The 61,419-nt window shown below is 36.8% G+C and overlaps 3 protein-coding genes across 4 annotated transcripts; all 3 read left to right on the top strand.

Moving 5' to 3' along the window:
- The first annotated feature begins 6,309 nt into the window (after window positions 1-6,309).
- On the top strand, window positions 6,310-21,908 carry LOC100888050. The gene is made up of 10 exons (XM_030994738.1): window positions 6,310-6,442; window positions 7,364-7,620; window positions 8,925-9,019; window positions 11,827-11,874; window positions 12,488-12,564; window positions 13,508-13,562; window positions 14,224-14,407; window positions 15,250-15,365; window positions 16,704-16,808; window positions 21,050-21,908. Exons 2-10 carry the CDS (start codon window positions 7,503-7,505, stop codon window positions 21,092-21,094), a joined length of 843 nt encoding a protein of 280 aa, XP_030850598.1. The 5' UTR covers window positions 6,310-6,442; window positions 7,364-7,502; the 3' UTR covers window positions 21,095-21,908.
- A 5,709-nt stretch (window positions 21,909-27,617) lies between these two features.
- LOC763426 (peptidyl-prolyl cis-trans isomerase G) lies at window positions 27,618-37,154 on the top strand. Its single transcript, XM_030994737.1, has 10 exons — window positions 27,618-27,726; window positions 29,704-29,801; window positions 30,174-30,281; window positions 31,161-31,225; window positions 31,924-32,016; window positions 32,334-32,396; window positions 33,353-33,529; window positions 34,503-34,598; window positions 35,439-35,575; window positions 36,373-37,154. The coding sequence occupies exons 1-10, from the start codon at window positions 27,713-27,715 to the stop codon at window positions 36,545-36,547; spliced, it is 1,026 nt and encodes a 341-aa protein (XP_030850597.1). The 5' UTR covers window positions 27,618-27,712; the 3' UTR covers window positions 36,548-37,154.
- A 5,242-nt stretch (window positions 37,155-42,396) lies between these two features.
- On the top strand, window positions 42,397-54,019 carry LOC580602. 2 transcript variants are annotated; one of them, XM_030994736.1, is made up of 7 exons: window positions 42,397-42,576; window positions 47,617-47,841; window positions 48,097-48,156; window positions 49,862-50,005; window positions 52,001-52,108; window positions 52,255-52,342; window positions 53,529-54,019. In XM_030994736.1, the coding sequence occupies exons 2-7, from the start codon at window positions 47,620-47,622 to the stop codon at window positions 53,555-53,557; spliced, it is 651 nt and encodes a 216-aa protein (XP_030850596.1). In that variant the 5' UTR covers window positions 42,397-42,576; window positions 47,617-47,619; the 3' UTR covers window positions 53,558-54,019. The 2 variants fall into 2 exon arrangements, with proteins under 2 accessions (XP_030850596.1, XP_030850595.1); XM_030994735.1 differs by having other exon boundaries at window positions 42,399-42,576; window positions 53,505-54,019.
- The last annotated feature ends 7,400 nt before the right edge of the window (window positions 54,020-61,419 follow it).

Genomic DNA, 61,419 nt, shown 5'->3' with positions numbered 1-61,419 from the left:
AACTTCTTGTACCTGAAAAGGGTCATTTACCAGAGAAGGGGCACTTATTAGAAAGAAAAAGGACACATGTGAAAATATAAGGTGCGCTTATCCGAGTTAAAATTGGGGTAGTTATTAAAAAGGGAAGGGGCACTTTTCAAAGCAAAAGAGGCACTTTTCGTACCTAACTATGAACACTTACTAGAGATTAAAAAGGGCACTTATGAGAATGGAAAATGGACACTTATTGCAAAGGAAAATGGGAACTTGTCGAAGGAAAAGGGCGTATCCAAATAAAAGGGGCTCTTATCAAAGTTGAAAAGGGGAAGGGGGCACTTTTACATATTAATAGGGGCACTTGTCAAAATAAAAGGGGCACTATTCCTATGTAAAAAGGGGCACTTCTTAAAAAGTTAAAGGGGCACTTTTCCTATGTAAAAAGGGGCACTTTTTGGGTGCTCGAAAAAGTGGGGGGGGGGGGCTTTATCAGGCTTTATACTAAATTCAAGGGGGGGGGGCAATGTTTACCAAGAGGTCGATGAATTTTACATACTCAGGCCCAATATATTGCGCAAACCAAATAGAAATAAGTTGTCTTGTTGACAACTTTGAACCTTTGAAAACCCCTTTTCACAAACGTTATTCTATATTGGGACTCGATATTACGATATTCTTAATCAATGGCCCATATAGCGAGGGAGCGAAGTGACCGAGCTTCAGAAAAGTTTTCCATTTAAAAACCCTCAACAAAATAATGTCTATTGCAATTTACAATCCGTATCAGGGCGCTTATAATTCTAAATATAATGATAAGTTTTCTTTCTTTTCTCCTCCTTTTCCTTTCCACTTCCTTTGTTTTTGCACCCCTATTTGAAATAGTATCGGCTTGTTCTGTTACCCTTACCAGGGAATATAGTTCCCTGCCTCTTGTAGCTCCAGTCCGAGATTCTGCAACATTTGAGGCATTGCTGTGTTTATAGGAGGTGTGGTAGAGGCCCTCTGTGGTCCAGCGCTGCAGGATAATATGTGACACATTTTGTTTTACATAGAGGGCGTGACACGCCATGCAATGGTACGTGTTTCCAAAAATTGATGAACATCATTGGGTAAAATACCTATTACACAGTATAGGCCTTTACTTAAAATGATAATTATGTCATGGAGCTCGCGTAGCCAGGATTTTATTTTTTTGGGGCGGTAGTGAGCACGCGAAGCGCGCTCCCTAGGGGGTGGGTGCAGGGACGGGGGAGTTCCCCCTCCAGCTCAAAGTGCGGAAGCTTTGAAGTTTCATTAAATGAGAAAGAGGCGATTCGTTGTACCGTTCTCGACTCTAAATCCTTGTCTGAATTCAGTTTCCCCCTCCCGCGCGACGCGGAAGCTTTGACGTTTCATAAATTATTAGAGAAAGAAGACGATCTGTTTTACAGTTTTCGACTCTTAATCCTTATTTCAATTCAGCCCCCCCCCCCCCCTCCCGCGCGAAGCGCTGAAGCTTGACGTTTCATTAAATTGTAAGAGAAAGCTAGAAGACGATTCGTTGTACCGTTCTCGACTCTTAATCCTTTTCCTTCCTACGTCCTCTTCCTTTCTTCTTTCTCTTTTTTTTTGAGAGGGGGGGGGGGGGCGACCGCCCATACTGCCCCCCCTGCCTACGCGCCTGCTCTTGATTTATTTTCAATTTCCAGAAATTTCCTGAATTTATGGAAAATTGGAAACACTGCTGATGCCTATCAAAGGACGCCATACCTTTGAGCTCTGCCCTCATTTTGACCATTCCATTTCTGTAGTCATTTCAAGTCATTCTGTAGCGTCACATCGATGACGACAACGACGACCAGGATGACAACGACGTTGTTGATTTTGTTTGTAGGCCTATTCATCGCTTTTATTTCACAAAGCTCCAATTCTTTTTCGTACAAAGTTTATACAAAACTGCAACATAATTACAACAAAGCTTTTTTTATTATTTGATAAACAAACATGAATATCATTGATCATTATTTCACAATGCATAGGACGAAAAAAATATCACAATCACATTAAAAAAAAAAAATATCGCACTACACAGTTATTTCATTCCCAAATCTAGAACAAAAAACGATGATGATCGATGACGACAATTGTGGTAACTCTTACACTGTCGCTCATATAGTTGGAATATTTTTGTTTTACCCAAATTTATGGAATTATTTTAAAAATAATTAAAAAATAATAGATCTAGATAATAGTACACATTCTCAAATTTTATTGAATAATAAATTGACAATGTTTGTTATGCGTGACTGCTAAAGCATGTGTATGCTACTCTGTGTGCCCATGCCTTGAGCCATAATGCATAGCCGTCCAGAGGATTTGTTTATGTTGGGGACCGGGGTAATATGCAATAAATTATTGAACATTTATTGCATTTTCTGTTTTTTAATTTTATTTATGGAAACTGCCCCCCTACCCTAGCACCCGCTGCCTACAGTCATGGTTCAGTGACAAAGCAATGGCCTCGTAACTGTGAGGCCCCAGGATAAAAATCGTGTCGATGTGCTATATTAGTGTCCTTTTGTGGGGCATTAATCCTCATTACTGTCATTTATGACTTAAGGGCGTAGGTCCCCTGGTTGATAAGCATAGTAACATACACATGCTTTAGCAGTCACGCAAAACAAACATTGTCAATTTATTATTCAATAAAATCTGAGAATGTATACTATTTTCTAGACTTATTTTTAAATTATTTTCAAAATAATTCCATAAATTGGAGTAAAACAGAAATATTCCAACTATATGAGCGAAAGTGTATGATGATATCAAAATTATCATCATCACCGTTGTACTTATTAGTAGCGATAATTATCATGCCATTATAATGCCGATGAAAGTTATTCGGGATTACCAGGCCCATGATGAAGGGCATAATAGGCCCTATATTTACACAATTTTGCTTTAAAAAAAATACATTATAGACATTACAGCTTGTTGGCTATTCTGTTCAGTTTCCATTTTCATTCATGAACAATATTAACATGATGTTTGATACGAGGCTTTTTCACAAAACAACATAATATCTTTGTATTACAGAATTTGCCTTTTCCAGACATCCATCTCAATCGTATAGGCCTTTTTTGCTCCTTATTTGCGGCTCTCTCTGATAAATAACTTATTGAAAACAAAAGACAATCCAGTCAAAGAAAAAAAAAATGTTGATTTCATTTAATTGCCGCTCGGGATTCTCTGACGCAAAATTGTACACCCCCCCCCAAAAAAAAAAACAACCAAAAAAAAACGGGGGGTGGGAGGGGCTGCGAGGGCCACATTCAGGTGCCATTTTTCAAGGGGCATGCTGCAGGGGCACACTAAATGGGAAGATATTCTTGTCTTGATTGATTGATTTTTATTCGACAAGCTTCCAACATACAACAATATACAATAATAACAGATCAAAAAAAGTCAGCTTGAACAGGATAACCCACGAAAGCTCGAGAGCTTATTTCCAGTGGGGTCCCTTACAGACATGTATAAAATTAATAAGTTAAAATAGTAATATTTACAGACAGATAAGAAAATTAAAAGAACTACTTATTAAAGATAATAATAATAACAACATTAAACTGATGATAGAAATGATATTAAGTACAAGAAGAAAAAGAAGAAGGAGAAGAAGAAAAAGAGGAGAAGGAAGAAGAGGAAAATAATGATGAATTTGTAGAAATTCTATAACGTACGAAAACATAAGTATATACAACATGAAAAAGTATGAACCGACAGAAGAATAAAAATTTCAATCATATAACATGTCATTCACTTCTCTTCTCTGACTGTCAAGTATTAGGTATTCCTTTAATTTCCTCTTAAAATGATCATAGTTTCCTATTTCTTTTACACCATTGGGAAGGGAATTCCAATGTTTTATGGCATTGTAATAAAACGAATTTCCAATACTACCTACTCTTTCAGGTAAGTTAAAGTTGAATCGTCTATTTCTTGTATTATAATCATGTACGTCAGTAACAAGATCGAAGTTGGATCGAATATAATGATTCGACCTAGTATGGTATATTTTATGCACATGATGCAATACGAGTTGTTTTGATCTTTGGTCGACTTCAAGAAAACCAGCTTTAGAAAGTTCGCTGTAGCCAACATGAGTTCTTGGACCAGAACAGTTGATAAATCTCACCATTTTGTTCTGTATAATCTTCAACTTCTTTTGATCTGACTTGTTTATGTTACTATACCATGCAGGGTTAGCATAGTCAAATAAACATTGAATAAGAGCAAAACAGAGTGTACGTCTTGCTTTTAAATCCATACAACTTTGATATCTGTACAAAAATTTCAGACGAGAATTTGCTTTTTTTACAACTGATTCTACTAAAGATGAAAATGAAATTGCGCTAGCCAACTCAATGCCTAAATACTTCACAGACTCTTTTCTCTTGATTGCTTGATTATTGTGTGTCACTTTGAATTCAAATGACTTTTTAGAACTACTTTTAGAACAAAATAAAATGCTTTCTGTTTTTCCCAAGTGTAAAGAAAGCTTATTATCAGTCATCCAATCGACACACGTAGACAGCTGTTCACTGAGCTTTTCCTCAATATATTTAGGATCAGGATTTGAATAGAGTAGTACGCTGTCATCTGCGTACAATAATAGTTTGAAGTCTTTTATACAAATACACATATCATTTATATAACTTGAAAATAGAATTGGGCCTAAAATGCTTCCCTGAGGAACACCGCAAGTTATAGGCATTAGTTTGGAACGAATATCATGAATGGCCACTACTTGGTGCCGATTAGATAAGTAGGATCTAAACCAATCTAAACTTGCCTTATCAAAACCCATTAGTTGTAACTTCTTCAATAAGACGCAATGATTAACTGTATCAAAAGCTTTTTGCAGATCATATCAATTCCTTCGCGCTCCTTTTGGGAGATCAACCGACCCGCGCGCATTTTATATTACATGACATATGGTAAAATTCTCGACATCTTTTTACACTTTTCTTTACCATTAAAAATCGAAATTGAGAATAATATCCTCAATCGAGATATGAGAAGAAGGAAACATTTCCTTTACATTCCATGTAAAACCATGCCCTTACTTGAAAAAAAACCTCCGTCACTTTGACGTTGAACTTTACAATCCATTTAAAAAAAATTACTCTCTCATACACAATGTCAATGGATCGGTCGTACTGTGCTCGATTGCCTTTCAAGTTTCAATAAACCAATCTTTAACTTTGCAGCAACGCGTTTTGCGTCAAATTTGTAAATCCTCAATCACAGACAATGACATATGATACGTAAGCTTTTCATACATATAAATTTCATTTTGATTGATTCATTTTTAGCTCCGTCATTTTTCATGTTAAATCATGCTTCATGTGAAGCCCGACCCAGGGTTTTGTGCCAGCTAGCCGTATGCATGTACGTAATGCTATGCATACACATATAACTGAGCTGAACATGCATAAGTACAGTACATGTACACACGCAGCGCAGCGCGTACGAGCGCACTGCACTACATTTGATTGGGTCAGTACCATTATGAAAATAGGGTAACAATGAGTGGGATGGGTTTAGTGCCGTCACAATAAACTTGCGCATTACACGCGTACGTATAATTAGAGCGATTTATGCACCCCCAAGAAATAATGAATACAGCCCGATCTCTCTACACACAGAACTGCACAGATACCGCACAGTCCGGTCAAGGCGGTACGCGTAGCGTTAAACTGCCAAATTTACAGAAATTGTGAGGAGCGCTTTTGCTATGAAAGGAATTGATATGCAAGGAGCACCATACCAACAAAGCGCCCTTGGGAAGTTTCTCTCCTCAAATAATCAGTCAAATGAATTAGACATGTTTCAGTCGAATAATCATGTCGAAAACCAGATTGAAATTCATAAATTATATCATTTTCTTTGAAGTATCTTTCAATTTGAACACAGACCGATTTTTCTAGAATCTTTGATGCTACGCTTAAAACACTAATAGGTCTATAGTTGCTAACATCAGTTTTATCTTTCTTTTTATAAAGTGGAGTCACTTTTGCTATTTTCATATCCTCTGGAAAAGTACTCGTCAAGATAGATAGGTTCATTAAGTAACTTAGAGGCTTACATTTATACCAGAATGAATTGATCAGCACCCCATCATCAACGGAAAACGGTATAAATTCAGTAGATAAAAAATAAAAATGGGGCTGATCATGACATGATCCATTTGTCACCCGACCGAGAACAGGCGTTTACGCACCATTTTGCGCGTGTACGTAGCTATCTATTACGTACGTACACGCAGAGTTTGGGTGCGTACGGCTATGGAAATATGTGCATTATATCTGGGCTGTGATATCAATACGGACCCTGTTTATCACTTTTCTCGACCAAAAAAACACTTCTGTTGCCAAATTGAAATAATTTTATATCGTTGAAGGAACTGCATCATAAAGAATCATTTGTAAGTTTATAATTATCTGTTTTAGGGTCATTTTCAATACACTGATAAACATTTATTATTTAACAGTTATTATCATCGACCATGAATTGGCTGTGAGTGTGATGTGTGTGCAAAGTGAATGCAGCTGCAGATTGTAGTTTGTACTTTGCTGTGTGAGTTTGCCCATGGCACTGGCAGTGCCGGTTGTCTGTGACTAGATCTATGTGTGTTGAGTCGTGTCCAACAAACAAAGTGACTTGCAAATTTCAGGAGCTTAGATGTCCAAACAACATGAGCATTTAGATAAAATTCAGGGCATGAATATTCTATTTATGCTACAAAAATATTGCTTACCGACCTGAATATTGAAGACGAAAACTCAAAATCTTTGAAACAGTGTCAGTGAGTTAGTCTATTAATATAAACGACTGAATTGCCGGTTGCATATCCAGTCAGCTCAGTTAATTAATGTTAGTTGTAAGAAACAATATGCAGTGGTATTACCGAAAGAACAACATAGAAATATATTAAACGGCAGCGCTTGAATCTATTCAATGCCTATTTTTTCCTTGCAGCCATTGTCATGATTGTTGTTGCGGTAGGCTCCCGCAGCAGCAATAATTTGTTCTCGCACATGAAATTTATCTTGTCAACAATTGTCGACATCTGTCCAAAATTTGACCTGCTATGTAGGTCAACAATGAAAATTGAGTTCAACTAAGAACACTATAAAGACAACTAAAGGAATACTGTGCAATAGCTTTAACTTTATCAAAAATAATATCGCTAGTGATATTCGTTTGTCTCGCAATGTATGGTCAACAAGGGATCTAAAAGATCATGACGTTTTGTGCGCCACTGCAACACTTCGTCAGGTGATAAAATCTAATGTAAGCAAGCGTTTTATTATGAACTGCTTCCTTCTGCTTCTTTTCTCGTCAGATGAGGAAATAGATCTCTTACTCGAACCATTCCGTAACTACTGGCTGTTGTTCAGGTTTTCTGCTTCCATTGCTGCAACAGAGAGAACCGCCACAAGAGCGAGACCACTGATTGAAGCTGTGTCCAGCAAGCCATCATCATGGATGGCATCTTATCCTTAGAGTCCACTGATATCAAGACAGGTATCAGGAGGAAGGACATCCTGATCAAAAAACCTCAGGTGGATCAGACGTGCAGTCCTAAGATCGAGGTCAAAGGTGAGAACAGCTGTGTCGTATTTATGCAATGACCTAGATGTACATGTAGTTCAGTCCCTCTGACCTGGGCTACATGTAGGTCATCGAAAAGATGCAAACACTAATACCTTGAATACCTTGAATACTAAAGCTTTTGGAAGAAAGCTGTCTCCAGCTGCAGATCTAACTTCAAAAGGTGGGGGGGGGGGGGAGGGGGGGGGGGGGTTATCCCAGCTTCCGGGTCTTGCACCATGGTCATATTACATCTGTATCTTGCTTGCTGGGTCATATCAGGATTGTCATAGTTGGAAGATCCCACTCTTATAGAATACAGATAACAAGCAAACTAGCCAAGGGTATCATTGTCTGGATTGAAAAGGCATCATACATGTACATGTAAGTCATTTAGAATGGAACATCATACAAACAATAATGAACAAAGAATTATATTTAAAAACGTGCAGCTGAGGTGCACTTCGGACATTACTAGTACTGTGGAACATCCTTATTTAAGATACAGTGTAAATCATAAGTAATCTGTAAGTATCAGTCAGAATTATTGGGTAATGGTAGTTCAATAGGTCTTTGAGCGAGGTTTGCGGTTACACCATAAAGGGCCCACTCATGCTGTATCTCAACGTTTCAATACGTTGTACCTACATGTCTTGTCTTCAGGATGAGTGTTTATGGTTTGGAAGGGGTTTGTATACCCTTGTGTAGGATCCACTGCACCAGTCAGATTGTTCTGATTGGTCAGCTAAGGCTGGATTCTGATTGGTGGACAGTATACAGTATGTGGTGTAATCCTAGTTCAAATCTATCCTCATCATGGAAGCCTTCAATTTCAAAGATTACACTTTCCAGGGGGTGTTTCACAAAGACTAAGATCGACTTACCATAAGTTGGACCTGAACAATGGCAGGCGATTCATGCCCTTAAAAAGTCTTGAACCAGATGTAAAATCAAAAGAAAAACGCCTTAGAAATTATCTTTAGATAATATTTTTTCCTTCCATAATAAAGTATCAACAAATGTAAATTCTGGAGATTTGTGACGTCCCTTGAGAGACAAATGGTGAGAGCAGCCAGTGTCATGAATGGCCTGCCATCGTTACTCAAGTCGATCTAAAGTTAGGTCACAAAGGTTCGTACGAACGATGCCTTCGTACGAATCTCCCTGTTTTTCCATTGTCTGAAAATTGTTTTACAGCGTTCGTAATGGCATTTGTGACCCAGGCTTTAGTCTTTGTGAAACACCCCCTGCATGTAGGTCTTTCTTATTCCTTCCAATCCTGTGACCATTAATGTTCTTTTCTGCCTTTACAGTCCCCCCAGCAGGTGTCATGTACAAGTTGAGGGATTTGAAAGGGGAATTGGTTCAAGCATGGAAAGAAGTCTTCAAAGGATGTGATCAAGTAGAGGTAAGACGCTTGATAGAAAGGGTAGCTAGAAGGGAAGAGGTGGGAGGCGCTAGAAGGATGGGTGGGAGAGGGTTCAAAACACACCATCACAGTAATTTCTTAACCCTTTTGAGACGGTCATTCCCCATTTTGTGGTTTTGCTCAATAACATTTGATTCAGAGCCCCAAAATATATGCATGAGTTAAATTTTCTACACACACTGTGTCCATTTTCGTTGCATAACCACATTGCTTTTAAAAACAGGAATTTTGAATAGGAATAAAGGCTTTAGAATCTGTAAATTGGCAATACGTTGAGAGGTTTTAAATAATTGTTTTTGTTTGACAAAATTCCAACCAATGTATGTTGAATTACAAAAATAAACGATATATGGGGATGTGAACATAAGGACAAGTTTAAGAGATTTTAAGTTGGTTTTAGAACAGATTATCAGTTTCTCGTACCAAATATCTTCAATATCCACTATTTTCTTTTATGCTGAAAACAAATCTCTTCTTTTAAAAAGCACCAGGTTATGAATTCTTTGAAAATTAACTTCTGTATTATGTTTTCAGTTGATTTGACTTATTTTCCCCAGTGATAAGCATAGCTTGACAGTGGTCAAGACAAAGGTCTTTTAAGTTAGTGTAAAGGCAAATAGCAGTATATCACATGAATATATATACATGTGTATCTATCATTTTAGTCTTGCACGGCAGAGAAAGACCCCTTTGTTCAGATACAAAGTCCATAGAATACCCTCTTAGTCCCTCATGATTGTATTTCAGTTTGTCTGATTTAAAAAATGCGCACTTGCGCTCTACACAGTAAGAGGTACATAATCACATTCAAATTAGAACGACAAATATCCATGTAGTCATGCACTTGGTATGTGCTGTAGCGCTGAGTTGATGTTTTGTGAATGTGCATAGTACAAGTACTTCTCTAGGTGTAATAAATACTCGTGATTTGATGCACCTGGTATTGTTCCAGGGTCAAGTGCGCTATGTAGCTAATGCAAATACCTGTAGAGCTAGGTAAACACGATAGGTACAGTGTACATGTCTACTTGTACATTGGTTCACATGTACGGCACTTATCTTAAAGGTACATGTACTCTAAACTGATTTGGTGCTGGGACTTTAAGGGATGGCAAGATAAGCTAACAAAAGAAACACATGAGTGAAATAAATACTGACACAATACCTGTAGAGCTAGGTAAACACGATAGGAGATTTATAGTTGTACATTGATTCACATGTCCTGCGGCACATACTGAATATGAAAGGTCCTCTGAACTGATTTTGGGCTAGGACTTTAATGGATGGCAAGACAGACAGACTAAACAAACACTTGAGTGAAACACATTGACAAAACTGAATATTTCAAACTCATTTTTGGGTACATTGTTACAAAGCAGTGTGTTAAAACTGTACAAAACAATTGTTATTAAGTAAATTATTAAAGTCTTCCATCTGTTTTTTGCCTTGTTTTTAGAATTCCTTGTATTTTTTGAAGCACATTCTTTAAAACCTGTTTGTTATTTTGCAGATGATTGTTATTCTAATAGAAGGCATGACATGCAAATCCTTTAATACACATCATGTACACATACACTGAAGTCATGCTGCACCAGATCTGAACATGCCTTAACCCTTACTGTACTGGGCTATTTCGAGCACTCTCTGACTGGGGGGGGGGGGCCTGGGAGGCCCCCCCCTATGATCTCGGTCGTTGAATGTCCGATGAACGCGAAAATTTGCATGTTTGTAGATATTTACGTAAGGAACAAGATGGTATAATTAGTTTTTTCCTAATATGCAAATTTTTGTCGTTATAGCCTAATTAATTATGCAAAATGCTAATTTTATGCATTTTAGAGAAAACTCTACATATTTGTTAGTAGACTTGTGAAGAATCTTGAAAATGTATTGAATAAATGTTTCCTTCATCTCAAATTCATGAGGTTTCATTATTTTTATGATATTTGAAAATGCATAGGTTAATTTGCATAAATTATGAATATGCAAATTACGCATTCATGAATATCTAATCTGGAAATATACAGGGAACTAGAATCATTACAGAAATTGTCAGACTCATTTCACTCATTATTCATATGAAACTTCTTTTCTAACACAAAATAGTTATTTGATGTAATTAATAATGATAATTTATGCAAATTTGATGTGATTTTCAATTTTTTATTTTCTTATGTATTTCATTGTTTTTTATTTGTTATTATATCTATTGTTTTATTTCTAATGTATTATTTTGTTCTGAAATACATCAAGTTACTTTGAGAAACGTATAAAAGCAATTTGATATCAATTCATATCTTCACATTTCTGCTTGTACATGAATATATGCAATTATAGCACTTTTTTGATGACATGCGCATACTAATTGTTATGTAACACCTTACAGGTATATCCGATTTCGACGAAAATGGTATCAAAATGTGCGTAAGACTTGAGGGAAAAAAGTCATGAAACGACAATTCGAAATTCCGAGCGGTTGCGGCGCGATCTCCGAAAAATGTCGAGGGGGGGGGGGGCCTCCCAGGCCCCCCCCCCCAGTACAGTAAGGGTTAACCCCTTGACTTCTGAATTCTCTCACTGCCATAGGCTTGATACATGGGCCACTCAGTTCCAGTAGGAAATGGGTTAGCTCAGCAATTTTGTTGTCAATGGGCGTAATGAAAATGTTTGTTCGTTCAGACTGTAGTTAGCCTGATGTTGGTCTCGTTGGTGTCACAGACGTATAATGAGAAAAAATAGCAAAGTAAATCCTCAAGGTAATCTATCGTTTTTGTTTGCTATCTCAGGTTTCAGAGGGTGATATTTTCAAGAATGCTCCAGCAGCAGATGCAATAGTAAGTTGAATAAACAAATTGTTATATGAATTTTTTTTCTGTTGACACAATTTGTTTTACTTTTATAAAAGATGTATTCATAAATTGGAAAACAATTCAGATCATGTTTCAGTCATCCACCCGTTGCGGATATTGTCCCATTTATAAACATTGCATTTATACATTGAAAGCAAAATAAAAGTTCAATTAAAGTGTAAATGCAATAGTTTAAGCAAGCAATTATTAGCCTCATTAACATTCTTCTTTTTGAATGATTTGCAATCACAATGTCTTTTTTTCCTGGACTTACTGTAGTTTCCATTTTTCCTTCTTCTCTCTCTCTCTCCATCTCTCACTCTTTCTCTCCCTCACTCCCACATCCCCCCTCTCTCTCTCTCTTTCTCTCTCTCTCTCTCTCTCTCTCTTCCTCTCTCTCTCTCCCTCTCTTTCTTTTCCTCTGTCCCTCCCTCTCTTTCTTTTCCTCTGTCCCTCACTCCCTCACTCCCTCACTCCCTCACTCCCTTCCTCCCTACCTCCCTACCTCTCTTTCTACCTCCCTCTTTTTCTCTTTCTCTCTCCAAATATTACATTCATCCTGTATATTTCATCTTCCTCTTTTTCATTTGCTCCACAGGTTTCTCCAGCTAATAGTTTTGGGTATATGGACGGAGGCATTGATTTAGCATATTCTAGACACTTCGGTTGGCAACTGTAAGTTTAAAGTCCACTCCAAGTTTTATTAAACCGAAATAGAAATTATTTTCCCCAATTGATCGTGAGCCCGGCAGCCACTGAGCAGTGCCAGATCGACGTTGCTCTATCCCTTATTGTTGAACGCCAAACAAGGTAGCAGCAACTCCCATCTTTTATCGACTTTTGGTATGACGCGGCCGGGGATCGAACCCATGACCTCGCGGTTGTGAGGCGGACGCTCTACTGACTGAGCAAACACTCCGGTTTACCTTGATCTCTCGATCATGTTCACTTGTTTCACTTATTAATCACAAATTATTTACGATTGATATCAATCGCAACTATCTACATAAGAGATAGGGGACAGCAAGCTTGCGATTGATTCAAATCAATCGCAACTCTTTATAAGACAGGGCCCAGATTTGCTGTTAGACAGCTTAGAAGTCATCATCAGTTTTTGAATTCATCTTCCATTCATTGTCCACATCATACGTTCAAGCTTTCCAAGTTTAGTGGTATGGTACATGGTGCAGAAATAATGCTCTCCATTTACTTTGTGCACTACATGTAACTGAGGGGTGGTTTAAAACAGACTAAGATCAACTTTAAGTTGAACTTACATGTAACTATGGCAGACTGTTCATGCCACTGTTTGCTCTCACCATTATGATCTTTAGAATATATTTTTTCTTTCAATAATGAATTATCAAAAAATGTAAATTCTGTATTCTGTACAATATAACTAACCATAACCCTAACTGTAAACTTACAAGTTACATTGACACTCTTTTGACAAAATATAACCAAAAGCAATTTCTTTGGATCAAATGTTGGATCTCCAGACTTATATCTCATTTTGATTTATGAAAACGAACAATTAAGTCCCAGATGCAACATTTAATGTCATTGTTTTACTTTTTTTTTCTCTTGTTTTTTTCTTTTTCTTTTCTATTCATTACAGCATGAATAGGTTACAAGAAATTATTATGACAGAGAAAGATGGTGAACTTTTAGTGGTAAGTTTTGAGTTTCAAAGTAAAATAGATTGTGTTGACCATTTATTAACTGTTGTGGAGGGATAGGTCCATGTCAACATTTACATTTGATGTGTATTTTATCTTGCTTGTTCATTTATTTATTCTTTACTTCAGATGTAGAGATGAACAATTTGCAGAATTCTGAGTATCAATTAAGTAGAGATATAGTAGAAATAACAGGCCTGGATTTCAACCTAATTCAAGTAGTAGAGGTGCAACTTTTTTTTCTCTCATTCATTCTTTCTTCTCTCTTGCTTTCCTTTCCTTTTGTTTTTGTAGTTCATTTTGAGGTATGAAATAGTAGAAGTAGAAACTACACAAAGAGGAATTACCAAGAACGAATTCGTCATACGTGTCATGAATATGTAGATTACGAAAATTTCCACATGCTTACATACTTTATTAAAATTATTTTAAAAAAATCAATTCAAAGCGTTGCAAGGCTAGTTTACTCAATTTTTCTTGGAGCAATGCATTAACAAAGGGAAATTCTGCTAGGAATTCTGGGTATGTTTATTCATGTTTATTCATAGCCTATAAGTCAATTTTTTCCTCCGAAACAGAAACAGACATTTTCAAAGATCTTTAGTCAAAGGATGTTGTTTTTTAAGTTTCCATCTCGACAATTCTGAAATTTCAGGGCGATGCAATCATTATACCGACGTGTCAACAGTTCTGGGGGAATACAGAGAAGACATCCTGGGAAGGCTTCAATCAAGGTACCCCTATCAAATACCTTATATCAGCTCCGACCATGCGTGTTCCTGATGATGTTTCTGACAGTATCAACGCTTACTTAGCATTTAGAGCAGTCCTAATAGCAGGTTTGTACATGGTCATTGTAATAATGATAGTGATAATATTCTGGGCTTATATAGTGTGCAATACATTGGCGATGCCACCTTTTACAGATATAATCTAACCCTGGGCATCAGATTCAGGCTTGCCCGCACACAATGTACACACTTTCTCCACTCCCTGGGGAACATTCCAACCAGGCGCTATTTTGCAGATGCTCACAATTCTGAGCAAACAAGTGACTTTAATACACATACTACTGAATACCAATGTAATACTTTGGTGGAGAGTGGCAAACGTGGATTAATGTCTTGCCAACAGACGTCAGTACCGTGCAGGGATTCAATCCCTCAACCGTTGGCTTGACAGTCAAGTGAGTGAGCCACTTTACCACAATGGTTTACATCATGTTTACGTACCCTGTATGTGTACACCCAGTGTCCTAAGTAAATGGCCAGAGTGTTCTCACATACTTCACATTTAGGGCAGTCATATTAGCAGACGTGTAATCAGCTATCATATAGAACGCAAAGTGCGTAATGGTTAAAAATAATATTTTCATTGCCATGGAGGTAGAATATTGGGTTAATAGCCGTTTGGTCTATATCAGTGTCTGTTCGGAAACGGACACTGTCATTTAAATCTGTGATTAATCCATATTATTACAAATGTACAATCAGCTATCTCTTGTGTACGTGAACAGGGTCGCGCTTGATGTACTGAATGTCAAGTTAAGTTGATAAATTGTAATCAATACCAAGATTGGCCTCTGTTTTTACCAAATCAGCTTTAGTTGCTTGGTAACTTACAAGAATGTTCTGTGATTATGATTTACCATTCATCATCGTTCTTTGTTTCTCCTTGACAGTACAAAAACACAATGCAAACACAAGTAAGACCGGTCTCTTGCCTATATCTAGTGTTCTATGTCCAGGACTAGCCACCAATGTGGGCAGGATGCCTCCCAAGAAATGTGCAAAACAGGTAATAATAATCTTTTAAAGTCCACTCCAAACTTATTAAGTTAAACCGAAAATGGAAATTCTTTTAGCAATTGATCGTGAGCCCGGCAGCCACTGAGCAGCGCCAGATCAATGTTGCCTATCCCTTATTGTTGAACGCCAAACAAGGTAGCAGCAACTCCCATCTTTTAACGTCTTTTGGTATGATGCGGCCAGGGTTCGAACCCACAACCTCCTGGTTGTGAGGCGGACGCTCTACTGATTGAGCTAACACTCCGGTGTGTCAGATTTCATTATTCAGTAATAATAAATACAATGGTTTTTTGTTGATGCTCATGTCTAGCACATTTGACATTCCTGGAGAGTGTTTCACAAAGACTATGGTCGACTTTAAGTTGGGCTTAACTATGGCAGGCCGTTCATGCCACTATTTTCTCTCATCATTTACTGGCATTGGTTTCTCAAGTGGCGTACCAATCGTGGTCACAAATCTACAGAATTTACATTTTGTGATAGTTCATTATTGAAGGAAAAAGTATTATCTGAACATCATAATTGAGAGACCAATGGTGAGACCAACTAGTGGCATGAACAGCCTGACATAGTTAAGTCCAACTTAAAGTTGATCTTAGTTTTTGTGAAACACTCCCCTTGTTAATCATTATTATTAGAGTGGACCTGAGTCGAGTGTGGCAAATCTAGAACAATGTCCATCTCGTAATCACTATCTCTAAGTTTTTTGTTAGCAACCACTTCTGGAAGTTCCCCTTTTACAGAAACTCCCATGGGACAATTAATCACCAGACAACTAGCCCCTATTAAGATAATGACACTCTGTAGTTGGGTAGTTGTCCTGGGGGTGTTTCACAAAGATCCTAACTCTTATTTAACTCTTAAGTTGGGATCAACAGTTATGGAAAGCCGTTAGCATCTTCGAAAATATTTTGTAATAGTTATTTTAAAAGGCATAAAACGTTGATTCAAAATATTCATACTTTCTATTATCAAGGAGATTTCATGTTCTTGATGTAGATTTAATGAAAAGTCTAAAATACTTGGATTATGCTTTTGAATATGTTTTGTTTTAAGGCTACAAATGGCTCTCCATAATGTTTAAGTCCAACTTAAAGCTAAGTTCAACTTTGGTTCTTTGTGAAACACCCCCAGGGATAGTTGAAGGTCAATCACATAGCAAAGAAGCAATTTCAGTAGAGTCAGTGGTCGATGGGTTAAAATGATTCATTTCATCCATTCAGTTTAATTTTGATGATTATTCCTTATCATAGTGGCATGGAAGGGTAAACATATTTTAATACTGAATTTTCTAATATTTTTGTCTGTTTCTGTCGTGATTCTCCAGATGAAGTGTGCGTATGAAGTCTACGAGTTGAAAAAAGACCAATACCTACAGAATCCAGAGAGTCTAGGCAGCGTGTGGGAACATCAACTATACATGGCATCAGATGTGAGCAGATCTTCAACATTCCTTGATCTTTATGTTCATTCTTTTGTTAATTGAGAAAAATACTTTGTCTCACGAAGCAGGCATGACTATACTGATGAAGTACAATTTGTTTAACTCTTTGTTTGCTTTGTTCGCCGATTTGCACGGACGTAGGCGTGCCAACTTCGCATTTTTGCACAGATGTATACGAGTCAATTAGACATTCATAATACCGCTCGCAGTGTGTAGCCACGCGTTGCGTTTACTATTGTTTACATTGTATACATCGCACACTTTCCGGTAAACTGTTTTTCTTCATAGTGTTACATTCGAAATTACCGTGTATTTAGCGGTTTTCTTTGGATTTTTTTTACTGATGTTACGATGGCACCTGCTGGAAAACGTCAACGTGTGTTTAGTGTAGAGGAGGCTCGAGATCTTGTTACTATGGAAGCATGGAGCATGGACTCTGATTCCGACGAATCGAGCAGTGACGAAGACTCTAGTGATAAAAGTGTTCCCTGAGAGTAGACTGATAGAATAAGAATGAATAAAAATTAATGAAAGAGCTAGAGATGACAGCAAGAAAGAGAGTAGACTGATAGAATAAGAATGAATAAAAAAAATGAAAGAAGGAGATAGAGATGACAGCAAGAAAGAGAGTAGACAGTGATAGAATAAGAATGAATAAAAATAATGAAAGAAAGAGATAGAGATGACAGCAAGAAAGAGAGTAGACTGATAGAATAAGAATGAATAAAAATTAATGAAAGAGCTAGAGATGACAGCAAGAAAGAGAGTAGACAGTGATAGAATAAGAATGAATAAAACTAATGAAAGAAAGATGTATCCTGTCTTGCCGTCATCTTTATATCTTTCTTTTATTATCTTTATTCATTCTTATGCTATCAGTGTTTACTCTCTTTCTTTCCGTCATCTCTATCTTATTATTATTATCATTTTCCTATCTATATGTACCCTATGTCTTGCCGTCATCTGTATATCTTTTTCTTATTATCTTTATTCATTATTATGCTATGAGTGTAATACTCTCTTTCTTGCCGTCATCTCTATCTCATTATTATTATCATTTTCCTATCTATATGTACCCTATGTCTTGCCGTCATCTCTATATCTTTCTCTTATTATCTTTATTCATTCTTATGCTATCAGTGTTTACTCTCTTTCTTTCCGTCATCTCTATCTTATTATTATTATCATTTTCCTATCTATAATTATGTACCCTATGTCTTGCCGTCATCTCTATATCTTTCTCTTATTATCTTTATTCATTCTTATGCTATCAGTGTTTACTCTCTTTCTTGCCGTCATCTCTATCTTATTATTATTATCATTTTCCTATCTATATGTACCCTATGTCTTGCCGTCATCTGTATATCTTTCTCTTATTATCTTTATTCATTCTTATGCTATCAGTGTTTACTCTCTTTCTTGCCGTCATCTCTATCTTATTATTATTATTATTTTCCTATCAATATGTATCCTATGTCTTGCCGTCATCTCTATATATTTCTCTTATTATCTTTATTCATTCTTGTGCTATCAGTGTTTACTCTCTTTCTTTCCGTCATCTCTATCTTTTTATTATTATCATTTTCCTATCTATATGTACCCTATGTCTTGCCGTCATCTCTATATCTTTCTCTTATTATCTTTATTCATTCTTATGCTATCAGTGTTTACTCTCTTTCTTTCCGTCATCTCTATCTTATTATTATTATCATTTTCCTATCTATATGTACCCTATGTCTTGCCGTCATCTCTATATCTTTCTCTTATTATCTTTATTCATTCTTATGCTATCAGTGTTTACTCTCTTTCTTTCCGTCATCTCTATCTCATTATTATTGTTATTTTCGTATCAATATGTATCCTGTCTTGCCGTCATCTTTATCTCTTTCTCTTATAATCTTTATTCACAGTAAAGTCCTTTCATTTCATATCACTATTTCTCTCTCATAATGTCTCTCACGTCCGTTCTCCATATTTTATTCATTGCATACTCCACTCGTCAATCATTTCTGATAATAAGCTCTCTCACAATAAAGTAAATGGAAAACAATGCAATATAGTTTATATTTTAAGATTGATTCATTCTTTCTTTGTATATCTATGGCTGTGATAAATATACTTGAAATCAATTTTATTGAGGGGTAAAGAAGGTGAGAGAACAGATGCGGTGAACATTCATAATGAGACATTTCAATAAGATGCTGATTATGTCATGTATATCACATATAATATATTATGCCTATACCATTTTTACATGCTCATACCAGTGGGCAAAATCAATAACATTCTCTTATTTCTTATTGACTTATCATGGCACAACAAAGAAAAACATCCCCACGACGTCCCTTTTCATGCCCCGCTAAACCGGACATTGACAATAACCTGGGGTAATAGGGATTTCAATGGGCAGATTAGCCCATTGTCAAGGGTGGCTGAGCGGGGTACTTTCAAGTCTCTCCCTATTGAACTTCTTTTCTTCAACAACCTAAATACTAACCTTCTGAATTGTTAGAATACTTGAGCAAGGTATGTAAAGAAAGGTAAGAAGTCCACCTTTCTAATAGATTCGATTTGAAGATGTCTTATCATTGCTAAATAAGAAATTCTAGAGGGATAAAAAACTGCCGTAAATAAGAAAAATTAAACATTATATAATTATGATTATTATAAAAATGATAATTCAAAATATAACAAATGACGGTTCATCGAAAAGCACGTTTTCCGGTCTACAACTTTGCTGCACAATATTTTTCATCATGATCATCCAGTGAAGAGTTATAGCCTCTTGATTCAGCAGAGTCAATAAAGATTCCCTCGAAATGTGTGACCCTAAAAGAATGTGGCACAGGGGTTTTTTTAAGTGGCGCATAAAGAGTTAAAGGGATTGGGTAACTTTGTCTCAGATTCAAAAACAAAATCCTGGATTTAGCTCATGCTGCAATGATAATTATAAACTTTTATTAGGTCAGTCAGGAACCCCATGACTTTTACAAGCCTATCGCCTGTCTGATTATCAAGATATTTATGATTGGAAAATCGAAACATAAATGTGTGTTTTCCTAACTGTTTTCATAACACTACAGTCTATTGGGGAATACGAGTATGGTAAAACCTGCCGCTCAAAGATTTTTAATTTTTTGAGGCACTTCTTGATCATTTTGAAGTGCAATTTGTTTAGGGCTTCAATATTACACCATATCACAGACACTGATAACAAGTAGGGCCATGCATCTCAGATTTAACATTGTTAAACGAGGCCTCATAGTATGCCATGAGGCTGCATGCACGCTACCGTTATAGTGCTTTGTACATGAAAGCTAACCATTGATTCACTGCCATGTGCGTGCAAGGGCACATTCGTAATAGCAGTTATTGTTCATGCTTATTGGACTGTGCTATGTGTTTCTCACGCGTTATTCATAGAACCATCGCGTAAATCAGATTATCTCCAAAACAACCTGGCACGGGGGGATTTGGGGCTTGGCACAATGGGGATTAGCCTCGTGGCATGATGAGAGTTAAATAAAGTAGTCACTTTTCATGAGCTAATGAATGACAAAGTAGGTAAGTTTGATAGACTGTTCTCATTTCTGGCTTTCTAGCTACATGTATAATGAGAGGCCATCACTTGGCTGTCAGCTTAGTTTTGTTGGACAACCCATAGACTAGGAAGGTGAAATTGACAGCTTTATTGCTGAAATTTAGCATTTTGACTTTATAATTGTTACACATAACAGTGAAAAAAAAGACATTTTGTCACAAGCATAGTCCTATTAATCATACATAAAAGGTAAATCAGATTCCTTCTATAAAGGTTATTAAGGCCTGTCTGCACTACTTCAACCAGGAGAGATTAGACCACCCAGCATGGTCACTGACTGGTGGTTATCTCATCAACTCAGCTCTCGATTAACATAAGAAAAAGAGGATTATGGGGGACCAACATGCACCGCTTAGGCATTGTTTTCGATATAGAGAGAGCAAATAGTGCAGTCGTGTCAATCATTTGTCAATCTCGTTAATACATCTTTATGGAATCAATAATACATCTTTATGAAATCAAGCACATATTGTGCTGGACATCTCTATGTCCTTTACTTGATGGGACAATTTCTATCAGTTATATGTAAAAACCTGCATGCTAGAAAATGTTATAAAAACTGTCTTTTTGTTCCTGTGTGAAATCACCTGTATTAACATTTGCATGATCATATCTTTTGTATTTGCAGGATGACTACAATCCAGAAATCACATTTTTAGAAGAAGAGAGCTGAGGTTGGGCCCACTGGTGTAAAGTACTGTCTACCTTTCCCTGCCCCGCACAGCCCCTTTCCCCATCTCGCTCCGTCTCTCTGGTTCCTGTCTGTATGTGTGAAGCGCCCTCGACATAGGTCCATCACCAGGCTGAGGCATGATCTCACCAAGGACAATGCATTGGAGCGGCTTCACAGTATGGTGTCGGCCACTAGTCTAGAAAGGCCTCCTGAATCTAAAAGCTTTTCTCAGAGAAGTCCAGTACCTGCACAGACTGTTTCCATATCTGTAAATGTTGCATGCACAGCTTCGATGACCGCTACATGATCAGGTTCTTCTTGTTGTACAACATCAAGCTGTTTGTCGATGACCGCTACATGATCAGGTTCTTCTTGTTGTACAACATCAAGCCTTTTTTTGATGACCGCTACATGATCTTGTTGTACAACATCAAGCTGTTATGTCGACGACCGCTAAATGATCAGGTTCTTCTTGGTGTACAACATCAAGCTGTTTTGGACAGAACCGCTATTGTGTTATGGGCTGTGCAAGAGACTATTGCATTTACAGTACATTTACAGCTTGGACTTGCTTATCAAGCTATCCTTTGGAATGAGCAGACCATGGATGAATGGAACATACAAGTACAAGTTTTCACATACTACATGTACAGAGCTACCTGGAAAACTCAAAAGCTCGTTCTCACTTTCAGTCCTCTTCGATGTGAGCGATGTCGAGAGAGGGACTTTATGATGGAGTACCACCCGCACTGAGTGGATACCCGTTCTTTTCTTTTCACATTTATTTTGTTCTCACTTCATGCAGACTTTGACAAATGTACAGTAAACGAGGTAATTTGTGATCAATTTAACTGTAACACTTGTACAGTGTAAGTTGTACTGAACAATGAGGTGGTGTGTCATCATAAGCATTAAATTTATGTCTGCTCTAATGTATTGTAACCTGGGCCCCGTTTCACAAAACTTGTCATCAGTGACTAATGACAGTCTTTGTTATAAGCCACTGAAATCCTTGCTTCTGATTGGTTATCAGCAGATTTGTCACTGATTTTTGTCATTTGTCATTGAAAAAAGGCTTTGTGAAACGGGTCCCAGAAGTAAATCCTCTCAACTAATTGTAAAACGTGCTTAAATAAAAATGTGAACTTGACCTCCCTAGATTGTGTACATAAGACTTGATGATGTATCTATTTCTTATAACAAAGGCAATACAGATAATGATCATTGGCTGATGCATTCAACTGCATAGTTCAGGTGTGAGGTAATATGCAGTGTTTTTTTTTATTTTTACGCTGCATGTTCTTGTCATGACAGGATCCAGTCTGTGATATAACGGAAGAGTTTTATGCCTTATCTAAAAGATTTCTAGAGAAGGAGTCTTATGAATGATTTTTATTCATTTTATGGTTTTATTTGTTTGGTTTATAAAGAATTGCCAGCCGCTCAGGGTGATACAGTCACTCTACAAGGTAATAACATATTTACATATTCATTTTACATGATGTAACAGATTGTCAGTAATATTTGAGCAGAAACAAATACATGATAATTCATGTCCTTCATTTGGGTGTAATAATAATAATAGTTCGTCCTTATATAGCGCATTTCAGGACCGCAGGCCCTCTCAATGCACTTTTACAGATATATATTATTACCCCGGTCATCGGATTCATGCTTACCCGCACACAAGGTATGCACCTTTTCCACTCCCTGGGGAGTATTCCAGCCAGTCGCCATTTTACAAGCGCCATTGCTAATCAAACCACATTAGCTTTCGCATCCTACCGGGTACCCATTTAACACCTGGGTGGAGAGTGGCAAATGTAGATCAATGTCTTGCCAAAGGACATTAGTGCCGCGGAGGGAGATGAAAAGAAAGAAGGAGTTTCATATTGTTTTAATCTTGTGTATGAACATGCTGCTAGGTATGAACACTTATTTCAGAGTATCTCATTATGTTTGTTTGTGTTTTGTTATTGCTGATATATTTTTTTTTTAGGAACTATCAGATTATGTAATATCTTTATTTCCAAACGCTGAGACACAGTGACCTGTATTCAGCCATAACAAATGATAGAAACAACAAAGTAATTTGGGACTGTATATTTTTTTTCTTCACTACAACTGAGAAATTGCACAACTGGAACTTCTAGAGATTGTTTTCATTTCTAACTTTTAAATAGTCTGATCTTAATCCAAGCGACAAACAGTTTTTGATTAAATGTACCCCCCCTTTTTTTTAAAATAGAAAGTTGTTTAATTAACCTTTCTAGACTTTGTTCATATTGTTCCTTCATTTGTATTCACTGTGGACTAAACTGAACAGAAAAAAGGACAATCAATTCCTGTCTTTTTTTTTCTCCATATTTTTTCATTAATTAAAACCCTTGTTATTGTCAAATAATTATGTAAATAATACTTCATATACATGTACATGTACTACAAATGTTCATAACTACTAAAGACAGAAGATTGAATCTCCATAACGATTATATTACACTTGTTGAAATAAAACCATGTGGGAAGTACCATTTGTATTTGGAATATATGAATTGAATTGAAAAGTGTCTAGCATGGTATGAAAAGGTCATGGTAATTCAATTATTTTTTTAAAGTTTGAAAAGTTATGGCAGTAAGATATCTGGAGATGGAAGAATCGGGATCCCATTTGTATATTGCTACTCAGAATACCATAAGCAAATGTTTTGTATTCTTCACCTGTATTTGATCAAGCAGAATTGTGAAATGTGACATTCAATTTTTTATATTTACAGTACAAGGTAACCAATAAAACTTACATGTATTTGGATAAAGCTGTGCACCACAAGTTGTTGACACGTCAAGTTTCAATCAGTCAGAACTACAGCTTTAAGTGTTTTCAGAAACAATATTGATTGTTCTTCATGGTTGACAAAACAATGTGATTTCTATGAGCTCCGATACCATGAAATGGCTCTTTACATAGTAGTAGTTATGTAGTAGTAGTACATATATTTTCTTTTCACTGAGGTTGATCAAAAAAAGTTCAGCGCAACGTATTTGTATGATGCTACAGTTTGCAAATGAAAACAATGCCTTCAAAAGCACACCACTAAGAACCAGGGTAAGAAGAAATGGTTGGAATAAGAGGTAATACTTTGGAGGTTATTACCCTCAACATCCTTGTTATATTAAATATTATTCTATGTTGTAATGATATCTGAAAGCTTAGAGATGGTATTTCGTATAAAGCACTATATGAATACAGATTATTATAACCATTTCACATGCAGCTTTAGAAGTCATCCTTTTTCATAGAAACACATTGTTTGAAGATCATACTGAATCATTGCAGATACATGTACTTATAATAATGCATTTGTAAAAATAGGAAAACAATTAAAATAGTTATGTTTTAGTAAATATATATTTGACTCCCTGTCTCATGAAGGAACCTTTCCATTATACGTTTTAGAAGCACAAACTATAATTTTTGTTTGACGATATGACCTTGTTATTGCAACTATTGGAGAGTACCGGTAGTTTGAAAATGAGACGTAGTACAATGAAAGGATGAAACCATACAAACCTTATAACTCTGCATCCAGTTAAGTTGGGTTTACATTGTATTGCTATTACTTTTATGCTGTAGAATTCAAAGAAACAATCTTTTATTTTCCATTGTACTCAGTAGGTCTTTTGTTAATAGAAGTATCAGAAGAGTTTATTCTCTGTTTGTTATATTTTATTGGGAAGTACATCATGTTGCCATTTGTGTACACAATAAACCGAGGGGAGGAGTGCGCTGGTAATGGGAACAGTGTTGACTATTTCATGTTTGTTGATCTATTGTAAGGATATTAAGCAGATACATCACACACATAATATATGCACAGGGAAAGAATATATCTCTCTTTTGTATTTTTTTCTCTTTTTGCTAACCGATAATAATTCTTGTGAAGCATATCCCCTTTTCTATGTCTCCTTCTTTTGCTAGACTCTGTGATAACTGTACCAAAATGGAGCTTGTTATGATGCTTGGTCAAAGAGAAAACCTCTGAACAGTAAAATGTACGTCATTTTAATGTATTTGTAGCTTTGGAAAGTATCTGTTTAGTGATCACTTGTTTCGATCAACAAATTGCCAGAATTAAAACGATTGCACAAAACTCCATAAGCACAATGTTTTGCAAGAATTGTCAAGTTCAGAAAAAAATGAGTCATATTTTTTGTGTTCAAATGCTCTGCCTCTAAGGCATCATGCTTTTACATGTTGTAAGTCACTTGTATTTTGGAATTGATTTCTTGTGTTTTATAAAATGTGGCTTTACTTTTCATCAGAAACATTTGGTGCGAGATGTGGTGATAAGGAGTCATTGAAGGACGGGTTAATGATATGTAAATTGATTTACAGTGTACATGTACTTGTATGTCCCTAACACGTACCAATAGTGAATTTCATTTGTTGAAGAGAGATATTGTGAGTCTGTAAGGTTACTATCTTTTGCAGATAAACTAGACAATATCCTGCAGTCAATTATGCCTTATTGATGCAAGACAAGGGTTCCCTCTCACAAACCTTGGCTGGTTTCAGCTATATGATTATTATGGGCATCATTGTAATGTATTATGAATGATGAGAAGGTATCCGGCAGTAAGAAGTAATTTTTCAAGTGACTGGAAATAGAGTAGAACTCTTATTTTCAATCATGATGATGTTACATATTTTTATGTTGTTAATTGTTTGTTTATGATAATGTAATTCTAATTGTTTATTCCAGTGGGAATGAATATGCTTTTCATTTTCATTCGAGTTGAGGAGCTATGAATCGTGTATAACTGAGAATGAGAAATAAAAACTGAAAGAAAATGCACTGAGTACCTTTTATGTGTATGTCTTTACATTTTAATATAATATACTGGTATAGAAGGTCGTATTCATGGAAAGAAGAAGAGGGGAAGACCTCGTAAAGGCTTTCTAGATGATTTAATCACAGAATGTGGAGCAACAGGATATGAACCGCTGAAACGGATGGCTCAAGACCAAAGAACTTGGAGAGACACTTGATATAAAATTTTGATTGGGTCACTGAACCTGTCATAAACTGACAGATCACTATTGATGATACTGGTATATTATCTGCATTGTTGATATTGATTTGTCGAACATGTTAGGGAGGGAGTGAAGATAGGTGGGTGGGGTGGTAGGGACACAAACAGGGAGGAGAATGAGCACCTAGTACCTTTTTTAATTGTCATTATTAATGTAATGTACTGGTCAGCTTCCAATAATTTGGCATTGGTTGGTTCAATATGATATCATTTATGGTTTGGAGGAGGTTGTGATGAGGAAGGGAGGGAGAAAAGAATGGAAGAGATATGTCTTTAAAGGTAAAGACCAGTATTGGAAACGCCCCAATTTCAAAAAATGAAATGGAAGCTCTCATTACTAATCATGTGAAAGAATATGTTTTGACTAATACATGATGATAAAAAATTTGCCGGGAAACCGCCTACTAATTCATATATTTGGTAACTTTGTTTCTCTCATGGTCTGTGAGAGATATAGGGTAGTCCCATATACGTCTTTCTGTGTATAGTGCTTGTAACTTTACGAAGAATGGGCCAAATTTCTTATCATTTTGATGATTCCAGAACCTTGCAGATGCTAGATGCTAGATGATCAACCTTTTCTGATCGATTCCACAACGTTTCTTTCACAATGCAATCGCATGACCATAACTGGTCTTTACCTTTAACCGAAAAGCATACAAAAAAATAAACACTGGCATACAAACCAAAAGCTAGGCCAACAAAGCTACCAGTAGTCATCTTAGTGTTGGTTTCCATGTATACAAAAAAAGTAATAGAAGACAAGAAAAGTAACTTTAAAGTTAATTGAATGTTTTCAGTCTTATTTATGTACATCCTGATCATTAAATTGCAATAGGTGATTTTACAAAAAAATGATCGGCAGTTCCGAGATCAAGTTCTTTTGAAATGAAATTACATGTACTATTGAAAAAGCCTTTAATTTCGAATTTCTTGTTCCTAAATGTATATAACTCACCAATTGGGCTTATAAAATGGCAATCTAGCTACAAGGCAGTCCGCAAAGGGCCCCCCCCCCATCCCCCATGCAAATCAAAGTGTTTTCCTGACATATGACATGATTTATTGGAAGGAGAATCTCAGAAGTAACAGAGCACATTATTATCTTTTTTTATATTTCCTTTTGCCGGGTCTTTAAACATTTTTGTTATGCTGCCTTGTGTAACATCTCGTCCTTCCTGTCCTAATTGAATATACACCTTTCCAAACTGGTAGGTTGTAATAACAATTCTTTGAAAATAGACAGGATGTGCGTTGGTAAAATGCTGAATTTAAGTAAAATTACAGAGGAGCGCCCCCCCCCCCCAAGACCCCCACAAGACCTTGCGTATACTGCCGGAGCACAACCAATTAACCAGTATATGGATATAGAGAAGCTCAACCTTATAACCTGCCATGTAATATGCGATAACGATTTCATTTTTATTTTTTTACTTCAAGATACCGTATAAAAAGCTAAAGGAGGGAAATCTTCGAAATATTCAAACGTTTTGATATGTAAAAGCGGCCAGCATACATACTTTGGAGATGCCTAAAGCGAAGTGAGTGATTATTTTATGATGTCTTGAAGTCAAATGTAAGGATTTTGCCGATTTTGCTATTCATTTGTTGCTCGATATATCTTTGCTACGATTTTCTGGGAATTAGTTTTTTAGGCTTTCTATAAGAGTCCCATATATCGACATTTGTGTACCACACAAGAGATTGAGAACAGTTTTTATGATCATGAATGTGTGAGTTGAATTCTTGTCGTTTACGAAAATAAGTTATTTACTAACCTCTAAGTGTAACTGTGTAAGCATATTCAATATTGCTGGGGTGTAAATTTGTCTTTACCATATTTTCTTTCTTCAATTCTTGCTTCTAAGTTCTTGCCCTGTTTTCTTTCCTGTTTATTTCCCCCTTTTTGGCTAGAACATGTTTGAACATGATGAAGTCAATGAATCTGCATGGTAGAGTCTAATTACTCTCATTAAAAATGTGGGCATGAATGCAGTGATCCTGATGAAAAGAGAAAATTGAAAAAGAAGGAGAAGGTTAACATGATTGATTAAGAAAGAATTTAGAAAAATGAACAAGAATAATAACATAATAACAAAAACAAAGAAAGAAGGAAAGGTTGGAGAATTAAAATAAGAAGAAGGAGAAACAGAAGAGGGATGTGATCTCCTTGTAAAACGAGACACGACGGAGGAAAATCAGCAGGAGTTTCTTCAGTTATTCTACATGAATTTGAGCTATGAATCGGCTAGAAATTACAGAACCGAATTACGGTCATTTATGGTCATAGTTAGACCGAAAGCTTCAGTCTCTATAATCGTCGGTTGTTCCACTGAGACTACGTCTGGCTCCACTAGACCTCCGGTTATAGAGACTGAACGACTGCCTATGCCAGCCTGTGTTGAACTTATTCCGCTAGATTTTAGCCGCTAGGCCCCTCCCACAAACTTGCCACGGCCGTATTGTTATGCCCCCAAAATCCCCCAAAATGTCATTTTACCTCGTTCATTTCCAATTTTAAATTAGGCCTAGGCTATAATACATCGGTTCCACTTACTAACTTCATTGATATAATCCGTTTAATGGTCCCTTTTAAGGAAATTATCGGTCAAAATCGACATCCATGTTGAAAATCTTGCAAGCCGTGTTAAACTCTCGCTGCCGTCAATCTCATCCTTTCTAGTCTACACCGAAGGCAAAATGATTATGAAGGAAAAACTGTGATAACGCCATTACGAACGTGTAGATGGCGCACAGTTTTTCCTTCATAATCATTTTGCCTTCGGCGTAGACTAGAAGGGATGAGATTGACGGCAGCGAGAGTTAAACACGGCTTGCAAGATTTTCAACATGGATGTCGATTTTGACCGATAATTTCCTTAAAAGGGACCATTAAACGGATTATATCAATGAAGTTAGTAAGTGGAACCGATGTATTATAGCCTAGGCCTAATTTAAAATTGGAAATGAACGAGGTAAAATGACATTTTGGGGGATTTTGGGGCATAACAATACGGCCGTGGCAAGTTTGTGGGAGGGGCCTAGCGGCTAAAATCTAGCGGAATAAGTTCAACACAGGCTGGCATAGGCAGTCGTTCAGTCTCTATAACCGGAGGTCTAGTGGAGCCAGACGTAGTCTCAGTGGAACAACCGACGATTATAGAGACTGAAGCTTTCGGTCTAGGTCATAGTATGATTTTGGAGCATTGTTTTCAAAAGTAAGTATTTCAACACTAATTTTTCTCCCATTTGTTTTGTACACGTGTCACGCATGGGAAAAGTCAATACTTCTCAGGACGTCAGCAGATATGAGGTCCATCCTGTTTACGATTAGATTGTAGGAGTGAGTTTAAGGGATGTAATGATCAGTGTCAGAAAGTAAGTTTAATGTAATTACTCTTTCTATACGGTTGGACTTCATGCATTGTAGGAGTGAGTTTAAGGGACGTAATGATCAGTGTCAGAAAGTGAGTTTAATGTAATTACTCCTTCTATTCTCATTCATCTTTTACCAACAGAGCAAAGAAGAGTAAGACCAAACGTCGCCATGAAAGCAGTAGCAGTAGTAGCTATGACGACTCCAGTGACTCGTACTCTAGCTCAGCCAGTGATTCAGGTAATTCAGAGGCTTCTGGCATTGTCAATTTATGTTGTCGATGTAAACATTTGTTTTTCACCAATATGAATTTGTAAATCCTTGTGAGAGAGTCATATAGGGGAAAATGATCACCTCATCACAATTGTGAAAAGAAGACAGCTTCTTTAAAAAATGTCAGTGTGTACAATTATATAAGTTGTGTATTACATTGCTTTGTGAAGTTTGTGTTGCCAGCATTGAAATCAAATATGAAATGATCTCTTAATGGTGTTTACTCACTTTAATTGATTTTGTGTCATAGTGTCTAATCAGAATTTTCTTGATTCTGATTTTTGGGGGTCATTTTATTTAATCTTATCTGCTTATTGTCATCCTTTTTTTTACCAACAGAGGATGATTACAAAGTAAGAAAGAAACAGAAGGCTGATGCTCCTTCCAAAAAGCAACAGAAGAAAATCAAGATAAAGGCAGAGAAAGAAAAGAAGAAAAAGACTAAAAGTAAGTTCCGATTCTACTGAAGCTCCAATTGAGGATTGGCTTATGAAGTTTACATGTACATTATTGTCTTGTTTAAATCCCCACTGCACTACTTGTAGCTACTTGCTCCCTCTCTGTAGAAAACAATGCCTTATCGGTGACCATTGGTCCCCCATGATCCACTTTTTCTTATGTTATTTGAGAGCTGAGTTGATGAGATAACCACCTGTCAGTGACCAGCAGGGTGGTCTAATTTTTCCTGGCCAAACTAGTGCAGATGGGCTTTATATGTTATCATGTTTATAAACTTTAATATTTTTTAACAGTTGATTCATCGTACAGAATCTTCATATCTTCTTCCTATTAAAGAGTGGAACACAATCATTCATTAGCTTTACACAGGCTGAAAGTGTAAGAATTCAGAAGAATGTTAACAAACCAATTTCAGACTAAAAATATGCCATATTCCCTGAGTAATTCTGTTACCAGTAGCCATTTGATTATTGAAAAGTAATGGTACTTGACAGAATTTCATTCTGTAGCAAATGTATCACCTGACCCTAATCCTATGGTACATCTCACTTTGTTTGGACGTAAAGAAACATATCAACAGTAACTTGTCTGTATTTGTTCTAGGCGCTCCCAGCACAAGATTCACTGGTTGGGGGGGGGGGGGGGAACTCATTGCTGTTAAACATTCTGTATCATTGATCAGAATGATTTATTTAAATTCCAATCAATATAATGCTAATCCATAAATTACATGCAAAGTATTCTATTCTGTCATCACCTATCAGCAATGCGGAGTAGACTTGCCATTTGACCTTACTAATTTTCGTTTTACACTCTCCTCTACATTCTCTCTCTCTCTCTCTCTCTCTCTCTTTCTCTCATGTTCAGATAAAATAACAAAGGATGATTACTACAGCAAGAGTAAAGAATTCAGAGTTTGGCTGATGGAAGAGGTAATTTGCATTTTTTAAAATTCATCCTCGCTTGAGGTTTGTACTGCCAACTGTATGTACATATCTTAAATGATGTTCATTTGGGCCAGGCAAGATTACTGCATTGATATTAATTTTCTTTAAGACAGGATGCACATTAAATGATAGTACAATAATGGAATATGATGACTTTTATATGTATGAGAATTGTAACCTTTAAAGAGAAGATTGAGTTCTGGGAAGAGGTGAGCATTATCATTTTATTATGCAAGTGTGGAAGAACATTAATCATTCTTAATATGGCATGTACCGGTAACATAAAAATTGGGACATATTTTTATGCCACATGTTGTGTAGTCCCATATACATGTACATCTTTCTCTGTACAGTGCTTGTAACTTTACCAAGACTTGGTCAAATTTCTTATGTTGATAATTCTACAACCTTGCAGTACACACCAAATATATGCTAGATGATCAACCTTTTCTGATCGATTCCGCACCGTTTCTTTCACATGAACAGAACTTGACTTTATTTTACTTCAAGTAATGGACATTAACAGGTGGTCCATTTTTTAATGATTTTGCAAGTCATCTTGTAGTTTTGACATAAAAACATACCCTATCAATAGAGATACAACATATACAAATGTAGCACAGTAAAATGATTATTCAATTTTAGTCAATCATGATTTCTAGTTTCATATTTTTGATCAACAGAAAAACAAACCACTGGATGAACTTACATCCAAGAAGGCAAAAGAGTATTTCAAGAAGTTTGTGAAAAAATGGAACTCTGGCAAACTACTGAAGGTGAGCGAAGTTTGATTTTTAGGCAATGTTTCTGAAAGCATGTTAGTTTTTTTTTTTTAAAGCTAAAAATCTTGTTCTTGAAGAAGAAACTGTTAAATTTTTAAGTTTTCCATTATATGAAGCACCGAATGTTTTATGTGCCCATAGTGTGGATTGTTCATAAAAAGTCAAACATAGTCTCTTAAATTTCTCTTTCTATCCTTTTCTTGCTTTCTTCCTCTCAATATTTCTCTTCCCTGTCCCTTTCCCCCTTCTTTCTTTCTTTATACATGTATGTACTTGTTAAACGTTTATTTCATCTGCATTTTTTTACACAGAAATTTTACAAGGGCATTGACTTTGCTGATGAGAAATCTTCACTGACAAACTACAAATGGAAGGTAGGAACTTGCATTGAATATTTTTCAAAAGATTCACTGTAAGAAAATGTGTGCAAATTTAGATATGGGGCACTTGATAGGAGAAGTGTAGCTGTTTTTAGCTGTCATTAACTCTTTAAATGCCAGACAAATATTAAACCTCCCTGTACCACATTGTATTTATCATGGGATAGATAATAATAATAATAGTAATAACAACAACAACAATAAAAACAACAGCAACAACAACAACAACAATAACAAATACAAAAAATAACGAGGCTTCAAGATGATTAAATTGTTTCCATTGGAGAATTGATCTTTACCAATGTTAAAAGGGTTGCCATTGAGCTAATCAAGTCATAGCGTTGCACAAACAGTCCTTCTCGAGATGTTTTCTGGACCAAATATCACGCTTATTGCAACTATGGGCTAGTGAAGACGCAAATTAACTGGTTAATTTGCGATCTGGATAGTTCAAATAGCTGGTTATTTGGTAAACTCGAGCTGTTGAAGACAGGCCTAGTGTTACCGGAGCTTGTGTCAAATCAACAATGGTGCCCAAGGAGGTCAGTTGAGGTGACCTACATTTTGGGGTCAAAGAATATGTCCAAGTGGATGGGGTATTGAGGCTAAAAGCCATCGGGGGTGTTTCACTTACATGTAGATCCTAAGTCAAACTTAAATCTAAGTTGGTCTTAAAAGTTACGGAGAGCCATTTGCAGACTTAAAATGTAAAGATTCAATTATTTTAGACTTTTTATAAATTCCACATCCAGAACATGAAATCTCCTTGATAATAACAAATATAAATGATTTAAATAAACATTTTCTGCCTTTAAAAATAACTTTTACAAAATATTTTCAAAGACTCTAACAGCTTTCCATAAGTCCAAATTAGAGATAAGTTCAACTTAGGATCTTTGTGAAAGACCCCCATGGACTTGTGATTCTTTACAATATTTGTTTTATCACAGTTTTCAGGTAAACGGCACCCGTCCCTGTCACGTGATCTGGATGGTAGCATCAGCATGTCGCCCTTCAAGACTCCGCAGCCGACAAAGTTCTCTACGTTTGGGAAGACCGCCCACAAGGATGCTGCAGGCAGCAAAAGCGTTCCTCCCGACGCAAAGTTCATTGGCCCCAGCAGACCGGTGAGATTTAGAGTCATTTTCTTTTTTGTGATGATTATCTTTTGTGTTTCTATAAACTACATGTAGATGTATCCCTCTGTTTATCCCATTTTCTCTCTCTCTCTCTCTCTCTCTCTCCCTCACCCTCTTTCTCCCTCTCTCCCTCTCTCTCCCTCTCTCTCTCCCCCTCTCTCTCTCTCTCTCTCTCTATCGCTCCTTCTCCCTCTCCCCCTCTCTCTCTCTCTCTCTCTGTCGCTCCTTCTCTCTCTCTCTCTCTCTCCCTCCCTCCCTCCCTCCCTCCCTCCCTCTCTCTATGCTTCTCTAGATTAGCCTTTCATTGTCTTTGTAGTCATTGCGCTCTCTTTTCTCTAACTTCATGTAGGTTATCTCTTACTCCTTGTCTCCTATATTATCTCATTCTCCTTTTCTTCCCTCGCTCTTTTTCTGACCATCTTTCTTTTCCCCTTCTCTCTCTTCTTCTTTCTTTTTGTTTCTCTCTTTTTTTGTTGGATACATTGATTTGTATTTCATCAGGTTGTGGGTTTATTTATTTCTATCCATTTCTCCTGTATATCTCATTCTCTCTAGCACTTGCTGTTCATAGTTTTTCTAATGCATGCCAAATATTTGTGTTTTTCAATTTTATAATAATGATGATAACAATTGTATTTATTAAGTGCTCTTTAAAAAATGCAATCACGTTCTGACACTTTTTTGTTGTTCCTTTTATTATTTAAAGTATGAAAGTATACAATTTTGTCTGTTCTATTCGCTCCTTGATTAAAAATACTGCACCATCTTTAATCTTGATATTCTGTAGATCAAAGAGAACTTTATTTTCTCCTGTGGAAGTTTGATTACTTTTTAACAATTCAGTTTTAAACGATGCTTTTAATGAATTTACGAGGAACTATTTGTTGAAGGTAAAGGGATCTTGCATGTAGAATGATTAAAAAAAGTGATACAATTCATGATTTTGTTTTTATTCTGTCAGCCACCAATGTCTCAGGTTGAGATAGAAAACAACAGAGAAACAGAAAGAAAGAGAGTGCAGAAAGAGAGGAAAGAGTTTAACAGCCACAATAAAATGGTACGTCAATGACAATTTAAAAAAAATCATAGACTGTTTGATAATAATAATAATAGCTCACATTTATAATGCGCCTAAAACTTTGTTTCTAGGCGCAGCACATATTATTACTCTGGTCATTGGATTCAGGCTTACCCGCAACACAATGTATGCACATTTCCCACTCCCTTGGGAGCATTCCAGCCAGTCGCCATTTTACAAGCGCACTTGCTAATCCAACCACATTAACTTTCGCATCTTACCGGGCACCCATTTAACACCCGGGTGGAGAGTGGCAAACCTAGATTAACGTCATGCCAAAAGACATTAGTGCCGCGGCGGGACTCTAACCCCGTACCATGCGATCTGCAGTTGGGTGACTTATCCACTAGACCACAACACCTCTACATAAAGCAAACAAACAAACCACATAATTCAATTCAATTCAAAGTTAATTTCAAATTTTATTCAACATTCTTCATAAAAACAACATTTAAAACATACAAATACAGAATGGAATGATAACAAAAACAAGATAGTGATAACAAATAACAATGGCAATTTATGAGAGCATTTGGGATAGGCAGAAAGGAGAGATTTCTTATATGAAAGCATACCCCTAAAATGCACACAAACAGGAAAAAAAGAAACAGGAACAAAAGAACAGAACAAACAAAAATATACTAAAACATTCTGTCATGTACAATGAAAGTAAAAAATAACACTAGCAAGAGAGTGTAACAAATTTACTCTACAAAAGTGTCAAAGTTGCCCATGTTATTAATACTAATTATTATACTTATTTAACAGAAATTTTTTATATCCAATTATTACAATACATTGATTTGTGCTTGACATCAGGTGATGGATGAATTGGCCCCCAAGGCTACCGGGCGTGAGGCTAAGATACAGAAGAAAGCCATCCGAGCTCAAGAGAGGAGAGAGAGGGAAGCTAGTCCTGGACTAGGGGTAGAGACCAAGTCTATCATGGGTGGACCGTAAGTGCATTGACCTTAGGGAATTAATCTGTATCATATTTCGGAACAGATCTTGAGTGGTTTAAAGGAACTATTGCTTGATGTGGAAGGAATTTCATCATCGATACACAATTACTGCCATAAACCTGTAAACTCTTCTTCTTTAATTACTTTTTTGTGTGTCAAGCTTGGGATATATCATATTGATTATGCATGATTTTGAATATTTGTTTTTTCTTCTAGTACTACTCTTAGACTGTGTAAGAGATCAGTCTGGCTCTTGTCTATCTTTCAGGGAATTATGAGAATCATGAGAATACTAGTATGTAGGTCCAACACTATCCAATTCATTTCAGCCTTTTAATCTGGAATGCTAAATACATGTATCTGTACGCCCCCCCCCCCCACAAAAAAAAAGAAGAAGCAATTTGCTATAATATTTCGCCAGTTCATTCTCATCGTTACTATCTTCTCTCTTTTGTCATCTCACTTCATTTTACTCTCTTTTATTTCTTTAATACTTTGGATAACCGATTTTCTTAAGAATGGAATCCAGAGCGTCCGTGTGCAGAATGTCGTAAGTGAGCCAATATTGACCAATACAGGCTCACCTCAAGGGTGTGTCCTTTCTGCCATCCTCTTTGTCCTCTACACTAATGACTGCCGTTACCTTTCACAAAATTTTTCTATTCTTAAATATGCCTATGACATTGTGTATCGTAATACCATGTAACACAACAAATTTTCATTGTTAAATGGACAATAATATGAACCTTATGAATCTTATGATTTGATTCTCTCTCCTCTCCCCGGCACAGGAGCTACGATGATGTGATGGAGAGAAGGCGGAGGAAGAAGGAAGACAAGAAGGATAACATGGTGCATAAAGCCAACATGAAACTGACGGAATACCAACTCAAAGAGCAAGCCAAGATGAAGGCTCTTTTTGAGATGGCTAAGGCTCATAAGAACGAGAACTCACTCTGGAAATGAAGCGATAGGAGCAAAGACTCATTAGAAATCATTACAGTTGGTAGAAATCTACTTGCCCCTTTCCTGGGGCAACCAAAATGAGAATGCTCTATCAAATAATTAAGGAAAATGATAGAAGATGAGCAAAGACTCACTGCATCTCATTGATCAGGCACTTGTGCTTGCCGTTCTCCTCGGGCAACTCAAAATTTGAACTGATTGAAAATCCATTTGCCCCTGTTGCCGGGGCAACCTTGAATGAGAGCTTTATGGAAATGAAGCATCCAGACAGAGACTTGATAGAAATTATTCATGCTACTCTGTATCTATTTGCCCTTTCCTGGGGCAACCGAAAATGAGAATTCTCTATGGAATTATGCTGATAGTGAAGCAGAAAGAGCAAAGACTTATTAAATCATCCTGCGGCTACGCATCAACCTGCCATCCTTCTGAGGGCAACCAAAGTGGTAGCAAAGACGCAACATTGATTAATCTTGCTGCTGCTGCTGCTAGATCAGGGCAACCAAAAATTGATTGATGGCCAAGCATGAGATTAGTACTTGCCTTAGTGGGCCGGTGAAGCTATTCAGGTATACATTGCCAAGAATAATAAATGTAATTTTCATATGGGGGAATCGGTGGAAAATGCAGAGCATTACATAAAGCCTATTGGTCATAAAACTGAAGGCTAATCTTGGTGATTGACAACACCTGTTATTTGGGTAAACACTTGAATGATGTTGAATCTCCCATGAGAGCCCAGTACTATATAGGTATGTCTACATAAGCTCAAGATTGCCAAATAGCCCACTATTTCTGATTTGGGAAATTTAGCCCGAAGTTACAAATCGCGTCTTCATCAGCTCGAAACTCGAGATATTTTGCCCAGCGTCCGCGCTAAGTGTAGTCTTTGGGTCGGTGAAGACGCACTGGACAAATTGCGGGATATTTTGCAAACTAGTGAGCTATTTGGTAATCTCGAGCTGGTGAGGACAGGCCTATTTTGTCTGTAACTGCTTGAGCATTGAAAGAAGAGCAGTAGACAGTGGTGTGTTCCTACCAGTCCAGTTTTTAAGTTTCTTGATTTCCCTAGCTGTTACAAATATCATTTTCGACTTTATTGTAGCACATATTCCTCAATGAAAATCAACAACAATTTGTATCTACAGTCAAACCTGCTTTAGCGACCACCTGTATAGAAAGACCACCTGTCTACAAAGACCACGTTTGGTGTTTCCCTTGAAAATGGTTTCTCATTAAAGCATTTACTATAGGAACCTGTACATATGGACAACCTGCAACAGACCAATTTTCTTGTCTCCCTTGAGTGGTCTCCATATACAGGTTTCACTGTACCATGACTTGTATATTCAAGGAAGAGAAGACATTATTTGATAAGCTTCCATTTCATCTCATCTTCTAAACTTTATTCATTTCCATAACATGTTCTTACTATCATTTTGGGTTTTATTCATCCATGTTCACAGACATCTGTGAATGTAAGGTTAAGATGTATGCAATGCATTTCTTTGATTTTTATGCTGCACTTTTAAAGTACCTTGCTATATATTGTTTTCATTTAACAGACAAAAAGTATTATCTAAAAATTAATTAAAATCCAATTTCAATATTTTTAAACTTTGGAATGCATGTGTTGAAGCATTATTTATGTGGCAAATCAAACATAGTACATCATGTGCTGTATAACTTGGTACCAGTACTTGGTTGGGTAATCCCTTTGGCAGCTCACTCAGGAAGCTATACTTGGATGGTAGGTGAGGCGAGTAACTACAAAGAGTGTCATGAATTGCTGGAATGGCGTGTGGACAAAGCACTTGTCAATTTACAGTAAAATATGCTAAGTCCAGTGCAAGTAAAAACCAAGCTAGTAAGCTTATACAATGTGAGAACCAACAGGGGGCTGCATCATTACGATGGAGGGTAGAGCAGCTTCCTTGAAGTTGGTTATTCCTGTTGCATTGACTGCTGAGCCTGGCAGATGGTTCCAGATCCTTATTGCTCTTGGGTATTATGAGAATGATAACACATATATATCATCTGTTTGGAGCCAGAAGGGCATTGACCCCTATCCTTTAACACAGAGTCAATGGCCTTCTGGCTCTGAAGGGGCAATACACCTGTTCTAACACATCACAGACATTGCAATTGAAACACACAGAAGACGGATGTTTGAATCGTCAGTTAGGCGCACCTGAACAAACTAGGTTGTGCAAGACGAGCAGTTATTTCTACTCCTCTCCAAATTGTCATTCTTTTTGTGAGAAAATATTTGGATCATTTTGCTGCCATAATGTTCTGGCTTCCATTTATATTTTGGACTATTAAAAATAGAACACAAGTTACTGTTTCTTTTAATGCATGTGATATGTAAGTGCTAATCTGTTCGGTGTTAAACATGGTCTGTGAAGTCGGCTTCTAATATGAATTTTCTGAAATCTTGGTTTTGATGTCTTCGAAAAGAACTAATGTCATTGCTGTATTTCTTTGTTTTATACATTATAACCAACTTGGTGTTTTTATACCCTAAGAGAGATTTAATTGAGGGAGAGGATATCCTCTGGTTTGGGCAAGAAAGACGCTAACTCGTATACTTCTAACACAGAGTTAACGCCATTCTGGTTCTGGATGTTTTCAAAGAAAGAATATGAGATGGAAACTTCATCCTTTTTTTATTGAGATTTTCTTTGAAATATTTTTGTTGGTTAGTTTTGGAGAATTCTCCTCAGTAGGAGTGGGACTTTATTTAGAAATTCAAGACATAACTATTAGATTTAGATATTCAGATGGAGGGGTTTTGACATAGACAGCCATGCTGGGCATGTGCTTTTTATATTTTATTGAAAGAAAGATTTGAGATGAAATATATTGCTGTGTTTATTGATTTGTGGATATGTTTTTCAGTCATTAGCATTTATCATTTTATGTATCATAGTAGTGTTTCAACTGCATTCATAAGGTGTTCTTAAATTTCCCTTTACGTTCTTCTGTATCTATATTGAAATATATCACAACAGTAAATATGCATCAGTTCTTTCTACTTCTTTGTATGTATGCTCTATGGAGAAAAAGGATGACATTTTCGATCTTGAAATTGATATTTCTGCTCTGCGACACACTTTATGCAGTGGTCATAGAATCAAAATAATTAATCTTTCAGTTGTCAGGCATCTGGGCAGCCCCCAAATGTAGTCTCAGGGTTGTATTGATATTTTTCCACCTGGCTGGGTCTTGAAGGGGAGGGGGCAGGGGGGGGGGGGGGTACGTTGGCTTCACCCCATGCCTCTGTGAGAAAATCTTACCCAGGGAATGGCAACCCTCTAAACCCCCTCCTACTTTTCAGCAAACATTTCAATTTTATTAAAGATCCAAATTATATGTGCAAGAAGTAGACAGTTGATGGTGATCGAATTGTTTGTTGTTATAAAATATTTGCATCAAATTGATGTGAGAATATTTTTTTGTGTGCCATTTTAGCAATATGTTGAAATTCTTATTTTTGTACATGAACATTATTATGGCATAGAGAATGTGGTGTATATATAGTTATTCTTTGTTGAACTATTGAAAATGATGTTTATATGAAAATGAAATTTGTGTGATAATGTATATAACCTCATATATGGTATATGATAAACGTATCCGGTTTTCTTATTCGTCATAAAACTTTTTGAAACAGTTGTCTGTATGCTTCATGTTTGACCAAGGATTTCAGTGTATGGATCTGAATGGTACGTCTGATGTATGTTTGTATGTTTGTTTGTTTGTTTATTTTATTTTAGCACGGTGGTATACTTCAGCTAATGGCTGTTCTTCAGCATGGCCGTTCATATAAAAAGCAATCGCAATTTTACAAAGAAGCATACATTATAGATTAACATGGTTTACATACAAAGTTAAATAAAACATACACAATATATATACCAATAGGTTAGAAGGCGAGAAATCCAAACACGCCCTAGTTTAGAAAAAAAAAACGAACGGAGAAAAAAGAAATAGAAGAAAAACAAATCAGTTGTTTTTGTTTGCTATAAAAAGTCAAACATGATATTACAAATATTATAAAATCCTTTTGAAAGCATAGTAAGTTGGTTTATATTTAGTTTCTACCTGCAATTCATTCCATAATTTTCCATGTGTGTATGTATGTATTAGAAACTTTTGAAGAGACAACAGTTATAATATATTGTTTGTCGAGAGTTGATGCACGGGGATTTATACAATGCGTCATGTGTCATTTATTAATCATAATTGTGATTAAGTTATGATAAAACATCGATAATTCTCGGTTTCGTTTTTTCTGGGACGCACTGTATATCGCTTTCGTAGATTTTTTTTTTAAAGCTCTCTTATTTTAATAATAACTATTTGACCTTTTTTAAACCTGAAACAAGTTTGCATACATTGTGTGGGCTTACAGTTTGGGTCTTATTTAATATTGGGCTAAAAAGACGAAATTGGTAAATTTAATCCATAAGGGCATTTATACTTGAAAATGTTTTCAGACCCTTTCGGAACTCATCATTTTTGTTGCTGTTGTTGTTTCTGTCACTGCTATTGTTCTTTGGTTTTTCCTCCTTGATTTTGGTTTTCTTCTAGTTTCTTCTAATTTCTTTTTTTTTTTTTTTTTTTTAAAGTCACAAAAAATGACACAGGAATATTACAGCTCAGAACTACAACTGCAAAATAATCGACCTGTTTGTTTCATTCGTCCATTTTGCCCATTTCCTTATTGGGGGGTTAATTAGAGGAGCACAAGAAAATGCACATGATAATATCAAATTGATATTAATATCTCAACAAACAAACCATTAGTGCACCCACAAATTTAAGCCACATATTTGTACATCGTGATCGTTTGGCTAAGTAGGCTCTATGTCAGCTCACAAGCCTCACATGGTCAAATTCCTCAATATTTTTCTCACTCCAACTGATCTTTGGACTCGCGTTTCCCTACACGATTGCGTCAATTGTTAAGGAGTGTGAAATGCGGTTTTTAACTAGACGAATTTCCATACCTCACTAGTTAATCATTAAAACGAAACGCGCCTGTTTACTCAAAACATCCAATTAATCATCACCCATGCAGTTATGTAATGCCGAACAATCCTAACGATTAAAGGGTCTCTATATTTTCCCCCAAGTTCAGTGTTGCTGAAGAAATTAAAGTTTTAGGCCTACATATACAACCTTATTGAATCGAGGTTAGTAAATACATGTACTACGTACTTTTACTGGGGAGGGCTTCAGAGTTGTAACATTCCCTCTCAATTTCAATATGACTTTATTTGAAAGATTAAATTTATGATTTATATGAATACGCAAAATTAGATGCACGTTTGCTTTTATCCACATCTAGTTTCCATTTTCCTTGTTTGTTGTTGTTTGTGTGTGTGTGTCCCTTTCTTTCCTTCATATTATGTTATGTACATATAATGTTTGATACTTTTTAGCTTTGATTTCTACATCTATAAAGGGGTCATTTCTAATAAGCTTCTTTGTGCTAATTTTTATGATCCATTATTTTATTTACCAAACAAAAAATTTGCATTAATTTATATGTTTTGTTTTTACAGTTGAAATAAATGATTTGATTTGACTTGAAGATACGCACACATTATGCATGATAATTTGAACCTTTCTCCATGACGCTTGCAAAGGCGGAAATTAATAAAATAAATAAAAGGAGGGGGGGGGGGGTAATGTCTAAAACGGCGTGGATGACGTGTTGTTCTTAAATATACGACCTCTATTTAATCGACTTGAGTAAATTGGTCATCGTATTAGTTAATGATTATCCCTAAAGTTTACGTCAATACGTACGGCAAGCAAACTGATGATATCTGGTCTACAACCATTATTCCAAAAACTATCGCATCCGCATTTGTATACATTCCGAGTGTTATTACTGTTGGACAGCTGAGGAATTACTGAATTTTAAAATCTCAAACGCGAAGCAAATTCTTGATTTTTTACAACATTCTGTTCGGGGATTGTATTTCTACCAGATCTTTGTAAAAACATCATAAAAGGTAAGTCACTTTATCTTCACTTTTGTAAAATAACTAGTGTTGCTACGGATACAAGGAAGATGTGGTATAGATTCAGGAAGATTTACAATATACTCACTCTATAATTGCTTCTGTTTTTGTGGGGGGGGGGGGGGGGGGTCCTGTTTTCGTTGGTTTTTCTTCTTTGTGTTTAAATCATCAAAATTGAAAGGGTAATTTATACACAACATTGCATCGTTGATGTGTTTTATAAAGTTATAATATATTGACTACAATCAATGGTCTAGGCACTTCCGCTCTTTTTTGGAGTTCCTTTCACGATCGAAGAATCCAAAGTGACGATAATTATGCAAACGAAAGAAAGAAATTGTATTTGTTACGGAATTCTACATTATTCAGTCGAAGATTATCAACAATTTAAAATAGACCAATACTCAAATATTTGTCCTTATAAAAACACTTATAAATATATATAGTCATCTCGTATTTCAAACACTCATAACTTTCTTTTTATTGGTCGGATTTATTTCAAATTTTCGCCATTCTCTGTCTCTTTTTTACCTGCTGTGAATCAATTGAACTTATTAAAAGAGTTAAATTGCCCTTAAGAAAGTATCTGCTCATACAAAAAAGGAAAGAACTGACTGCTTAATCCTTGATCAAACACGGTTACGAACTAAAAACCAATGCTATTATAGGCGGAAAGATGATCGATGATGAATTTCAATGTTGTGGAAAGCATCATCAGCATAAAATGCTGTTCTTCCTGAAGGCCCTGTGATCATTATTAACCCCAAAATTGCCGGATACCCATTAGCACCTATGTGACGGGTTTGCAAATGTGGATTAATGCCTTGCTAACCCTTATAAAAAAGTACCATGGTAACCATGGTAAAACCATGGTAAAACCATGGTACCACCGTGGTACCTGTGGTACTCGTCTCTAACCATGGTACTACCATCAAAGAACCATGGTATTACCATGGTTATATGACAAGTACCATCGTATACCATGGTACTTCCGAATTTGTACCATGGTACTCTATGGTACCTGTGGTACTAGTCTCTAACCATGGTACTACCATGCAAGAACCATGGTATTACCACGGTTATATGACAAGTACCATGGTATACCATGGTACTTCCGAATTTGTACATGGTACATTGTGGTACTTAATTGGCAGTTGTATGGTTCTAACCATGGTTCAGTACCATATGTTGTGTTTGTTTTGTTTGTCTGATTGATTTAATTATACAATTAATGTGCAAGTATGAGTCGTTCGGTAGGAATCGTTTGCAATTTTTTAAAACAAAAACAACAACAAATTACCGAACGCATGACATCATTTTACCGGACGCATGAAATCAAATAACAAAACATATAAGAACCATTTAAACAAAAATTTAGAATCATTAAGAACAAGATAGAAAAAAATTATGATTACAAAAAATATATATTTTCATTTGGCCATTTATCAATAGTGTGTAAATGTAGAAATTGTGCAACAGCTTGAAATATCATAAAGAAGGACTGCACAAGTCAAGACTATTACCTACAAGCCCCAACCCCACACAACCAGCGCATGCAGCTACAGCTACACAACCAAGGAGCAGCCATTGTGTGTGCCAAGGATCGCTGTACATGCAGTGCTAGTGCAGTGTACGTGTATGCTGTGTACATGCAGCAATATAGAGTCTGGTACGTGCACTGTTGTTCACAGTCCAGCTTCATGCCTCGTGTTCATCTTGGTGTTTTAGATCTGCAAAATCATGCTGAATTCTGTTTTTCCCGGCTAATCTACAACAGCATGGGTAAGTTTAAGAATCATCTACTTTATTTACAATATGTACATAGATCTAGTCGATGTCTAGATAGTTATTTATGATGTCAACTGGGACTTAAAATACATTCGACAGGATAACAGTTAAGACTGAACATGTATGATCCCATGTACGTTATTTGTTGTAGTATCTTGATGGGTTTATGGGGCTTATCATTCAAACTTTCAAAGCAAAGTTTGTCCATTTACATACACATTGTCATTAACTCTACTGTTAGTATATAGTGTCACTGTTCGAAGGATTGAATGTTTTATTCTTTTTAGAAAATAAATAGAATACTGCATAAAAATCCAGCAAATTAATGAATTAAGCTAATCGATGTCATGTCTGCCTCTGCTCTGTGACTGCATGTGTGATTTCATGTTGACAGTTGTTGATATTCATATTTGTTTTTTTTATTTAATTCAAAATTGTCTTTTTTAAATTACAGATATATACGCAACATGACAAATGAGTAGTTTCCATATCGACGTCGCTCTTTATTATCATCTTGACCAAAACATCAACGCCACCATCACTATTTCTTCGTCGTTGACCTCCGTTTTGGCGTTTAAACTTGAAGTTTGTTGCGAACTCTAATAATGAATTAGGACATTGGCATTATCGACTTTTGTTCTGTCTTTGAACACCATCGACGTCGAACTTTGATTGAAGGTAAGAACCTCCTCTTTACCTTCTTCGTCTTCGATTTGCTTTTCGTCGTTTCCAAGTCTGATCCTGACTCCGGCTAATGATGAATTTATCGACTTTCGATCTGTCTTCGATCACCGTCGACGTCGAACTCTATACCAAGTTTCACCATCGCCAAACATGGACTTCGCATCCGATCGACATTGCAGACTCTTGGCTGATGATTACCCGACGTCATCTATGATCTACCATAGGAAGTAGGCCTAGCTACCAATTGTTTCTTCAAACCAAATTCGAGTACGACATCGTCAACGAATCTCGCATTTCCGCTGGAAGGACAGTTTGTAAATTGTACTATTGAATATGAGCGGCAGTCTTTCGCTATAGAAATAGACTAACCACTTTACTTATAATATTGCTGTGTGCTGAAAGTGTTAGTGTCATATGCAATGTAACAAGCGGCAGTCTTTCGCTATAGAAATAGACTTCAGTTTTCGACTGTAAATCGTTTTATATATTTTACGCGAGATAGATTTTAGCTCGTTTGAATAAACGCCTTTAAAAAAGTAAACATATTGTTTCCAGTGTTTGATGTTTGATACGTCATATGATCATTTGACAATAATGATCAACATTATTGTGATGTCTTTTGTTAACAGATGAAAGAGTAGTGGCTGAACCTTGAGAATATCGATAATTGTGCTGAAAGTGGACTTCATGCCAGCTCCTGTCATTTTGTGTCTACTTTGCAGACCAGCATGTTCTTTCAAAGTTAAATGATCAAGGGCTGGCAGATATTATGAGGAATACTGTGTTGAAAGTGCTTAATTTAGGTAGTAGATTTGTAAATGATAACAAAAAATCAATCATGCAATGTAATCAATGCTTTCTTTTTTTATTAAGCTACATGCAAAATGGAAAGGCGACTGGGTACGTGCAGTAACATTATAGTACAAGTACCATGGCAACCTAGGTACAGGAGAACAATGGTAACGAAAGGTGTGGGAGAACCATGGTACCGAAAACCATGGTCATAGTACCAAGAACCATGGTACCGAAAACCATGGTCATAGTACCAAGAACCATGGTACCGAAAACCATGGTCATAGTACCAAGAACCATGGTAACCATAGTACCGAGAACCATGGTACCGAAAACCATGGTACCGAGAACCATGGTAACCATGGTACCGAGAACCATGGTAACCATGGTACCGAACACCATGTTAACACTGAACCATACTTCGGTGTTACCATGGTTTTCAGTACCATGGTTACCATGGTTCTTTGTCCAAATTACCATCCACCATGAGAACCATGGTAACCATGGTACTGAAACCATGGTTTTTACATGGTACATTTTTGTAAGGGAATAGACGTCAGAGCCTGGCTTGGATTCGAACCTCAACCCTTAGATTGAGATTCAATTGAATGAACCACTATACCACGACACCTCGATGAAAAGAGAGTACAGACAGTTTCGTACTGTTTCAATTACTGTTTCAATACTAAGGAGAACTATACTGGACTATAATGGAATTTAAATGATTAAACGATTATGTTTGTTTGTAGCTTCCAAAGTACATTTTAACGCAAACGTATCATATAGTTTCTTGCTCTAAGAACAATACAGTCAGTCAGTCGGGGTATCATGATATTACGTAACACTGGATAAATATCGCTTAGGTTAAGTATACCTTATGACATGTTTAAAGCTCTATCTTATTCATTTCGCAATTAGCTTATTTCTCCAGCCTAGCTCGCTCTTCATTGCTTGCCCGTATAGGGGTTGGGGGACCGGGGAGTTGGGGGAGGACGGGAGGTAGGGGTATGTTGGCTGCTCCCTGTGCACGGGGATCAATGGCAATTCATTTCAGGTCATTACTGGCATTATTTTGATATGACAAGATAAGCCTCTTGCCCACTTTCATGGAAAATAGTAATTCTGTTACTTTTAAGCCATAACATAATATAGTTATGAGCACAAAACTAAATGAAATCATGAGGTCGCAATCATATCTCTCTAAGAAGTGAAGGAAATACTCAAGCCGCCTAGGGTTAATACCGGATCAGTATCTTTATAGAAGTAGACTCCCAATGTCGAATGCGGCTCATTTTCAGCTGGAGCTTGTGTAAAACAGAAATCGTCAAATATCATTGATTCATTTTTGAACACCTCTGATCTGACAAACGGATTGGGGTCCCAAAATCTAAGACACAAATAGCCCAATTAATGCCTATATATATGCCCCCGCAGTTTCACCATAATAGTCATTTGATTTATCACAATGGTCCCTAAAATCTCATACGTAGTTTGCTGAATAATTCATAACATAATAACTTTGTTCCTCTTTCTCCATTCCCCTCTCTTTCTCCCTCTCCCCCTCTCTCTCCCTTTCTCTTTTGCTTCCCCATCTGGCTCTCTTCTCCATTTCACCTCTCTCTTTTCCTACATCTCCCCATTTCTCCCCTCTCTATTTTCCTATCCCTCCTCTATTTCTAATCGCTTTAACAAAAATCTATCTATCTTTCTTCTTACACCTTTCCTTCCCGCCCCTCGATCTCACCTCTCACTTTCTTGAATCCGTAGACGATGTCGAACGCAACATACCCTGCCGACCCCGTTCTCACAACCACAGTGGAACACGTTAACACTCAGGAGAACCGTTCCAGAAACAACAAGATAAAAGTGTTACAGAGTATGGCGGGAATACAAATCGTTACGGGAATCATATGCAGCGCCATGGGCGGGACAGCTATGGTCCTGGAGTGCTATCTGTCCCGGATCGGTGATCCTATATGGAGCGGTTTACTGGTAACGCAATTTTTGTCATTTTTTTTTTTTAAAGAAACAATCGAATTTTCATTTTATGTTAAAAGTCTGTACATGTGATTTGATTGGTTGATGGTACGAGCAGCAGTATTTTCTAGAAATATCCTTTACCAAATAATTTTATTTTCAATATGTAATGTCTTATGATCCAGTTTGATAATAACTCATTTCCTTCATTCATGTAAATGGTATACAAGCATGACACTTAATAATTTTGTTTATGTTCCTTCTATCTAGTTTTTCATGGTTGCTGGTATAGCTGGATCAGCTGGAACGGCTACGGGAAAACAGTGTGGGGTAAGTTGAAATCAGAGTTTGTTTTCACTGAAGGCAGATTTTTACTCTCTTTATCGAGTGGTTTGTTTCAGTACTATTGCGGTAAAGTATTATATTAAGTAAGTCAATCCATCGATAATGATCTTTAATGATGTTACGTCGCAGGCCATTTTGCATAAGTTAAGAAAAAAGAATATTATCTTCACCCTGTAGCAACAACTCAAGTGTCGGGTGCTATTATTAAACACAATTCACGTTTGCACTCTTAAAGGAAATACAAAGTTTTGGTATGGGGTCATGAATTTGGTTCAAATTAACATATTAAAAGCAAATATGATCCTACAACATTGAGTGATTGTTGTCGCGGTTGAAATTGAGTCTAAAGTTATGAAATTATAAATAATAAACTCTTTATGTTGTATAGCTCCCTCTCAAGGTCAAGATATTAATTTAGCAATGAAACAATATTTCTTGACTAAAATCGACCGATTAGCTATTCCCGTTTGGAAATTATATATCCCAACTACATATTCTGAGATTTTCATGGTCGCAGCTACCATTGTACGGCCGTAGGACCTATTTGAAATTTATCAAAATTTACTGGGAGCACCGGTAAAATTTTATATATTCAATTTTTCTCAAAAACAGAAGTGTTTTAGGTGCTATTTTTTTAGTGCATATATTACATCTTCAGGGGCATCCAAATATATCAAAATTGTAAAGATTCACTATCCACCCAATTTTCAAAATTTCCCAGAACTTTGTATTACCTTTGAAAACGGATACACGAGTGGAGTATGAAATGCCGCAGGGGTTTATGGTTTAAATTTGAAAAGATGGAAAAGTAACGAAAAATGTACCATGTCGGGTTCAATACTGCATCCTGTGTATAGGATGGAATATTTCTCGGGTTACAGAGGAATCATATCTTCTTCTTTTACATTTATTCTTAATCTCATCCTCCTTCCTCCCACTCTTCTTCTTCTGTCTTTCTATCTTTTCTTCTTCTTCCTCTTCCTCTTCGCCTTCTTCTCCTGCTTCTTCTTCTTCTTCTTCTTCTCCTTCTCCTCCTCCTTCTTCTTCTTCCTCCTCCTCTTCTTCTTCTTCTTCTTCTACTTCTTCTTCTCCTTCTTCTTCTTCTTCTTCTTCTTCTTCTTCTTCTTCTTCTCCTTCTTCTTCTTCTTCTTCTTCTTCTTCCTCTTCACCTTCTTCTTCTTCTTCTTCTTCTCCTTCTCCTCCTTCTTTTTCTTCTTCCTCCTCCTCTTCCTCTTCTTCTTCTTCTTCTTCTTCTCCTTCTTCTTCTTCTTCTTCTTCTTCCTCTTCACCTTCTTCTTCTTCTTCTTCTCCTTCTCCTCCTTCTTTTTCTTCTTCCTCCTCCTCTTCTTCTTCTTCTTCTTCTTCTTCTTCTCTTCTTCTCCTTCTCCTCCTTCTTCTTCTCCTTCCTCCTCTTCTTCTTCTTCTTCTTCTTCTTCTTCTTCTTCTTCTTCTCTCCTTCTTCTTCTTCTTCTTCTTCTTCTTCTTCTTCTCCTCCTCCTCCTCCTTCTTCTTCTTCTTCTTTTCTTCTACTCCTCCTTAATCTTTCCCCCATTCTCCTCCTCCTCCTCCTTATTGTTCATATTGTCAATGTCTTCCTCTCTCTCTCTCTCTCTCTCTCTCTCTCTCTCTCTCTCTCTCTCTCTCTTCATTCGTCTTTCCTTACCCTTCTCATCTTTCTCCCCTCCCGTAGATCACCTTCTATGCTGTATGGTCTTCGCTCTCTGCTGCCTGTGCGGCGCAACTCTTTGGTATATCTGTTTATGCTGCTTCCCAAGAACTTGAGTTGCTTTGCTATCCAGGAATCGATACTTACAAATTATGCACCTACGTGATCGTAAGTATACTTTAATATGTTTTTCTTGGTGCATTTAGTTGGACTTGTATTGGGATAAACCCCCCCCCCCCCCCAAGGACAATAACACTCCGGAAATTTACCCCCTAGAACAATTACCCCCCACCTCTGAAAATTAGCCCCTTGGACAATTAGCCCCCCCCCCCCGGACATCAAAGGATAATCTCCCCCGAAAAATACCCCTGCTCATTAAAGGGGAAGTCCACCCCGATAATAAGTCTGTTTTAATTTTTCGGGGAGGGGGGGGGGGGGTAATATTCCTCGGAGGTGGTTGTCCTTTGGGGTAACTTTCCGGGGGGATAATTTTCTGGAGGTAATTGTCCTTGGGTGTAATTGTCCCGTTGGTAATATGTAAAAAGAAAAACAGTGGCGTAGTTACGGGAAGACATAGGGGCTTGTGTCCTCCCCACCTCTAAAGCCCCCCCCCCCGAAAGATGGTGAGAGAAAAAGGAAGAGGGGAACGTGGGGCGAGAGACGCTTTGACCCCATCCTTAACCTTCGCTTCATTAAATCATTTATTTATTTCTTGTTATTCATCCCGCGACATACATGAATATAATACCTTATATTCATTTACAAAAGAGAAGAAAAATGTAGGGCTGGTTGTGCTAGCTGGCCTGGGAATGGAAACAGCAGGCCTTTCTTCCCGGTTATGGCCTTGTACATGAGCAATTTATCCATTTAAATTGGTGCCCCCCCCCCATAAGGGCAACGCCCCTTAATGTCAGCACCCACGCTACGCCACTGTCAAGAAAGAAAACAAAACTTCTGTTTTCTTCACTTTCAATTTTAGATATATAACCTAGAATGGAAGTTATCTTTCTGGCATGACCGATTTGTTGTTTAAACCTTTCATTTCATGATGTTGACGATTTTGATTGATGATTGTTTAACATGGCTGCTAAGAAATCATGCATATATGCTCGTACACTTATGTAAACAACCAGGAGACCGACGGCTTTTAAGTTCTCTCATTGTTATGAGGAAAAATGCCTGAACATAAGGCTCTTGCGCTTTGACTCTGTTTCGAACCCAGGACCTCTCGGTTAGGAGACCATTGCTCTACCACTGAGCCATCACGCCTCCTTTGACAATGTCCAAGCTTCGTAGGGTTAAAGTTTTTCAATATAAATAGAACCTCATGGGTTATTTTGATTTTCGCTAACAAAACTTCATAGGTTTCCCTTTTCTAAAGAAACTATTTTGATTTTCAACACCAAAGGGATTCTTTTATAAACCATTGAAATGCCTCTTTCTAATCATGCTTCCATGATATTGTGCTATTAATACATTGTATATGTTTGACTATCCATACGTTGTATATATTTGGCTATCCATACGTTGTATATATTTGCCTATCCATACGTTGTATATATTTGGATTGAAATGTATGGGCAACCATTATTCTACTTACCAAATTAGACTTTTTAGAACGCCCAAAATCTTTTTAAAAGCGCAACTATGAGCAGGCTGACTATGAGTATTGATACATTGATACAGTCAAAATCTGTGGAAAGCATGTTTCGAATTTTAAAACAATGACAAAGAATATTCATGGCAGACTATAGTGCCTAAAAATCAAACAGTGACGCAACAGAAGTAGCAAGAACGAAAAAGTCTTTATAAAATCGTTATTCTATTATTTACACATTAACCATCTTGATTGGGGTGGATATGTGCGCAATATAAATGTTGTTATTATTATTATTATTATTATTTGATTCGATTGATTGCATAATCCTTTTAAGCATAATATATTTTCATCAGCAAATAATTAAAGATCTGATACAATTTAAATATTTGTCTGCATACAGAAAACGAATGAAATAATGGACGTTTATTAGATATCGGGCTACAGAATATAGGAGTCACAGTTTCCATTACGAAACATAATTTGTTTAATGTCTATTATGGTCTTTTTGTATTCGTTCGTAAATATAATGTTGTTTTATTTTCCTACCGTTGTTATCCCCACAGGAAGCACGTATTGGTATCAACGTGTGTATAGCAATTGTTAGTTTTATCGCTCTTATTTCCTGCCTTGTTGCATCGTGTATCAGTTGCGCTCTACCGTCACCCCAAACGGTAAGTTTTTTTTTTTTTTTTTTTACTTTCTTTTACTTTCTTGTTACATTATACATTAGAGCTCTATTTCTCAGTAGGTAGATGTACATCTACATTAAGATGATAAATAACTTGTGTCTTTGGTATCCCCATTAACGCCTTTCTAGACAAGAATCATCGTACAGGCAACCCCTGCAACAATGGAAAGCGGACCCACATCCTACCCTAATCCTAATGCTTCTTTCGTCACCATGGGTAAGTTATTTCTCTCTCTTTCTCTCTCTCTCCCTCTCACCCCCCTCTCTCTCTCTCTCTCTCTCTGTCCCCGTTCTCTCTCTCTTTCATCTGTCCTTCTTCTGTCAGTACTTTTTCTTTCTTTCTGCTATATGTTGTATAATAATGCCATTTTTTTTATATTATAGAACGTCATACGCAAGACGTTTCTAAATGGCTTTGAAATTGCGATCTCTTGCATTTTTTCAATTTTGAAATGATTTGTCATCTACGTGTTTTTTGAAAGGCATAATTATCTAATTGAATTATACTATGATATGAATTTATATGTACTTAGTTTATATACTACATATTATTCTGTTGAAAAATGCGAAATGAAATCTTACAAACAATCAAACAAAGAAAAAATGAGGCAGCAAACAAAAGAAGGAGAAATTACCATTTGTTTACTTCAATGTGTAAACACATTTGCCTTATAGGTAAACAAAATTCGTTTCTCTAAAATCTTTGTTCTAATTGGATTATGTCTTTGTCTCTCTATTTCCCTTTCATTTCTAATTGATTTCATTTTTCCTATTCATTACTTGACTATATTCTTGCATTTTTATCGTTATTCCTTTGATACCATTATGTCTCCATCTTCGTGATAATGATAATCACTATTATTATTAACATCATCATCATTACAATCCTTCTCGCAACTAATCATCATTACAATGCATCATCATTATCATAACCATCATCATCATCACCACCATCTTCATCATCATCACCATCATCATCATCATCATCACCATCTTCATCACCATCACCACCACCACCACCTCCACCATCATCATCACCACCATCTCCATCATCACCACCATCATCATCATCATCATCTTCATCATCACCACCATCTTCATCATCACGACCATCTTCCTCACCACCCCCATCATCATCACCACCATCTCCATCATCATCATCACCACCATCTCTATCATCACCACCATCTTCATCATCACCACCATCTTCATCACCATTACCACCACCACCACCTTCCTTATCAACAACAACATAAACAAAACCCTTATCGCCATCAACGTCATGCCATGAATGTCTTTTGTATCATGTTCATCGTCGAATCTCTCCATATCTCTTCTTATCTCCTCTCCACTCATCTCTCCCCCTCCTATCCGTTTAGATGCTTCCAAACCATACGGAACAGTGGAACCTCCTCCATACTCGGCTAATTAACTTAGTATCCATGGCAACCGATGTTACTAGGCAGACATCTTCATTGGCTACCACCACCTGCATTCCACGTAACTTCAACGAAAGTACCCACCCCGGTGCTATATTATTATTGTATTATAATAGATGATCTTTGGAACACTAACAATCTACTTATATTATGAAACAAAATGAGGTCAATAATCATATCTGATTGATACACGACTGTAAAAGCCCAAATGCTTTTTATTTCGAATCCCTCCCAAAGCAAAAATGTCCTTTGGCAAGACATTCATCTACAATCGCCACACTCGAACCAGGTGTAGTAAATGGGTACTTGACCGGAATTAATTCCTTGAAACGCCAGAGCACCATAATGGTAGCCATGTTAAAGCAGGCATGGTCATTGTGTAGCGCCAGGGGGGTGTTTCACAAAGATCCTAAGTAGAACTTAACTCTAAGTTGGACTTAAAAATTATGGAAAGCCATCAGCATCTTTGAAAATATTTGGAAAAAATATTTTTGAAAGGCATAAAATGTTTATTCAAATCATTCATATTTTCTATCATTAAGGAGATTTCATATTCTTGTTGTGGAATTTATAAAATGTCTAAAATACTTGAATTTCTGCTTTTGAGTATATTTCATTTTAAGGCTCCAATGGCTGTCCATAATTTTTAAGTCGAACTTAGTGTTAAGTTCTACTTAGGATCTTTGTGAAACACCCCCAGGAGTATCAAGTCTGACAGACTCGAGCGCTATACAAACCTTCTATCACTATCACTAATAATAAAGCTGGTAACTTTAACAAAGCTGAATGATCTAATACTAGGTGTACATACTGTAGGTGTATTATAACATCTCTTTTATAAACAAAATGTTGTTGCGCAATCCATTACGTGCATCAGGTGTCCAGCATTATTAGAAAAATTTAGAAAAATTATCATCACAATATATTAATATAAATTTTGTCTTTTCTTGCATAAACTTACAAAATATTTATCTAATTTCATTTGTGTACTTCAATGATAAAATTTGCCCCCAGACTGGTGAAAATGATATTTAACATAAACATTATTCTATAGATGAAATCCTTATGTACAAAACAGGAGATTAACTCCATAGATTTACATATTCTAAACCATGTATTGTAAATATTTTACTAAATGTATATTTTCCTGTTTGATATTGTTTTGTTAATTGATTAAGTCTAGTTGTAGGAATTACATAAATCTTTCGCATAGCGCAAACATGGGAGATTTTCTGACGTATTCTTTCAAGTGTCACAAATGTTTTAACAACATGCCTGATTGCCTGTCAATTGTTATGTGAGTTATTCTTCGTTATGTATTTTGGGAAACGGACAATTTAGGTGCAATGGAAATTGAACATTGCATGGTTACTATTAGCCAATTGTTTACCAGTTGATAACTGGAGTAACTGATTTCAGATATGACGGGATCTTATACAAATGTAAATTATTTTATCACACATTTCTATCTGTTAATGAACGGGAATGATCGATATTGCGAGAATAATTTTCGTATCAGTCAATCAATAAACATGTACTATTGTAATATTGTATTGATTGAGCTTTATTGTGCTTAAATGTGTTTTTAACAGCAGTTACCTAACCTTCTTTTAATAACAGGACAAGTAAAGCTGAACAAAAAATAACTTGTGAACTTTCTCATTCTTGTACTTATCATCGCATGTTCCTTCCTTACGAAGGGGGGGGGGGGGGGGGGGAAGATGAAGTCATACATTGAGAAAGGGAAAAAGAGGTAATGGGAGATGACGAGAGAAGGGGGGGGGGGTGAGTGAGAGAGACAGAGACGGAAATATAGAGAGACCAAGAAAGAAAGAGAGGTAGGGAGAATGAAAGAAAGAGAAAGGGAGAAAAAAGAAAGATGGGAGAGAGAGAAAAAAAAGGAAACAGAAAGGGGAGAGAGAGAGAGAGAGAGAGAAAGGAAGGGAGAGAAAAAGAGAAAGATGGGAGAGAGATGGGGAGAGAAAGGTAAGAGTGTCCACAAAAAGAAAAGGAGAGAGGGGAGAGAGAAATGTTCAGTGTGTATGTGTGTGTGTGTGTGTGTGTGTGGGGGGGGGGGGATAAAACAAATGTTCTCAGGTTCAAGCCGGTCTTTAAACCACAAAGGAGGGGAAGTTGCTCCCTCCCTCCCAGAAAAATTCCAACCCCCCCCCCCTACCCGCCCCTTCTCATTTCTTGCTTCTCACGGAGGGGGTTGCTAATGCACTAGTAACAATACTTATCTTCAACATCATTTTATGTTGCTCATTTTATCAGATTCAAGGTGAACTTAATGAACAAATACAATGGCCTTTGGCTGGGGGACTTTTCCCTTGTATCTAGTGTTTATAGTGGACTTTACTGGTATGCCCTCGATCTCTGTCCAATGAAATATACCCTTTTGTTGTCCAGACCATCAGTTGCGAGATAATTCATTGGTTGAAATGAAAATAACACGCATTGACTGTATAGCGTGTGTGTGATCATACCAATTTTTCCTCACAAGTACAGTTAAGATCTGAAAAAAAGATGTATCGTCATTGATGGGGATCAATGAGCTATTTTCACACAGGTGTGAGTGCGTGCGCATGAGGGTATTCACGCGGCGTGCATGATGACTTTTTGTTGAACCTTTTTTAATGCACCGTTGTACTTACGACCACAATATCTCTGGCAAAATACACTACCCGTCCATGTGGTCCATTTTGACAGTTCTCATTGGCTAAATTTTCGAACCCATTGTATAAAGGGAAATAATAAATGTTCTGTTTGAATTGATCGACTGTTGGTCTGTTGTCTGGACGACGCGTTGGTGTAACTAGGTATAATACTCACTGGGTTGTTTTGTTATATAGTTTGTGAACAATGGAAACGTACCGATGAAAAGCACTGACGAGCCTTTTCCATCCTTATTTCTTAATTCTCTCTTTCATTCGTTTATCTCGTCCTATTATTTGAGATCACCACGATAGCTCAATAATGAATACAAAATTGACTGAATAAAAAAGCCGTTAATGACTGATGACAACGCTATAATGATAATAATAATATAGGGTCCTTGAATAGAGTTCATATCTGTCTGACTTGACACTCCTGACGCTCCCTAATGATAGATAAGCTCCTTTACAGGAGAGGAGACAGAAGACAGATTTGATCGATATTTACACATATCTCAATGATATATATAGGAATAGTCCAGAAAAGTTCTTCTCTGCTCCAGACAAAGATCTAAGAGGTCACTACTAAAAAGCTTTACCAAAGACGTACTCGCACAAAATTAGCTGGCCACTTTTTTCAAATCGAGTGGTCCAACCAAGGAACAGCTTACATCATGACATAGTGTCTGCACCTACTGTGGCTACTTTTAAGAGAAGTATACCAAGTAAGTAAGTGATGCTACAAACTATTCTTTCACGAAGCATAGCAGTTCTGACGTCACTATGCGAAACGGTTTCCATGGAAAGTTTGTTGTTAAATTTCTCTTTTATTAAATTCTATGAATCATTGTGTATAAGCATAAATTATTCCGTAAAGCTATTCAAGTTCCTTCCACATGAAAGAATGATTTTGCTGTAAAATATCTGGCACACATTCAATATGACACTATTATTATCATAATGGTTCGGAAATTAAGAAACCGAAAATCAGACCTGCTCCATTTTGGCATCCAACGTGTAACCTTCAGTCCTCTTTTTTCTTAATACATAACATACACAATCGAAACCAATAAAAAATGAACCTAAAGTAATTTCCTTGGCCTTGGGCATCATATATTGAAATATGCGAAAATTACATTGACATAGGTTATAACATTATCCGAACATTATCTATGCATGATTTATAACTGATAAAACTTACAGTAATGAAGTTTCCCCTCAGGTTTAATTTCTTAAAGTCTTTGCGATCGTATTCCAGTCGAATGTACACGAAAACCTTGGTATAATTCTAGATAAATTTCCTAAACTGAAAACGTATATTCACAATGATTTATAGTCTAGGTTTTCCCGCCCAACTTCGTAAACTGGGCAGCCGAATTAACGTTACGTTCATTCAATTTCGTGCGAAATTGAATCACTATAATTATGTAGATCAACATTCAAAAAGCTAATTGCGTCGTGCAATTTCATTTAGTAGCATGCGATTTCACACTCTAATCGTCACGGAGACGTGCAAAACGAGCATTCAATTTAGAAAAACGTGCAAATTGATAGGCAAAAATTGTACTGTGCATGTCTATGACTAAAGTAACCACACGAAGAATCAAAAGTGTTTTTAATTGATGCAACACTCATATCATTGCGAAGGGGAAGCCTTGCCGATCAAATATAACAACTAGCTCTTCTCTTCAAAATATGTTTGGGGCCCGCAGTAGTCAACTCTCAAAAATGTTAGTTTTGAGATCCAGATTTTCTGCCTTCAGCGGTCCTTTGTAGAGCGTCAATATTTGTGACGTCACATACGGGACACGGCTGGCTACCTGCATACTGCTACACGACACTGAGCTGTTCGTCCAGTGTGTGACGTCACTATTCAGAGATCGCTACGCTTGTGTGTTTGACTTGCGTTCAGGGGCGTTCGGGGGCTAAGGAGGGTCTTGAAAAATTGCATTTTACGTCTTTCCATGATATCTATATGATTTCTCAGCAAATTGTTCGTGTTTTTCAAGAGAAAATCTTTCCATCCATATGTAATTTGTTCTAATTATGAGTTGTTAGTGAATTTTCTTTGTGTAGCTCGTTCTAAAATTAAATTTAAAATAAAACATCAACAAGTACTTAAAATTGAAGTATGTGAATAATCATTGGAAAAATCGAAAAAATCAGACTACAACGAAAATTTTATATAATCTAGCGCTTTATTAACAAGAAATATTTTGAGCCCTGTGTGACCATTAATGTTTGGTTAACCTATCAAATAAAGGGCATGAAGGGGGTTACTACAGTGAAACCTGTACATAAAGACCGCTCAAGGGAGGTAGTCCTTATGTACAAAAAAAATAAATGAGTGCACATTTCAATGTGAAATGCTATTCAAGGGAAATGGCAAATGCGGCTTGTTATAGACAGGTGGTCTTTCTGTACAGGTGGTCGCTAAAACAGTTCTCACTTTTGTTATCATTGAACCTAGCATAACTTGCAATACATGTGAGATTTGGGTTGAATATAGGTTTCTTTCTGTGTTTTGTTCGTATTTACATTATTATCTTTGATCACTTTTAGTCTATCGATCGTACAATAATGTACTCGCCACCCCGAAAACCGAACTCTTTGTTCTCCTTTAACAGAATCTGATGATACAAGCGTCCATGTACGGTGAGACAATCAACAGCACTTGGGCAACGTTGGATAAAGCTTCTCTGTTACATTTTTCGTGGATTAAGTGTCTTTCAAACATTGGTTGAAATCACTTCTAACCTAAAACCCCAGCGAAGCAAGAGCTCTCTGAGCAGGACTGCCTTCAAAGAAAGAGTATTTTATCCTTCTGAAGGAACAACTGCGTCAAGCACCTGTGTTGGACTGAACAATTTGAAATACCATTTACAATTTCATTAAATCACAGCAAATAAAACCGCCTTGTCTCTCTTGGTTATTTGACCACAATCCTGAACCCAGCAGTGTATTCCTAGACGGTGGATGCTGTGTTGTATGACACAACCTAAATTCCATAACAAAACAAAAAGAACGGACCAAAAGCTAACTGGCTAGTTTGGTGAAAATGTTGTAGGTCCATTGGGTACATTTGATTCGACCATTGTTGACCTAGATTATTAATGATGTCTTTGATGATTTTTGTCACCTTAATGGCATTAGCCACATGTGATTGTCAAATTTTAACCGCCAGAGAGGGGAGTGTGACAGAACTTAATTTCCCTTATCCGTGTGAGAGTACAAGGGTTACCCTGCAACACGGAAATGGGGCTCCATTCTATAGTGCTGCAAAGCCAGAGTTAATCCCATCGTCTCCAAACCTTAGAATAGTCCGTGATGACGATCTTTGTTACTTAAACCTTACGTTCCATCCTGTCTTGAGATCCAATGAAGGTACATTTATTCTCTTCGCTTACGATAAAGGTGACATTCTCACAGACTTCCAGCGAATCGGTTTACGTATTACCTATCCTCCTGGAAAAGCCTCTTGCGGATCATCCAGAGAGTACATTGCAGGGGAATGGATCGCCATACAATGTACAGCTCCTGAAGGAAGTCTCCAGGGCAAGATCGTATGTCATCAAAACGATATGCAGTTGCCGCACTTGACCACACCTGAAACACATGGCAGATTTGTACGTCAGGTCATACTGGCTAGATTCGTAGACCACCGCATATTCTGCTGTTCTTGCACCATCGAACAAACCAAAGACAAATGTTCTTGTAATGATTGGGATTGGGACCCGGTTAGAAACATCTCAAACAACACAGACCCTTGCCCCGATGCTCAAGGCACACAAAGCCCCGCGTCATCTCAAGAACCCGCAAGTATCACGGAAAAGTCCTCTTCCATCTCTAGTTTGATATCACCAACACCTACAAGTAATACCCAGAATAAAACTTGCCAGAATGTAGTTACGGGCTTGTATGTTGCGGTTGGCATCTTAGTTGCCATTTTTGCCATTTTCATTATCATTATTATAGTGGGTGTTTGGAAAGTCAAACATATGAAGAAACGCCTTCGAAAGCAGAAGTACAGAATTGAAGTACGGGTAAATGGTAATGATCAGATAAAAAGCTTACATGATTGACCGCAACTACGGAACGAGCGTTATACATCCTGACTCTGGATGTCATTCGACCTAGATTTCAAATCGATTCCAGAATGTAACAAATACCAAACAGAGACAAGTTTATTCTGTCTTCTTATGAAAAACAGTAATTACAGGGTGTCATATACCTCCCTTTAGAAATCTAGCCATTTGCTAGGTCATTTTTTGTCAAACATAGGAAGAAACGCCTTCGAAAGCAGAAGTACAGAATTGAAGTAAATGGTAATGATCAGTCAAATAGCTTATCATGATTTGCTGCAGCTACGGAACGGGCTTTACACCCCGACTCTGGATATCATTCGACCTAGATTTCATATCGTTTCCCGAAATTTACAAATATAAAACAAAAAACAATTTTATTCTGTCTTCTTATGGAAAACAGTTATTAAATCCCAGCTACACTCGTTTGGCCAGGAGGGATTAGACCTCCCTGTACGGTCACTGACAGGTGGTTATCTCATCAAATCAGCTTTCCATTAACATAAGCAAAATGGGATCATGGGGGACCAACGGTCACCGATTAGGCATTGTTTGCTATATAGAGGGCGCACGTACATGTAGCTAAATCTAGTGCAGTGGGGCTTTAAAGGATGTTGTTTCATTTCAAACTTTGTCGCCAGTGAACTTCCAGTCTCTTACGTTATATATGTGCTTGATATGTATACATTTGTTTGGTCGTTTCATATTAGAACTTATATCCCTGATGAATAGTTCCTTGTATATAGAGTGGTTAGAAGTACATCTATTTTATTTTGGAGTATCTAAAAACATCACATATAAATGCTTTATCGTTGTTACCTTAGTATTTCCTCTTGCCAATGAACATTTTATCTCTTCTGAAATTCGATTTACATTTACATACGTTAAATTCTCTAAAAAGAAAGACAACGTGTTGAGACTACAAACCGAGTCAACATGTTGATTTAGCATTTTTGAATTAGCATTGTAATAATTTTGGCCTCTTTTGTATGTTTTATATTAATAAGCCCTCCGATATGCCGGTTTGAGCCTCAACTTCAATCTAAAAAAGTAAGATCTAGAGAAAATATTGTGGTACATGACTTATATAAGGGTTAAGAGCAAGTTTTCAGCTTTAAA

This window comes from Strongylocentrotus purpuratus, unplaced genomic scaffold (genome assembly GCF_000002235.5).
Source record: "Strongylocentrotus purpuratus isolate Spur 01 unplaced genomic scaffold, Spur_5.0 spur5_scaffold_21, whole genome shotgun sequence".
NCBI lineage: Eukaryota > Metazoa > Echinodermata > Echinoidea > Camarodonta > Strongylocentrotidae > Strongylocentrotus > Strongylocentrotus purpuratus.
This window is presented reverse-complemented; position numbering and strand designations above follow the sequence as displayed.

Bases quoted from the DNA above. Each gene is read 5' to 3' on its own strand.
- LOC100888050 (XM_030994738.1), top strand. From the start codon at position 7,503: ATGGATGGCATCTTATCCTTAGAGTCCACTGATATCAAGACAGGTATC. The intron at 13,563-14,223 runs GTAAGTTTTGAG...CTGAAATTTCAG, and splicing joins AAGATGGTGAACTTTTAGTG to GGCGATGCAATCATTATACC. The intron at 14,408-15,249 runs GTTTGTACATGG...TCTCCTTGACAG, and splicing joins TAGAGCAGTCCTAATAGCAG to TACAAAAACACAATGCAAAC.
- LOC763426 (XM_030994737.1), top strand. The intron at 33,530-34,502 runs GTGAGATTTAGA...TTATTCTGTCAG, and splicing joins TCATTGGCCCCAGCAGACCG to CCACCAATGTCTCAGGTTGA. The intron at 35,576-36,372 runs GTAAGTGCATTG...TCCCCGGCACAG, and splicing joins AAGTCTATCATGGGTGGACC to GAGCTACGATGATGTGATGG.
- LOC580602 (XM_030994735.1), top strand. From the start codon at position 47,620: ATGTCGAACGCAACATACCCTGCCGACCCCGTTCTCACAACCACAGTG. The intron at 50,006-52,000 runs GTAAGTATACTT...TTATCCCCACAG, and splicing joins AATTATGCACCTACGTGATC to GAAGCACGTATTGGTATCAA. The intron at 52,109-52,254 runs GTAAGTTTTTTT...ACGCCTTTCTAG, and splicing joins CTCTACCGTCACCCCAAACG to ACAAGAATCATCGTACAGGC.